The sequence below is a fragment of the Lagopus leucura genome, unplaced genomic scaffold (genome assembly GCF_019238085.1).
Source record: "Lagopus leucura isolate 7727_CA_CO unplaced genomic scaffold, USGS_WTPT01 Super-Scaffold_100001, whole genome shotgun sequence".
Classification (NCBI taxonomy): domain Eukaryota; kingdom Metazoa; phylum Chordata; class Aves; order Galliformes; family Phasianidae; genus Lagopus; species Lagopus leucura.
In genome coordinates, this window is record NW_024962262.1 from 14,568,636 (window position 1) to 14,640,724 (window position 72,089).

The following is a 72,089-nucleotide window of genomic DNA, read 5'->3' on the forward strand; positions in this document are numbered from 1 at the left end:
CTGAAGGAAACACTTCAGAAAAAAAAAAAAAAAAATCAACCATTTTCCTGCGGTAAATTTTGATTTCTACAAGAACCACATTTTCCATTTGGAAGGTAGAATTTCCAAGCAACTCTTAACTATGGCTAACAAACAAATCCGTAATCACCAGGAACTGCTGGCTAGCAAATGGAAAGAAATCTCAGGTTCAAAACAAACACTGTGGGTTTGCAACTTTTTGCAGTTTCATTATAGGCATCATGATAACTAACCTTATCCCCCAGCACCAAACAGCATGAATTCATTCACTGTCTCAGAGTCTTACAGAGAAAACAAAAATGTGAGCTCAACCACCAGCAAGCAAATAAAACCAACAAAAAATACATTATTTGTACGTCTCTTGGTTTTGACTGGTTGGGGTCCTGACTCATAAGTGTCGAAAGTCTGGGGTTGCCAAAACTGCTTTTGTTTGTCACTAATAATCACTCATTCCAAGGAACATGTGGTTTACTGCTTCATGCCAGGCCTCCAATGCTTAGGGACTGAGGTTCCTTGGTGAGACAACCTCTCAACAGCTCCAAGACATGTTCTTCCGCATTATCGGAATACTTTATTATTTTTTTAAGCATAAAATGTAAAACAAATAGGTCTTTCCCTTGATAGATACTATGATTTATTTTATTTTATTTTTTTTTAAGAATAACTTTGTTAGCCACAGAAGTTTTGCAATATTTCAAGACCACTGATAACTGACCAGGATGGAAAAGAACACACGTACATCCAGTCTGCTGGCTGTTTGTTTTTAATTACTTTCTCTGCTATGGCTAGAAACTCCTGTAATTGTCCTCTTGGTGGAAATAAAGTGAAGCAGTTGGCCTTTTCTATCAAAATACTTAGCTGAGTCATAAGGGTTAGGGAAAAAGTAACACAGGATGAGCTGACAGTTGTACTGAATCGAGCTGCTGACCACAACTCCGAGTGCAACCATCCAGGCAACTCCTTATCCACTGAGTGGTTCATTTATCAAATCCACTTTGGAGACAAGGATGTCATATGGAACAGCATTCAATATGTTAGCCATAATCAGCGTCCATTCTCTCCCAATTTCTTTCAGGAACATGGTCATCTCATAACTGGCTCCAAAATTACTTCTAAAGGAAGGTAATACAGACAGAATATCACTGCAAATCTCTTACAAGAGTGAGCACCAGAGCCAAAGGGACAAATTTCCTTTAAACACGGGGATTCATCCCCACTAACATAAAATTACTATTATGTAAACATCAACATATGATACAGTGATCCAGACTCCTTTACAGTCAAAAGAAAGGAATAACCTTCCCAAATCATTTGACCTATTTTCAAATGCCTACATTACAGTGAGGCAGATTCTTCTTTTTCTTCTTCATGTACTAGTTTATGGAACTTATGGTAGGTAATTCATTCCAACTGCCACATTCCTCCAGTAAGGTGAATCTCTTCTTCCATGCCTATCTTCAGCATTTCATCTGCACTAAGATCTTGGTTTGAAGCTAGGAATTTTCTATCAGAGTAGGGGTTTTACAGTCAGAATATCAGCTATGGCCCAAATCTCTGCTATAGTTCTGTATCAAAGAGGGAAGGGCTCCAAAACCCTACCAAATTCACTGGCGAGGTTGGATCCTGCTTTTCACATACCCACTGCCTGATATGTCTACCAACTACTGGTCCTGTCTCATCTGAATGGGCTTTAAACCTCCAAGATCCTGCAGTCTCAGAGGTGGTCCTTATTGGCACACTGTAAGGTAAAATTAGACTTTCCATTTTTAACAAAGGCTCATCTACTTGTACAATATCCCAAGATTCATGGAGTGAGCACTACAAATAACAAATATGAGCAATTGGACCCTTAACTCCACAAAGTGGAAACTTCCCTAAAGACAGGGACTTGGCCACTCTTCTAGGCATGCTTAAGCAATTTTACACCTCCATTTAAAGTGCTTCGGAAAAAAATATACAAACAGCTGTAATATGTGCTGCCAAAAGGGGGTCTCCAGCCTACTTCTGAAAACGTAACTTAAATGTCAATGCCCCTTCCTTCTAGCAAAAATATTTTGGCCTGACTATTAATCTGGCTGGAGCTTTACTGTTACCAGCTATGTCAATGTGAAATTCTTATGAGAAAAAAAAATAAAAAATCTATCAGCACATCATGAGTTTTAGGCTCTCTTCCCTTCAGAAATTCATTGCAGCAGTTTTTGATGGGAATGCTTGTCTGAAGGGAAACCCTGGCAGATCTTCATCTTGCTCATCAACGTCTCCAGTTGTTTTCATACCTGAGGATAAATGCTAAACTGACAGAGTTAGTCAGCAGAGTGCTTTTGGATAATGGGATAATGCCACTTTTTAACAGTGAACTGCGCATGCCTCTATAATGTCAAATACTGGTTTTTATACACACGCTAAGGACATTGTTCCGGATGTACCTGAAAAGCAATTACGAAGTGCTGTAAAAGTAGCCTCAAGCAGAAGAAAAAGATTCTGTCTACACAAATGTACTGCTTCAAAATTCTGTCAATGAATTTCTCAGCCCCGTAAAATAAATCTAATGGTACCTCTGTATGTTTATTTCCGGCTAAGGACTTCAAAAGAGACAATAATCCAGTAAATAGACATTGCTTTTTTTTCCTCAGGGTTATTACCCACTAATGTAATGAGGTTGCCATTTTCTAAACATGCTTTCATTTTGAGAAACACACAACTATTTCACCTTTCTCCCTTACACGTGTGAAATACTGGAAGATATGTCATATATTTCCAAAATTTCTGTAGAAAATTATCTCACTGTTAATCAGTATTTACACCAAATTTCTTCGTGTCAAACATACATGAGTTGTCTTGTCAGACTCACTGACATTTAAGGAAGTTTGGGATAAAAATATCAAGATATTGAGCTGAATACAAGAATGCTGACTTACGATTCAGAGAATGACAAGCTGCGTCAGTTCCATTCTGTTCTTGGCAACAGTCAGTAATAAAAAGGAGTCATCTTCCCACAGGATTTTAGTACTTCCAAAAATCTTCCTTTATTTATGTAATACTATCAATCTTCAAAGATTTTCCAACAACTAAGAATGCTGTGACAGCTTAAATGACTGCCTAACTAAAAATCAGTACTAAAATGTTCAGTATCCAATTTTGGCTTTAAAATACGTAGACTACAACCGTTTGTGATGTCTACTCAAACACATCTCCTCAAATAACTCTAAAGCTTTGTGCAAGTTTGGAAATTCTGTGTAACTTCTTCTCTCCATCTGAAAAAAAATCTGACAAAATCTGAAAGTGGTGACCCTGCACACATTCCCTAAAGAGCTGAAAACTGTGAGCTCCCAATCTCCCAGCTGCAGAGTTTATATCCTAAAGTTAATGACGCAGAACCGTGTTTACACCATGCACAACTGGGCTTAAGCTTATGTCTTTACACATTCATAGCAATTCTGTACCTAAATAAGCATAAGCCTATGCTTATGACAAATCTGAAGAACAAACAGAACACATAAAAGTAAGGGAGATGATGCCTAGTTTGATGACAATACTATTTGTCATAATACAATTTATACGTTCACCTTCAAAAGTCCATTACTACTATGGCGTTTCACCAGGCCTGTAGGTTTATCTTAAAGTCTTTGTCTTGACTTTTGTTTCTGGTTCTGCAAACGGTAACATTTATTTTGTTATTTGCCCCCTGGCTGGAGGTGTGCGTGTACAAGTTAAAAGATCCATGCTTTTCAATGAAGAGTCATTATCTAACATTGCACCTTACAGCAAAACTACCTGATTACATTTTTGTGTTACAACTGGCCTATTGTTTGCAATCACTTAGATTTCCACAGCTCCAACACCTTTTTGTTGTTCCAGTAATCTCTGCCTTTTTGGTGACCCATCTCCCTGCAATTTGCCAATTGAAAGCCATATCGGGTGCGTCACTGGTGCCTGTGGGTAACCTCATCCCCCTCACAGCAAACTGCTCTTCTCACCCCTTGCAAAACAAACCAAACAGGAAAATCCCCTTTGCAGAAACCCACCTGTGTCATCTTCACAGCTGGGTAAACCTGCGTTTTCTTTTAAGGCTGGCATTGAGATCACCTTAGCCATAGCATTCTCAGTAATTTCCTATAATCTGAAGTTGCTGCTGTTATTGTGGTGAAGAAAAGGAAGGCAGGATTTTAAAGCACGGGAAGGACTGTAAACTTTATAATCAGTTGTGACCCAAGGCTTTACTGTCATTTACAGAGCAGAGTGATTAAGAGAACATGCAGAAGCAGGTAAAGAACTAAAAGTGAGTCAGTATTAAGAAAATATATGGTCCCTGAATATTGCACAAGGGATCTTGCTGAGGTTGAGTCTCTCTGATGCTGCTTTGGCACAGAAATTTTCTTCAAGTTCCAGCAAGTTGTTTATAGCAAGCGGTGGGAGGTAGGCAGAAGACAGAGAAGACCGCTTAAGGCTGCCCAGGTACTGAAAATAAAGATGGTTCTTCCTCGAAGATAAAAGTTTGTTTGGATTTGAGAGGAAAGGCTTGCTTGTTTAGATGTCAAAAAGCATAACGTCTAGAGCTGTATATTCATCCTTAGTGTAAGAGATACATACATTTGAATCTTTCTACCTATTAAGCAACCACAATTCGGAGGAAAAATCTGAGTACAGACAATGTTTCTGTAGCATTTTGGAGTCTTAATTGTGAGCAACTCTTCTCCTGAAATGGTTTTTGTAATGGCCAGCGAATGGTGCAAAGCTCAAAAGCTGAAGCAAAAGAATTGGTATAAAACCATCATACAAGCTACAGAGGTACAGAAAAAGAAAGTAATTAAAAAAATAAAAAGTAGACCGGATGTACTCACTCATCACTAGACACGTTACATGATTAATCACTTGTCCTCGTTGTAACAACGAAGCCAGGAAATCCACAAAACCTCAGTATGTATGTAATAGTGCATTTCTAGCTAACAAATTACAGCTATCAAGCTACAGAAAGAAGCATGCACTGCATTTACTATAATTTAACATGCTGGCCTTCCCTGAAAACCTGGCAAAGTCTGCAAAGATGCAAGCCTGTAGCATCAAGCTGTATATTTCAATGAGGGTAAAAATTCTAGTGTATAGCATTCGCATGAGATTTGGCTAGAACACCAAGATGGCTCTGGGCAATTTGAGCAAAGTAGTTAATTGCAAAGGTGCTTACGATGATCCAGCTAAGCCAATGCATCCATTGCTAACCATAAAAACAGAGGAAATGTTATAAACAGGTTGTGGTGGCGTTACCTGGAGCCAAAGCACAAGCCTGGCTGCATTTCATCTCAAACCACTGACCAGTCCTTGTGTTGTTTGGAAAGTATGGCTGACATCCGACTGCAGGCCGCCCTGTGAGGTTCACCAAACCACCAGCACTAAAGTGGTTACGTTGCTTTCTTCAAGACATTTTTGTGGCTTTCTTGGCAACACAGTGCTTGCCAGGTGAGTAGCTTAGCTGGGATGGTTTTACCTCTTTGCCACCATTTCTTGTGCTTCAGTACCACTTCAGCCCCCCCCCCCCCTTCCTCTCAACCCTGTATCAAATACATGAAGAACCATTCTCTACAGGGGCTGCAAGCATTAAAATAAATTTTCAGCCTAACTAGGAGCATTTTTAGTCTGAACTCCCTTACAACATGCAGGAAATATCACCTCATTATTTATATAAATCTACTTACAGTATTTTTTATTTGAAACATAACTACCATTTCCACCATTTAAGGTGCAATTCTGTGGCAATTCATAGTGAATAATGTCTTAATAGGAGAAGACCACAATCCTGAAATGCCTTTTTCAGCTCTTCACAAGAAGCGGTTAATTAGCTATTGAATTAACTACGTGCACCTCAATTAATCCATGACCGGCTCCTAACATGCCTGTTAACAACCATCATCTGTTGCTAACATGTTCTCTTGGTGCTTCATCAGTCAAATTCAGCTCAGGAAGAGACTACTTCATGTGAGGAAGAGAAGGAGACTATTCCTATCAGCTCCCTGCACAAAGGGCTGTAGGTAATGGTCAATTTCTCAGAGATCAAAAATAAGAAGCGTGAGACAGGAGACTTACTCAAAAGATCTTTCAGGGCCCCATGTCGGAGCTGCGTAGGGAAATCCCTCATTCTGTACAAAGCATAGTCTGACAGACATTGTTCCTCATGGCTTAGTAATCTTTATTGCCCTCGTTTTTATGCCAGTGTTATGCCCTTGGAAGAACTACTCAAAGAAGGATAATGTATGGAACCTCACATCCTCTCATTTCTTGTGTTGTCTTTGGAAATTCCTAGACTTCCTGGCCATGTAGTCAGCGTTTGTGCTACCTTGGGGGTAATTCATCACCTAGGACAGTGAGAGACATGTCCCATCCTTATCAACCACCACAGAAACATTTCAAAAAATGAGTCAGGTACTTGTCCTGACAATGATATCAGCTTCAAAATTTGGAGGGTTTTTCCATACATTACCTGTTTGGGGTTGCCTTTGACTGATTTATGTGTTTGCCAAAAAAGGCAAACAATCTTCAAGTTTTATTAAAAAAGAGAATATACTGAAATTGTAAAATACTCATTGGTTTGGGGGGACCCTTTAGGAGCAGCATTCAAGCCAAGTTGGAGAAGGGAGGAATTGCAGAAGACGAGTCCCAGGGTACTTTGTGTGATCACAGCAATGCACAGTCTCCAATGAAAGATTTACTTTGGGAAGGAATGGAGAAGGGCCCACCCTTGTACTACGTGCAATGAAATCACAAACAAGAAATAAGGGAAACTTTGAAACCTTTACTCTTTTCAACATCCCAAGATGTTGTTGAAATTGCCATTATAAAAACTGACGTTGCATTTAAGACATGACTGTGTTTGAACACTAAACTTGCAAAGAGAAGCCAGTTGGTATGAAATTAATTGATGTTCAGATCAACTGAGATGCCAGAGAATGATCACAGGTCATATCTCTTTGTAAATAACAAAGATACAAATTGTACCCTTGTTAATTAGATACAATTAAACGAGCTTTAGCTACAGTACACTTCCAATCTAGTCAACTAAAAAAAGCTGATGTTTTAAGAAAGAAAATTAAAAATGAATGGTGGTAACAAACAACTTTTTCATTGCTGACATGTATTCGGATTAAGGGTTATATCTCTAATTAATCTTGAATACTCACCCTGGGTAATCTAAATGACTGCAGGAATGAGGACTTCTCTTCATACCTAAATTTCCTTTTTAACAGTAATGGAAGCTAAAACACAAAGAAAAACAAAATAAGACAAATTTTAAATGCAAGATGGGTATACACCATAAACAGCTGCATTCCAATACTGCAGGAAGAAAAAAAATCTCACAGAATAATTTAAAACAGAAATTACCATTAATCCTTCTCTAAAACCATGTCTCTAAGAGCCTCTCAGAAGCACTTTGATCATACTGATGAAGGCCATCCAGACTCCTTGGGGAATTTCCAACACCCACCTCTTTCATTTTCTCAGGCAGTCACAGGAAAAGAGGTTTTGGGCGAAGATGCCAGCATGTACGAGGCGAGTCAGGATGTCTCAGGCATTACCCTTTGATGACTCTGACCACTCTGCTGATGATCTTCACATGGTACTTCACAGGATTAAGTTGCCTTGTGTTTCAAAGCTCCTAAACTAACAGCATCAAAAAATGAGTATTTTCTGTTGCTACAGTAATATTATCCAAGCAGTCCCACAACTAGTAAGTAGGGACTTCTGTCATGATCAGGCCTTTCAACTCCAATACACTCAGTAAGCTCTCAATCTTTTCTGATATATATATATATATCACTTCACATACTACATAGAGTTCTGTTTAACAGGACACTTGAGTACTGGAAATTCTCTAACCAATTTGTGATGGTCTTCTTCCACAGTTTGTTTTCCCATAGACTTACGTTCACGTTTCCAAAAGAAACACCATTCATCTCTTCTAAATTTCTGACATCCAGGGTACGGAGGTTCTTTGTTCCATTTCTGTTCGCATCACGTTAGCACTGTTGCAGCAATATGAGTAGTATGACTGATTTCGTATGGTTAATTAGCCCAGTTTACAACATCTGCACATAGTACAAAATTAGAAGGCAGTAATTGTAAAGGTACATTCTTCCCACAACCAGACACATCAAGAATCACGTCCACTGTTTGTAATTAAATACTATCACTTAAATTTGAGGCCTGATGTAGGTGGGCGAGACAACTGTCAGCTTTCCAGAAGAATGCATTTTGCCATGTGCCTGGAAGTTGTTGTTATGCAGCAAAGCAAATATGCATCCATACCCATAATGTAGTACACCAGACTTATATTATGCTCGAGTATCAGCTTAAAAGTTACTTTCAGATCAGCATAAAATCCAAGGGTTTTGTAAGCAACAAGTTGGGTTCCAAACCAAAGCAACCACAGATTACTTTCCTACAGGAGTGAAAAACTCAGCCAAAAGCAAGTTTAGTTCTTCTTCACTGCTTGATGATTTCTGGTAGGCAGCTTTATTCCATAACCTCTCAACTACGACTTCCCTTGCTTGTTTTTAACCACTTCCGCCAGCCAAGAATAAGAAGGCCAGAAGTCACATCAGGACAGCTGAGTAGGGTCAGGAAAAAATCTGAACAGCCCTACTACTGGCTGGAGAAGGGTCGGAAAACAGTAGAAACCAGCTACAGCCACAAGGAAAGTGTGGGAGGAGACTTAGAGCAATAAGAGGAGAAAACTGCAAAAAATAAGACTGGCAATAAGTGGGCTACTTGGGCAGATGGAAGAAAAAATACATTACCTTGCTTTTGCATTCTGGATATTTGTCTTATTCCTGTCCAAAGCATTAAACTTGTGTTTCTCTTTTGACCATTCTCAAATAAAAACAAAAAACCATAGTCTCTCACATCCACGCATAGCTCCTTACAGGCCTAGAAGCAGCTGCAGTCACTTTTGGAGGACTGGAGGAGACAGGATAGGCTACATGTTTTGTCTATGCAAAGGCCTCCATTTCAGTCACTGTAGTTCTTGGGGAAAGATGCTGCATGGCCATGAAGCAAAGAGCCAGCACCTTGATTATAGACATGGCCTTGTGCTTGTCACTGTTGGTTCCCCTACCCCAAGCAGAAACATATCTGTTGGTTGGCCTTAACACCAACTAAAGAGACATTTGATTAACCTGGAGTTCAGTAAGTAGCCAGTAAGGTCAGTGATGAGTGCACATTTCTTTGGCTTTGGCATCACTGGCTTTCCATAGACACCTTCCAGTCAGAGGCTTGGGGCAGTAACCAGCAAGGAATTAATTCAGGAATTCAGTCACATTAAAAGCTCAAGTCATGGAGTTAGAAGAAAGTAGAAGCAAAGGAGTGGGAGATGGGAGCAGCACACGTTAGGCAAAAACTACAGAATAGCTGGAGATGCAATGCTCTATTTAATACACCAAGGTTAAGCAAAGTGCACGGATACTGTTCTGTGGTTGAATAAAGCCAGCCAGAGCAAGACTGCTGAAAGCAAGCAAAATAAAGGCTAGGCAGGAAGAAAAAGAGCAAGCTAATCTTCAAGATGATTCTTTCTCTTCACAAAAATCTGTTTTTATTTCCAAATTTGCCACCCACCTTTTTATTTTTTTAATCCTTTTGTCTGCATAGTATTTTACAAACAAGTTAAACATTTACTTGATCAGTTAATATGCATTTTCTAGAAGGTAACTGACTCGTTAGCCAAACTCAAACATCTTTCACACAGATATAGTAATGAAATAAGAGATTTTTTTTTTTTTTTTTTTTGGAAGAAATCGTATAGACACTGAAGAAATCAACTCTAAAAAAAACATTGCAAAAATACAGAATCATGTAAAGCTGGGCATGCTTACTTTAAAGGTAACTTCAGCAAAAAAAAAAAAAAAACGTATTCTTGAAATGAAATGCTACTAAAATTGTTAGATTTGTAAGATATAAATACAAAACAAACTCCTGTCATCTATTTGCAATAACAGCATCTCTAGAACTTGGAAACCATATCAGTGCACAAGTTTGGCCAGCATTTTAATTTTAGGGTACTTAAAAATTTATTATTTGGTGAGTTTCACAACATATCAAAATGTTTGAATGCTTTCAATAAGCCCACGAAAACTCGTGTTCCACACATTTTCATCAGCAGCACATTCTTGCATTAAGAAGACTTCAAAGCTGGCTGTTACTCTGGTTCCCCAGAAACTGTGCGTGTGCCAAGACCATCCTCAACCCACATGGAATTATCAGGCCATGCTTCCTGACCTAGCTTTCAGGCTAGATGACACAGACTGGTTATTCATTCAGCTTACTTTGAGATATTACAGTTCATTTCTTGCTTAATATCTCCTAACAGAATTCATGCAATGATATACTTTATGTGACTGGAACTTCAGGCTTAGCTCTCAACCCAAAAGACAGCAAAATGGTTCTCTTGAATTCTTTGCAGAGAGCAATTCAATCCTGTAAGAATGATGCCATCTCCTGCTGCATTAGCACTGTTTACCATGCCATTCAAGTGCCCTCACACAACACGGAGTAGGACCAATCTTAGCTTTGTAAACTGAAAAGTAACGTTGAATGAACTCACAAGAAATGACAGCTCTCTCAAAGCCGGTGAAACGTGTTTTATTTTAAGCCACTGCTAAAACAAGGACAAATTTAGTGCAACCTGGAGTTTATAATCTGAAAACTGAATATAGTTAAATTATTAAAATGGCAAAACTCATCACCGTTATACGAGACCTTCATATTCATTGAGTACAGTTACATAAACATTTATAGTTATTCAAACTGCTTTTGGTGTACAATTGCATCACTAACTGGGCTGCAAACTATCTTAACACTGCACAAATAAGCAGCAGTTCCAGCAAATTATAATAAATTTTAGTATTAAATACTATTCAGACATTACAACAGAACAAAGACCCTCTAAAACTACGACTCCAGCTATACAACAGGAATGTACAAAGATGGTATAAAATAAAGTGACAACAGTGGCTGGGCTCTGTACTTGTCTCTTCAGAGCTAAAGTACTTGACAGTCAAATGCTTGACAGTAGTGGCTCTTGTTGAAAAGCCACTAATTCTTACACTAAAATCAGTCCCAAATCTTGTCTTTTTCTTTGCAGGTCACCTCTGTAAAGCTATTTTTTTCTGCTGGTGACAGTGTTTATGTTTACCATGTTCCCATCTCCAACAGGATGCAACTCCTAATAGAAAAGGTCCTAGATAAAGTAACATTAGAAAACATAATGTTTAAAATCTGGTACCGTTTTGGGGAGACCTGATCAGTCTCGGAATGTGGGTTGTTAGGTTCACGTTTTTGTTGTTTTCTTTTTTTAATATTATTTTTTTCTTCAAGTTTACACAGTCATTTTAAACTCAAGAAGAAAAATACTATGCAAATCGCATTCAAATTCGTGGCGTTGACTCATTTTTCACATCCTCAATTTGAAACAGTAGGTCTTCTTTAATTTTAGCATATGGGTTTGGTTTTTATATGTGCTTATGTATTATTTATGTACCCCGCTCCAAATGCTTACATTTGTTTTAAATATGGACACTTTTAATTGTTAATTTATAGAGGGATTATTTTCACTTTTTTTTTCCTCCCTATGGTATCTCACAAAACATGAAAGCACTTCCATTTTTCAGAACACCACATGTATTTATGTAGCATTTAAGAGAGGGTGCTTTCTGGAATGGTGACATCATTGTGTGTGTATATATATATATATATACATACTAATATGTGTACATACACATACAAATATGTGTATTTATATATATATATATATAAATATAAATATATACACACACACACACAATATATATGAAGAATATATATATATTCTTCAATTTAAAATTACATTACTGAGTTTCCCATGCAGAAAAATCTGCAAGATGAAACAAACTACATTTCATTGCACATTTGTCTGCTTTAAATGGGCCAAAATGTAGTCCTCTGTATTGTTACAGTTTTCACTTACACTTCTGTATTCGTGGTCAGGAGTTTTAAATAAACTCAGTAAAAGCATTATATAAGACTCACTGCAGAAAACAACACCTATGTATACATCACAAGTAATATAACAGACAGCACCAGTTAGATATAATCAAAGGAAGAATTCTGCAATAGCTATTAAAATGGTTAAATAATAATTTTGCAAGGCTGGTTTGATTTCAATTTCAGTAAAAAGAAAAAAAAAAAAAAAAAAGAAGAGCATCCAGAACACAAATTCAAAATAACTTGTGTAGAAAACTGTGGTTTTACTTTTTTTAAAATTAAAAATGAAGTGTTTTGTAACTTTTCTCCTTGTGTTAATTTGGAAATTGTTCCTTTCCTTACAGACTAATAAATCAATGCCATCCTTAACATCAGTCAATGGAGCAATGCACTGCATCCAATCCGAAACAAAGACTTAATTTATAGCACAACTACTGTTCACTTGACTTCTTGAATAGCTGGAAGCTTTGGGAGCTGCATAAACTCTTAATCTTGCATTAAAATTCTTTTAAAATCATCAATTTTATAAAAGCCAACATACCAAACTGATGAGTTTCCTGTTTTCCTGGATTTTTTTTTCCCCTGTTCTGTGTGTTGAAGTCTACCAACAGGTCTGCACACGTACAACATCTTCAATATCATTTTCAGCTTGGTTTTTGATGTGCTGAAACACTGTACTAGCATTACTGTATCCTCACGTCCTGAAAATTCACTTCTATGGGAATACCAAAAGCCAGAGCAAATTTAGTTCTCAGGCATTGGTTTTTGTGTTTTATTTTCTTGACATTTTAATTTTGCAAGTTCATTATTACTTTGTTGAAAGGAGGATGTTACGGCCACAGAATGGTTCAAAACTTTTGTCTGGAATGAACCTGAAAGTCAATGTTCTCAAAGTCTGAAAAAAAGGAAGGAAAATGAGGAGAGAGGGAGAACACAAAAATAGAAAGAAAAATTCATATAGCCCTTCACATGTATTCATTACTAGGCCATCTCCCACATAAAGAAATTATAATAGTTTTTTTCTCCCCTCTTTCCATTCTAGAGAAAGCTGACTCCTGTAACTTAGCATTGTATTACCTATAAAGGAGCAAAAGAGCCTGTAGTGTTGTTTTTTTTGGTCTTTGTCATACGGCACATACAGATCTCTCAGTCAGCAAAATGATGCGGCACATGAGGTAATAAACTCTGAGAATAACACAACTTTAAGTTAGCAATAAAAATTTATGTTGTAAATTCATATAGGTGAGATCTAATACATAATATAGATACATCAACATATCTAGTTGTGTGTGCATGCACACGTGTGAACACACACATGCATATATAAACCTAACCCAGTTTGAAAGGTAAACTTTGAGATCCAAGACAGGGTCCCTTTTGAAAACCAGATGACAGATGAAAACTAAACTAAACCAGGTCTCTGTAAAAAGATCTATACTGACTAGTGGAATGCCTTCCTGACACACAAAGACACTGCAAGAAAAGTGGTCTTACCAGTGTGACACTTTATAGCAATTTAGGACACGAGGAATCAGAATTGTACATATTGCACTATAACTCATGAACAGGTTTAAAGACATCCATTTCTTTTCATTTGGGATCACACCCTGAAATGCATGACATACCAACAGTGTATTTTTCCTTGAGAAAGCCATTAAGATTCTTTTGTTCACCCAAGCTAAGTGAAACACCACGATCTGCTTTCAAGTGATATGAATGTTGAGGTGGCAGCCTTGTAATTACTACCAAGTGCCTTTTTCTAAAAAAGAATGCATAAAAACAAAAAAGCAAACCCCAAAAGCATTCTCATACGACAGGATATGTAAAGATCCAGACTTTCCTTCAGACAAAAAGGCAAGTCAGCAGTACTGGTAAGAAACATGATTAGATTGCTAAAAAGACTTGATTAAAAGTGCCTTTAAAAAAATATTCAGCAAAGGTAGTTAAGAAAAATGAAAAATCAATTTGCAATAAATTTCTCCTTTCTATTTTAATGAGTTTTCCATGCTAACACTTAAGTGCTCAGCAAGTAACAAAATTCTCTTTATTACTGCAAAGAAAACTCATGTATGGAAGGTAAGAAGTAAAGAATTAGACTGGTCAAAAAGATGGCCACAATTCTCAGAGAAAAAAAAAAAGATTCCATTTGCTACTCTGTATGTGAGACTCTCCCAGCTTTGGCTTGAATTAATTTTCTTCACAGAGGTTTGTATGGTGCTATGTTTTGGACTTGTGATGAAAATAATATTGACAGCACATTGATATTTTAGTTGCTGCAGAGCAGTGCTAACAGAGCTGTGGCCATTTCAGCTTCTGAAGATGACCTGCCAGCGAGGAGCTAAGGGGCACAAGATGCTGATCAGGGACATAGCCAGGACAGCTAATACATTAACCAAAGAGATATTCCACACCATGTGGTGTTATGCTCAGCAATGGAAGATGGAATGGCAGGGAGGGTGGCATTTGGTGTTGTCTTCCCAAGCACCCATCACGTATGAGAGAGCCCTGACTTTGCTTTGCTTGCAAGGGCAGCTTTTGCTGCAGCTGTCTTTATCTCAAGCCATGACTTCTTAACACTTTCACCTTTCCAAGTTTCTTTGCTGTCACACTGTGAGGGGCAGTGAGCAAGCAGCTGTGTGGAGCTGAGCTGCTATTAGGATTAAACCATAACAAAGACTAACATACAAATTCTTCAGACATGAAATCAATGTTATACAAGTATTTTGGTACAAGAAACTTCAGTAAGAAATTTAGCAATTTAAACCTGACTGCAAACTTCAAGAAACTTTGCTTCGTTTTTAAGAAGTTATGCTCAGCTGCTCAGACTGTCCTTCTACCTGAACTTACCAGCTCTATAATCAACAAAAGGAAACAAGTATTTGCACTTCAATTTCAGAGCAGACTCTCACATCTTTGAAAATTCAAATTGAGAAAGGCAGCTATGAAGGCAGACTTCAGTAAGGGTCTGCCTGGGCAAGTCCATTTTCCTCCTGATATTTCTGCCCTTGTGCACCTAACACTTGACCAAGAATGACAATTCTTCTGGAAAATCCTGCTGCACACTATGAGAAGAGGTTTTTCCAGAACACAAGTGTTCATAGTCCCACCGTGAATACAGAACAGACACAAATGGTAAAGAGCAATCCTGGTGCAGTGGGAAACTTCAATGTCATGCCTGAGACTGTCTCCTCTGAGCTACTATCATAGACAAGGTACTTTTTCATAACTATCTCAACGGTCTGAACACAGCAGTAAACACAAGTTATGCATGGGTGGACAGTGCTGATTATGGACTGAATAAACATATCATGTGCACAGTATCACAAAGCACAGCACAGATACTTTGACTTTCACCTCAGTCTTTTAAATGCTGACAATTATTTGAACATTCATTAATTGAATTTTACATTATTTATCTACGTTCTTCCTATCTCCTTTTGAAAGAGGAATGAAGAGAGGAGTGGTGCATCTTTGGACTTTTTCAGACATTATCCAGGAGCCACCCAACCAAAGACTTATTAAAGGCTTGTTCTCCATCGGATGCCTTCTCTAGCATTTCACAGTACTTCAACACTGCTTGCAAGAGATCTCCCACTTTCCAATCTCTTTCACGCAGTCTTCTGGAAAGCTAAAGGGGATATGGGAGAAACACAAAACAAAATATTTTGACCAGCACATCCTGATTAACAGTTACAGAAGTTATTCTTGAAACATTAGCTCATAAGAGATCAGTTGTAACAAGTTCATCATTATTCCCACATCTACAAAAACAAAAACTTCCTCAAGGATCAAGCGCTTTTCACAACAGTTTCTTCTGGAGGGAGTGACATTTTCAAATGATCTGGTGCCATAGGTATGAAGGCTGTGGTTCATCAAGACTGCAGAAAACAGGAAATTCCGAACACAAGGTTAAGACGTTTGCCACCCCTCCCATGCCAATAACGCACATAAAAAAAGACAAAACTCAGTCTTAATAAAAGGATGTGGATTTTCCTTTCACAACATATAGTGTGGTTTGGGTGGCACAGATGCTACCCTCAACGGAAACAGCGCCTTCAGAGTTAGGAAATTATAGCATCTTGGAGAAGAGGAAAAGGTGAAGGAGATCAGTGTAGCTGAAAACATTTTTTTTCATCCAGGAGCCCAAGCAAGAAATTTCCTTTGCCTACATGTTAAGATTAGCTAAATATGGAAGAATGCCTACCCCTAAGATGCAGTGAATTTGTCAGCTTGCCCAGAACTAAGAAATCTTTACTTTAAAAAAAATATATATTCTTGGTGGCTTTCAGCATAACCGCCAATGCTGCGTTTAACAACAACAATTTAGACATACACTTTACGTATCTCCTGGAGCCACAGAATTTTACTGCTCTCTATTAAGTTTTAAAAAGTCATTCAGCAAAATATCTTCACGGTTACCAAACTAAAAATTTATAGAGGGTTTTGTTGTTTTTTTTTTTCCTGTGACCTGTCAAACTCAAGTATGAAAATTCTAGGAAAAAAAAAAAGAAGAGTGAGACAACTTTTCCCTATTTCTTCACCTAAGCGTGATGTTCAGACTGCAAAGAGACAGGTGATAGAACTGTCAGGCAGAGTGTGAATGCTGAACATTTCAGTCTGCATTTTCAGCTGTAACCAGCCCAGCACTAAAAACCTGTACAAAACAGTTAACTTCTGAGTACAGGTTATCTTGAATGAGCAGAACATACACTGAATGCAGAAATTTCTTTAGTTAAAAAATAAATAAACGAACACATTCTACATAAGAGGGAGACAGAACTCTGAAGTTATTTCCATGAATTATTTGTAAATTTTAAAATACAGCACAGCAAACAAGAGTTTTATGGGCTACAAGAGGCAATTTTGTAAATGGTTTATAAAAGAAGGATAATTTTTCCTTACGCCAGAGAGAAGTTTGGCTGAAGTCCAAAGATGTACTTAGGCAAATACAGTTTAAAGTTTCTGTCTAAGGAAAAATACATCATCACACTAAATATGAGAGCTGTCACCTAGCTTTGCTTATCTTTGTGTTTTAATTGAGTTCAAAGTTCAATCCCATATTTTCTTTATGACTGCTGCTTCCTACTGTCACACATGAGAATCAACTGAGTTGATTCAATACAGACACCAGAAATCCTAGAACAGTTAGATATGCTCTGATTAAAAATTATATGCTTTTTCTTTTTTTTTTTCTTTTTTTTAAATCAAGGCACTTGCACATCCATGCTGCCAGATCTTCTTGAATTTTTTTCCCCCAAGATTTGTTTAATTCACTAGCCTTTCATTATAGCAGCTAACTAACATATTTTGTTTCATACACAGGTAATCAACTTTTCTGCCTTGCTGAGTATAGTGTGAACTCTCAAGAGTTCATATCCAGTTTCAGCTAGTAACTACCAGCATATAGCAGGCATGGTATATTTTTATCTTTTATACAGCCACAAAACATCAGTGGCTTATTATCCTGCTCTGATCAGCTAACATTTGCCTCTCCTCCCTTCCTGAAACTTCCAACTGCTTAAAGTGAAAATTACTGTTTTCAGTGTGATTTTAAAAGCCCAGGTTTATTCCTTATGTAACTGTGGTACCTTACCAAAGTAGCTCTGAGATTATCAAAACCACAGAGCTGACATCGAGATTATACATAGAGGTCAATTTAGTTGGGGAAGACATCTGAAAGCAGAAGTCAGTTTAGTTTTCTGCTGGGCTACAGTGCCCTCTGGAGGTGCATCTAGTTCTACCAGTGACAGAACAGAGAATGCCTATTTCCAATTTAAGAACCTCAGTTTGGGCCAGATCGTCAACATCAGCCTGAGACTAAGTACAAGACTTCTTGTACTGTACTGCTAAATATCTCGTTTCTATCCAATATAATCCTGAAAGAACACAGGGGCTTTTCAGAAGAACATTCTTATTACATTTACAAGCATCCTAGAAAGGTTTAGTTCTCTGAACTTATAAATTGACAATTAAAAGCAAATTAATTTCAAAAACTACGTGTCCTAATCTTTCCTATACTGGATAATTCAAAAAGAGACAATGCTCAGAGTTCTGTATTTTCGTTCCAAACCAAAGAAACAGAGAAGGATGCTGAGTCTGGCTGACATAACAGGTGACATTCTGGATTTGGCAACTAGACATAAACTGGACACAAGTCTGTAGATAGACAGCGTTACTGAGAAAAGAAACAGAATAAAAACAGGTAACCCTTCCCTGAGCACGAAAGGAAAAACAGTGTTTCAGTTGATCTTAACATAACTACATTTGGAGAACTAATGATGAATATGTAAAACCTAGTGCTTTTAAATAATCAATGATTATTTGCTTTTAAATCATTCATTATTTAAAAGCAAACAAATGTTTTCAGCATTGCATGATGATCATTTATCTGAAGATGTAATTTTATCTTTTGGTGTCAGCTAAGTATCACTTGTCAAGAAGCAAAATTTTTACTACAAAAAGACACATTAGACAGTTATTTTCCACAGTACTTTTCTCATCATATTCTCTTAATAGCTATAATATATCTCTTATGCATCTTCAGGCATTAGTTTAAAGATAGCACTGCAACTTTAGCCTCTAGCCAAGTAAAAAGCCTGCAAAAGAAGTAAGAGGAAGAGACACAGAATCATAGAATGCCCATGGATTGAAAAGGACCACAATGATCACCTAGATTCAACCCTCCTGCTATGTGCAGGGTTGCCAAACACTGGACCAGGCTGCTCAGAGCCACATCTGCCATCTTTTCTTTTTGTTGCTGTTCCACATGGTATGTTACCATGTAAGGTGCAGGACAAAGACATGGAAAATAAGATAACCACCAACACTCGTGGATCCCACCACTACTCTGCCTGTGTTTGCAATGTCATAGCTCACGTTGGTCAAGGATGGATAGATCTTCAGCAAAAGCTATGCAGTAAGTCAGAACAATAGCCACTAAAGCAAAGCTCATTCACATCAAGGAACTAACTAAATCAACTGGATATAGCTAAAAACAGTTTCTTGGTAGAAAATTAACAAAAATAGGTCATGTAATAAATGCTGGATTATCGAATGCAGTTTAGTGTGTAATCACATGAAGTAAAAAAAAAAAAAAAAAAGATTTTATCAAAATAAAAAGTTTCTGCTGCATTTGTGATGTAAATATCCTCAAGTCATTAGATACACCAAACATTTGTCCCTCCCCTATGAGACGTGCTTTACTGAAGCCTCTTGTATTAAATTCAGCTTTCTCTGTAGTCACATCAATCTCTAAAACCAAAACAGCCTCATTCAATGCCTTTTCTTAACAGTTTTGATTGCAGTTGCTTCCACAAAAAAAAAAAAAAAAAAAAAAAAAAAAAAAAGAATCTAAACTTCATAACTTAATTCTGATAAGAAAACGTGCATTTGCTGGCATAAAAACTTGAGGATGAACATCACACTATAACCTTAGAAAACTACTTGCACAAGCAAGTTCTCAAAAATGAGATTTAGTTTGCATACAATTAAACACTACATTTAAAAATGTACATTTAAAAAGTACATTTTTCACTGAACAGAAACTGTACCTTTCTTTGGAATAAGCCAAGTAAAACGACTCGTGAGACAAGGTAACGCAGCTTTGATTAATGCACTGTTATTCACTGTACATGCACAGACTAAACAGCCTGTACCACTTTGAGCAATCAGGATTTAAATAATGATTTTTCTTGCCAGCAAATATCTCTTTATTAGTGGGTGGAAAAGTAGAAAAGGCTGCTATAGCAAATAAAAATAAGCAAACCCCACAAATCTCATCACATTCTTCCCTCTCCCGAAGTCCACCAAGCTCAACAACTTACTAAGACAAACTCCCTTGTAGCAATGTCGTGAAAGTGCAGATCAGCCACCTCTGTTTCAGAAGCTGCTAGCCACTGGAGTGCTGCTCTGAGCTGGGGGTCCACTAGATTTGGTTCCAGGTCAATATTTAATATGGCTAAAGTCTTTTTTACTTGCTCCAAACCTAATGTTAAAAAAAAAATATATAGACATTAAATGAATTTATTTTTTTTCTTCAAGTTGAGTACAGAAAAAGAACAATGGTAACTTGCATTTTCTCAACCTCATAGTGAAAGACCAAAACACAGAAGGTAGCAAGTTAATAACCTTTTGTACCTCGCTCAGACTGAACCAAGTTCAGAGTTCTCTAAGAAGCAGAAAGTTTTAACAAGATTCCATACAGATCTTAATTTATATACCTCACTAATTCACACATTCAAGGAGCTGCTCACACTTCACTGTCTTTCATTGTTAATTATGAGTGTTTTCTAAAAATAAGAGACTAGCATTTCTCAGATGCACTCACTCAAAATATTAATCTAGGAACACATTCTGACACTTAAATGACACTAATGTCATCATAATGATCTACAGGGATAACAGGGTTATTGAGCAGATTGCAAAAGCAAAGAATTAACACAAAAATAAGTACAGCAATAATTTCTGGAATCGAGATTACCTTCTACACCATCCTTGGAATCCTCATCTTTGTCTTCTGTTCCATCACTGTATTTTAAAAGTGTAACAAAAATATTAAAACAATATACACAGAAGAAATATAGTCAATCCTAAGATTGCATTGAAGATCAAACAGCAAAGACAGGAAGATCATAGAAGATTTAAGAAAAGACAATGAAAAGCTTTGCTTCTCACACCATTTCATGTCGGAAATGTATCTGTCATCAAGTTCATGAGATTTACTCTTAGGAGAAGAGAGAAAAGACAAGAAACTTGTAAAGAGATCTTTTAAAATAGGATGAAAACTTGTTAATATTCAAGAGGACAGGTTTGCTTCATATGCAAAAAAAAGTTGAGGTATCTTATATCACATGTATGAACAGCTATAGATTATGCAGAGCTGCATGTTAAATTTTCTACAAATATCATTTACCAAGAAATTTTGAAAGTTTCCACAAGCTAAATGAGAAACAGAAATCCTGTAGGAAGCAAGCTCTAGTACAAAAGTAAATCTAAAGACTTGTGAACCGCAAGCAAGAACATGCATAAGTGGGACCTTTCATTTTGCAAGCAGAGCACATTCACCAGTTTAGCACAGCAAAGTTTAACCATTCAGTGTGGATTAATTAATGAAAGAAATCATACTGTGATTAGGCGTGAAAAGAGCAAATAACATAAAAGCATTAAAAAAGTGCCATATTCTTACTTTCCAAAATGATGATTACATGCATTAATTATAAGGATCCCATCTGGTTTATATTCTCAACTCAACCAACCTGTCTGATGTTGGAAAGGATAAATTCTCCTCATACATATCCCCTTCTAAACCAAGACTGCTCCAGCTACTGCTGTTACCATTACTGCCAGGAGAAGAAGAGAACACAGCTGAACTAGAGAAGAACAATAGCTCAATCTTGAACCTTGGTTTTCCTCAGAGCTGTTTTGTCAAGGCATTTAACACAAGAACACTGAAACTTCCTAAATATGCTTACTGGAATAGAGTACAGACATGACTGTCAGAAACATTCAGAGCAACGATTTGTGTTATAATGCAAAACTGGCAAACTTCTGTATACAGGTGAAAGTATTAATTTGTACTCATTAATTTTCCAGATCAATGCTAATAGTAATTCTGTCTTTAGGCCAAACCAGATTATTTGTCACTTACACAAGCTCAAAAATTTCAGTGATTACACGCTGGAATCTGGATTACAAATACAATGTTTGCTTAAAAGCTAACTAAAAGTTCATAAAATTATACATTGTGGAGACAACTGCACAAATTAATTCCTCTCCTCTCATTCCAAAAGCTCATCCAGCTGTTGGAGTTCACTGCTGAAACAGAATTCTCAGGGGAAAAAAAAAATAAAAATGAGAAAAGCTTTTTTTTTTTTTAAAATAAATTCTGAATACTGATCTCCAGCTTGCTTTTTATAAGAGGAAATAAGACAAAAAAATTAACTCACAGTTCACAAACAGTGCATTTATTCCATGACTACGTTCAGCGTGAAGAACTGAAACAACTGATATGTCCTTACACTGATATGTTTTAGGCACTACTGTTAGCAACTCGTTAGCTTTGTGCTTGCATGTAAGATTGAGTTTTCCAATTTCACACCTCTCCTAGAACATGTCTGGAAGCTTTCTAAGAATAGAATTTCAAGACAATCAGTACCCTGAGAAGCCTGAATTACTTACTACAGATGGCAGGACAAGCCATGAAGCATTTTAGAGAACTACTACTGCAAGAAGATGCACACAATCACAGAATGGCCAGGGTTGGAAGGGACCTCAAGGATCATGAACCTCCAACCCTGCCTACTGCAGCTCTTCAGCTAAGTTTTGTGGGACTGCTAAAGCTCTTTTCCACGTATTCTGCTGACAGCAAATAGTAAAATTTAAAACAATAAATGGTGAAAGGGAACATTTCAAGAGGCAGATATTGATCTCTTTCAAGAAGCTGTCAGTAACAGCATCACCTATCAATGTCCTTTGCTTCTCAGTGTGGGTGCATTTAAGCACTTTTAAGTATTTAATTTCCACACTATAATGGCAGGTTAGCAAGCTTGCAGTATGAACACATACTAACTGAGGGGAAAAAAATAAAATTAGAGAGCAGAAGCTTTCAAATAAATCAAAGCAGCCCTAGAGTTGCAAATAAACCTATTAAAATGCACAAATCAAAAAAAAAAAAAAAAAAAAAAGCAGCACCAAAGGCAGTTACCAAGATGTTTCAATTACCTGTTAGATTTGCATAGGAGATGCAAATCTGGTCAAGAACATTTTTCAAGCTACTGTTTGAGGCTATCACTGAACAGATTAAGTATTAGTATTAACCTCGGTTCTGAATTACATAGATAGAAATGAGATTTTAAACACAGTCTACTGGTATCAACACTCTGTGCTCAGTCTCTTTGAGAATTGTAGCTGGTTAATATAAATGGAAGTAAAAGGTGCCCCAGTTCTCAGACTAAAGGGAAAACTATTCACAACCTAATTGAATGGCCTCATGCATAGCATTGTTCTGGTAAGATACGTTTATATATTTTACAGGTCAATCTGGGTCTGAAGATACAGTATGTTCAATGTAGTTAACCATGTGATTATAACATAATAGCAACATAAAAGATGGTTTGGTTTGTTTGGTTTTTGTTTTGGTAATGTGACCTTTAGTTCAGGATCTTAAAACATAGTCAGTCTCAAAAATAAAGATCTGCAATGACAGAACAAGCAATAAACAGAAAAAGGCATTATAAATGCTTCCATAAGGCTTCATGCTGCCCCTCAACACAAATCACCGTAAGAATTACCAGAAAGAAAAGCTGTTTATACATATGTCATATCATGTATATAGGAACTGTATCATCCTGCTTCAAGATTTTGTATTACACACACAATACAGTCAAAGGCAGGAGGCTTCTGTTCTGAAGTATAACCTCATCTGAAAGCTCTGATCCACATTCTGGAAAACTCTATGCCTATACCTGTAAATGATCTAGAGAAAAAGCCTAATACTACTGTATTTCTAAACTTAAGCTGCCAGCATTAAAAAATGCAAAGCAAACAGTATGAACACTCCCCTGAGTAACTCACTTTACCAAGGCCACAAAAGAACTTTAATTGGCATTTCCATTCAAATAAAACTACACAGACTGTGCTTTGATAATTCTTTCCAACTTGTCTTGCTCCCCTGCTAACAGCTAGCTTAATCCTCTGTAAGTACTGAAACACAGTTTTTATATTGACCTGAGATCATGCAGGAAGAGAGAATGTACCTTGTCAAAAGAGCTTCTATGAAAAAAATGTCAGTTTTTTCCCACCCTGAAACATGTTACAAGTTGCCTCCTGCTGTTTTCTAAGGAGTCTGATCCTGTGTTCTGCAACTTTAAGCCACCATTAATGGAATTTCCAGGCTTACTATCAATATAATTTCCAAATTGTTGGCTAAAGGAGTCTCAAATATCAGTTTCCATCCAATACTGCCAACAACCTGGAAAGGGCTTCTGCTCCCTGCAAGAAAAACTTGCTTACTACTCCCAGTTACCCAAATAACTACTCCCTGTATTACCCAATTGTAAGTACTGACACAACAAAAAGGCCCAATAATACCTTCTACTTCAAGAAAGGCACAAAGAAGACAGAAGGGAGCTTCTCACATACAAGAAAGCCATGCATATTAAGAAATGCTCCCTTTGTCAAGGGAGCAAAGCTACTTGAAGTGTATTATAGAATCATAGAATCCTTAGAGTCTGAAGGGACCTCTGATGGCCATCTAGTCCAACTCCCCTGCGGTGAACAAGGACATACATTGCTAGATCACAGGTTACCCAGGGCCTCTGGGTATTTATTCACGTGCTTCAAATTGGCACTGACATGGCTTACACATAATTAGTGCAATATTTTTAAAATAGATAGACCTAACCACACACAAAAAAACCCCCAAAACATTAGAGAAAACCCTACACTTTAAGCTACTGTAATTGCATGATGATGCTCTATAATTGAATGACATTCTTTTGTTATATTAAACAGTTTATGTTGAATATATATATATGTAAAAGCAATAAATCCTCTGTGCCACATAACTCCTTATTTCCTAGGACTGAGACACCACTGTTTAATACCACTATTACTGAAGCTTGTTCTGTGATAGAACCCCCCCCCCCCAACATCTTTTTGCTCACAGCCACAACCCCCAAACCTTTCACATCCACCTGCTAGAACTCAACAGCACGAACGCATACAGGTGCCTTTAACAATCCACAGCTGGTTCTGTAAAGCTAGGTGGGCAATTTGTGCATGTCTGTTTCTTCTGTCAACACCTTGCCATCTAAATTATGTCTCCTCTCCCCTGAGTCACATGCTGATTTAGGTCATTCCTCCTCTAATGAACAAAGTGTCTCTAAAATTGCACAAAGTACTTTCTTTCCATTTAAAGCTGTCTTGGGAATGACAGTAAAAACACCATGGGCATAACAGGTTCAGACTTTACATCTTTTTTTTTCTCCAGCATCAATTAACTCCTATTTTATTCACTGTTTGTAACCGCCAATATGCTGATTCTTCTTTTCTTATATTCCGAATTCCACCATGTAAGTCAAATTTATTTCCACTCATTCAACAGATGATGCATTATTAAAATATCTTTCAGGCAATATTTACTTTCATAGATTTCGTTGTACGAGTAAGAAATTGTAGCATTGGTTTGATTAAAATATTTGCTTAAGCCAGACATGAAAAAAAAAAGCCCTACAGTTTGATCAGTTTCAGTTTGGTACCAAACAATCTATGTGCACATTACATGAGTGTAAAAAAAAAACAAAAACAACACCCATTTCTGCTGTTTTTCCATCTGAAGCGTTGAACATTCTACTTAAGTGAATGCAAAACTAAGCTAACTCACTCCTCATATCTTGCCTATAAAGAAGCTGGGACAACAACTCACTATAATTTTCTCCGGCAACAGAAACGTTGCAGATGTTTAAAATTCCTGTTTTAATTTAGCTGGCTGTCAATCAGCCACTGGAATTTCAGCACAAAGCTCTGTGAAAAAAGTTACTATCCTGAACAGGCAAGTTCCAGTACTGCACACCTGTAAGTTCCTGGTTAGTAACACATGAATACACAAGCAGCATCAGTAAGAATAGCTGATAAATTCAACCCCTAAAAACAGCTGTTTAAAGCTCCTCGTGCAAATGAAGCACATTTGTTCTTCTCAAGAATAAATGAATTTGCATAAAACATATTAATTTTTAATTGCAGAGCTAAATGAACACTACTTTCAAACTGTATTTTACACATGCTATTTTTAAATATCTGCATCTTTTACAAATATTTAAATTATACATATAAACAGTGTTACTTGATGCAACTGTAACGCAAGTGACAAAGTAAACAACCTATTTTACACTTAAGGTATTATAAATATTTGTGAAGAAAATATTTTGTAGGAAAACATCAATTCAAAATACAACATTAGAGCCACTTCCATATGAACCACATTGCTTATTGAAGACAAAATAAGCTTCTTTCCCCCATCTCCCCACAGAAAACATGCACTTGATACCACGTTTCTTCATGCCAAGGTAACAGTAATAACTGTGCTAACATATTTATAGTTACCTGTCACTGAGATGAAGAAAACTGCTGCTCTCATCAGGATGTTCATCTTCAAAACTTAAATTTGACCAGCTGCCAGTGCTATCATCACCAATACTAAGGCTCATCTGCTGGCTAACAACAGATTCAACAGAGTGAAATCCTTCTCTTCCAACAGTGCTAAAGAAAAAATTAAGACAAAAACATCACTGCGTTTCACGTCAAATCTGTTTAAATTCATTTACAACAATTTAACACTTATTTCAAGGATATTAATTTCCAATTTCTCAAAACAAATGGAGCAACCAAATGAATCTGACAGAGGGAACGGCACAGATAATTCTCTCATTCAAAAGACTGTTTGCTATAAAGCATAGAACAGTTTTACTGTCTATGCATTTTAGTCTATAGACTACAGATCAAGGTATAGTTTTCAAGCAGAAGAATTGACATTTTTGAAATTGTTCAACACAGGACACTTTGGCCGTTTCTCCTCCCTTGCTTTCATTACTGGCAATGCTTCACTCCAGAAAGCACAAGTACTTTTAGGCAAAAATATAGCTTAGAATTGGAATCATAATCCACCCCAATAATAATAAAAGATGAACTTCCCCCCTAGATCTATTCACCAGTGCTAGCAGCCATTCCTTTCACCACACAACGAAGATCTCAAGAGACATACATTAGATGATGCTGTAAGAAGCATTTGAACATTTTTTGTCATGTTAAAATTTTAATATCTCCATGCTGTCATAGACAAAAAATAGTAAAATCCTTAATTTTGCATTTCTAACCAGAAATTTCAATGAACTTTCTTAGAAGCAATTAAAAAAGTCTCAGCTCTGATGCTGCAGGCATCACACAGAATGGCCCGGGTTGGAAGGGACCTCAAGGATCATCAATCTCCAACCTCCCTGATCACAGGCAGGGCCATCGACCTCCACATTTAATACTAGACCAGTAAAAACATGAGAAGAATATAACCATGTTACTTTTTTGTTTGTCACATACAGATTAAGGATCCAACCCCATCGGTACAGAGTCACGATACACAATTTCTACACTGCTGGAGTTCTTAGTTACATGGCTTCATTGAAAGGCCGTACAAATTAAAACAGAGCTTATGGTTTTCTGCAAATGTCCTCCCCAGCTATCACCTCCAAAACCAAAGATCTTCCCCTGATGCTTATGGGGCAGAAGCTAATCTGCATGTGACACCAAACCCTGAAGAAAGGAATTCAGACCTACAGCAGCCGTAAGCCACACTAAGTTCTCTTTAATTACTTGTGATGCCCTTCTAGAAACCAGGAAAATAAATGATTTGGCATTGCAAACAGCTGCTCCTTGCCCTAAAGTTATGGTGGCACTATTCCCTATCCACAGGCTTACTTAAAGAAACAGTAAAATAGCCTTTGCTAAGTATACAAAAATCTGAACCTCTGTTCTTTGCCTACTGTATCACTATTTTACAGAATAAACTGTTATCTTGTAAGAGGTTCTTTTCTTCCAATAATAAGGATGCTATCACAACATTCATAAGTAAAATAAACTCTTCATTCTATCAAGTACTGGCTGGTCTGGATGCTACCAGATGTGCCTGCTGACAATCAAAAATAAGTTACTTATATTTTTCAATACAGAAAGGAAATACAAGAAGGGAACAAATTAGAATTATTTCACGGCTCAAGCATGAATAAACCCTGAAGGATCTCCTGTAGGTAAAAATAATAGTATTTCAAGTTGAAATAGTAAGCTCCAAATATAAAGCCACCTACTGGAACACATGCACGCTGAAACATGCAGAAATCTGTTTCAAGCTCCCACAGGTGGAAAAATGTTTGGTTTTTTTGTTAAGAATCATTTGTATACCAGTATACGAATAAAACAAAGTACTCAGAACATAAAATTTGTATTTCTAAAAGAAAACAACAACGATAAAAAACTTCTAAACACATTAACGTTTGTATTAACAGTCCTCATTCTTCTGGCACAGACTGCAACAAAAGAGAATTATTACCTTATGTTAACTGCCTGACTGATATTAGTCATAGCTGATGTCATTATTTCAGTAGTAAGGCTTTCAGCAAAACTGACTCCATCTTGTCCAATACCACTGTCAGCTGCCACACTTGCATAACTCAGCTCTCCCTCTGCTTTTTCGACAGACGCAGCAACCACCTTATCAGAGAACGTTGTCTTCTGTTCTACATCAACATGAATTTTAGGAATATCAAGCTGAAAGACTCTTGGTTTTTGGCAGACACTGTCCAACCTACAATGAAGAAAATGCCTCACTGGAATAGAAGAATCTTGCAGAGGTAAGTGATGAGACACACTTTCTGTACAGTAATGATGTTCCTTCATACTGCAGCATCTACAGACAGTTCCAGAAAAAGGAGACAGTTTCTCAGTATATGAAAGCCTATCCCCATTTTTTCTGTTTTCAGCAACCTGGAGACCAGCAGATTCTAAACCCATTTCTAGAGTATCATCTGCTACTTTTCTAGCGTACTGTTCTATAGCTTGAATTATGCTTTCACTGTAACTATTTTCATTCAAACTGCCCGTGCTATGATACAGTTTATGATTTGGGGAGAAAGGTAGAAGTGTCCTAGGAAATCTTGTTCTAATAAGATCCCCTGCAATTTCCTCAAATTCAGTCTTTTTATATAGACAGGAATCTGTCAGAGATTTTGGCAAACACGCTCCCGATAGTTTCAATTTCTTTCTGACATCATGCGTTATGCTGCAAGCAAGAGACTCTGAAAAGTGCAACAATTCCATGCATTCTGTTCTCTGCATGCTGATACCTCTTTCATGAGTTTGGTCTACACAGTGATGAATGCCACTTTTCACTTGCTGTACTGCATCTTTATTCACTGTTTTGGTAAGTTCTAGTTTACCATTCATCGGTGCGCTTTGCCCAGGAAATATCTTTCTGTTGCATCTCAATTTAGTTTTCCTAGCAGCTTGCCGTAGGCCTGATTTGATAGACCTGTAAGCAAGCCTGCTGGCATACTGATCCATTAACAGTTCGGCGTTACCACCTTCTCTTTTCAAAACATGAATTATATGATCTGCATATTCATCAGTCACACTTTCACAGCTAGGGTACTTAGATGTCAAACCTATCATGCCTGGACCTTGCGGTAAAGAAAGTACAGATGAATCTCTCTCACCAGGACACTGGTCCTGCACTTGGCCACATTCCTCCTTTGAACTATGATCCTTATCACCTTTTCTCAGATAAAGGCAATCCACTTGGCAGTTAACACGTTTCAACTTTAACAGTTTACAGTGCCTTGATTTCACCATTTTCTTGGCTTCACTGATGACTTTTCCTGCCATATCACCTGCGTAATTCCATAAAGAACTGCATGTCTCTTCTGGGGTACTTACAGATGCAGTATATCCACAGTTTTTGTTTTGCATACTCAAATGAACCTGTCTATTAGCTTCTCTTTCATTTGTTTTAGCATCTAAATGGGAAGCTGCCATCTCAGTTGCTATTGAAATTATATGACTAGCTAAGTAATCTGCATACTGAACAGTTTTTTCTGAACGTTCTTCCTTCTCAATGATCATTTCAGAATGATCTTCATCTTCACTACTTTCAACTTCTTCAGAAAGTGATCGCATGAGTTTCAGCATAAATTCCTCATTTTCCAAAGAGTCACGTTCAATTTCAGATGAACCTGTAACAGATGGACTGTAAGGTGTAGATGGTGGTGTTGCAGGTGCAAATTCCTTTGCTAATTCTCCCTTGAGTTTCTTAGACAGTTTTCGTAGGTTTCTTTCAGAATTAGCTTGACACGGTACTAAAGGAGTTGGTGGGGGGGTGTCAGGTGTTAAACTGTTATTTCCATCTTTGATACTTGACTTATCAACCATCTGCAAAGCATCTTCACTGCCAGACATCACTGAAGAAAAGCTATTTGTGTGCAGAAAACAATCAGCTTGCCTGTAAGTCAAGGGTCCTGATGATGGTTTTTGACTCTCATGTTTTTTTGAGGGCTTGTTTAAGTACGTCATCGAGCAGCTTCCTGCCTCAGTCACGTCCTCTAGAACACGCCTAGCTAAAGTCACAGTGGAGCAAGGTGGTGGTGATTTTAAAGAACATCTGTATCCTTTTTGTTCCTGCCAACAATCTCTAGATTCTGAAAAACACTGAACAGAATTAGTTGGAGTAAGCAATTTACATGGATTATTCAAAGGCATCTGTTGTTCAACAATTACGGAAACATTACTTTGTTTCTCAGCCTCTTGCTTCTTTATTACACATTGCTCTCTTCCACTGATATCTGCATGAGTCTGTGAGCCCACATTACATGATAAATTTTCACTAGCGTTGCGTAACACAGCTTTACTTTCATCCACAGACTGCTTCATGATGTACTTGGCCAGGTGATCCGCAAACACATTCTTGGGGAAATCTTCACCACTATGTTGCACATAAGGTTTCTTATCTACTACTTTTCTTGTTAAAAGATCTGTATACTCTTCCACTGCTTTTGTTACTCTAGATGAGGATATGGTCTCATAAGCTTCATTTACTATCATATCTACCATAGTTCCAGAGAAACTATTAATGTTTTTTGACCCGTTTGTTAATTCTGAGTTACTCCTCATTCCGGATCTGTTATTTGTTTGTTTAGTATCATTCTGGTTATGTAAGAGTGACGGATTATTTTCAAAACTTTGATTGTGATCCGAAGTCAGGTATATATTCCTGAAGGAAGAGATTTCCTCCTCTCTTTTTCTGCCTGTGAAAAATGGATGACTGCAGCCTTCGTATACTTTCATACTGTCATCAGAAATTGGAGCAGTGCATACTTTTGCTTTACAAGTATCAGAGGAAGCTTGATAATGACAAAGAGCTCTTCCAGCTAAGGGAACAGGTATTGAACTTACAACACCAGAGGTACAAAATAGAGCTTGATGTACTGTATATTCCTTCTTGCAATCTTGGGTTGGATTCTGTCCTACCCTATCATTAAAATTAGGAAGAACTGTGGAGGTCTGTGTTGATTCCAGCATACTTTCTGCACTCACATATTTAACATTGTCCATGGAAACACTAATGGCTGCTTGCGTTGTGAAGGTGACATCAACCTGAGATAGTTCAATAAAAGCCTCCTGAATGACAGACTCAGACAGATCTCTGGCATAGGATCTTACCACTTTATCTTCATAAGAAAATGAAGAAAGCTGTGCAGATGTAGGAGTCGATGGATAGGAAAACTGGCATACTTCCATGATTCCTTCAAACACAAGTTCTTCAGCAAGGTCTGCTGCAAATCTAGCAACAGTATTGGTAAACATCTGTTTTCTTACATGTCGCAGTTCTTTCAAAGCACCAGTTATAGCTTCACTCACCAAAAAGCTTGCTAGCCCATTAATAGCACGCTCCTTCAGGGAGATTGCTCTACGTCTTCCAATTTCATAGAAAGCCATTTGAAAGACTGAAGATGTCAACCTAGCAGCCAAATGACAAAGTGCATTGGTACATGAAGAAACACCTTTCTGCAGGTCCTTAAAAGCACTGCCCAAACTTTTTTCAACCAAGTCAGTTGCAAATTTTTGAATGCTATCTCTGATCATTGATGACTTATGTTGAGATTTTGCTTGTTTATCTGGCTCCTTGCCAGTTTTCTTTCTGAGATCTGCAGCTTGATCATCATCTTCTTTCAAAGCAATCCTGTTGCATCTGGAATCATTTCCTCCAAGTTCTGACGAACAGTCAGATTGAAAAACAGAACCCAATATTTCAAATGAAACAGTATCAGCGTATTCTGAATAAGTATTATAAAGTGCATCATGGTGGTTTTGACTCGTCTCATCTCCACCAAGACTGATACGACATAAACATTCAGAAGAACCACAGCCTCCTAGTGGGCTGAATGCTGACGACCTAATAGGGCTGAACAAGCCTCCACTCTCTTCCCCTGATGTTTTAACTGGTCGAGGGGAATCTGGGACATCAAAGACACTGCTATATGGTGATTCTGGTTTACGAGGAGTTGGTTTCTTTACATTGGCCGGAAGAGTAGGACGATCAAACTTGAATTTCTGAGGATTCATTGTAATGTTAGCAGAACACAAATGTTCATGGGCAGTCCTCCTTTTCTGAGAGAGATTCCCTAAGATGGGATCCCTAATAACTTTAACAGATTTTTCTAGGGCTTGTTCTAGTTCATCAAACTGATCAAAACTATCAAAAAATTCACTAATTTCTGAGTCTGAATCCTCAATACCGTCTTTCACTACTGGAATTTTTGGCAGCTGGAGTTTTGCCTTCAAGCTTTTTTGATAACCTTCTTCATCTAAGAAGATAATGGGGCTTGGGCTGGAACAATTTGACTCAGAAGATTCAGCTGGAGAGGAGGAAAACAGCGTTTTACATAAAAAATTTACACCTTGATCAGAAGGGTTATATGGCTTATAGAAACTCTTTTGTATCCAAGGATCAGAAATTGAAGTTGTAACTGAATTTTTTACTGAGGACAGTTCCTTAAGTCTCAAAACATCAAACAAAGCAGAAGATCTAGCAGATGATGACTTTTGACATCCAGAACCCAAACGGATCTTCGAGTCCACAGCTTCTGAACACCGACCAGGGATGGTCTGTGAAGCAGCATCTCGATGGCTTCGAGAAGTAGAGTTGCATGGCCCTAAGGAAGAAAAAATAGTTACTACTTCAAAAACAAGAATTTACACAGAAATTACACTAGCAACAGATTTGAACAGCAATGTCTGGACTTGCTTTGTTGCAGTATAGTAGCTTGCTTTCTTAATTAAAGCAACATTACACTTTTTCCCAAAGCCCCACTATACAACTCCCTGAAATTTATGAATTTGTGTATTTTTTTTAAGCACATAAAGTAGAAGATTCTGTTTTATTAGCATCTGACGTGAAGATTAGAATCTCCGGTTTATGACTTAATAAGCTGTTGTGAAAAGAACAGCAACAAATTGCATTTAAAGTAGTATAATATCACTACACAAAAAAACAACACTACTCATTACTTACACTTCTTTTCTTATGAAATCCTGACAGCTTAAACATCAATTAACAATTTCTACAACTCTGCAAGCACTTACCAACACTTTGCATCTTTGAAGGCTCATCTTCATCTAACTGCTCAAAAGCAGTGACAAAATCATCTTCAATTGAAGAAACTGACTGATTAGTGTCATCATCTTCTGCCCGGGATGTCTCTGTTTGATGTTTTTGCAGTGAGTTTATTTCAACTGTGTGTCTTACACCCATGGTATACTTGCTCAGCAAGGTAAATACATAATCCGCTTTGATCTTTGGGAATGAAGGAGCCAGTCGCATCACACAAAGCACTTCAGGAAGTTGGTTCTTGAAAAAGAGAAAAAAGAAAACAAAAAAAGTCTTGGAATAATCTCAACTGTCGGGAATGACAAAGGATTCCTTCAACATATTGTTGTGGTTTAATCTGGCAGGTGGCTAAGCACCACACAGTTGTTTGCTCACTCCCACTATTTCCCAGTGGGACAGGGGAGAGAATCAGGAGGAAAAAAAAAGTAGAACTCATGGATTGAGATAAAGCTATTTACTAAGATAAAGAAAAGGAAACAGATTATACTTTTTATATATAAATATAAAAGTATATGTATGCATACTTATAAATATACATATATGAACGCATATAACAAGTGATAAGCAAGCAATTCTCAGCACCCCTTGTGCAGCAGAAGCACACGAGATGAACTCCCGCTCCCTTCATAACTCCTTCTACATGATTTTATATGGTATGGAATACCCTTTTGGCCAGTTTTAGTTAGCTGCCCTAATTCTGTTCCCTCACAGCAGCTTGGGCCCTTCGCTGAGAATGGCCTTAGCTCTGTACAACACTGCTTATCAGCAACGATAAACATCACTGTGTTATCAACACTGCTTTTCTCCTAGAACCAAAACATAGCATCACACACCAGATACTCTGAAGAAAATAACTGTGTCCCAGATGAAACTGACATATATTTTAATCAACAATAAGCAATTCAGAATTTTTTTTAAAGAAAATAAATGTGTAAAGCAATAGTTAAAATTACTTATCCATTTTAACGACTTCTCCATTTGAATACATTTTTACAATAAAACAAAAAAGGCTGTAAAATACAATTCTGACATGTTCTCATGAAACTATTTGAAAAACACAATTTTAAAGCCTGTTTATATTGAACAGTATTTCAACTAATAGGGTATTTATTTCCTCAAGATTTTGTAATGCAATTTGATTTAACATGCAAGTCAATATAACTGAAAGTTTTTTGCTTTGACAACAAACTTGTAACTGGAGAAGAACCCACTGACTTTTATGAGGACCCGATATTCTCATAATTTCTTGGCATCTCTGTTTAAATGAAGAGAGTCTGCAGAGGATAGAAGCCATATTTGAGCAGAGCTGAGATAGGCAATTTGACAAGTTTCATCTTCTTTCCAAATTGGCAGTGAAAGAGACAGCAATTGAGCAGAAGGATGCGATCAGCACCGTAGTATTTGCACTAATACTATCTAACACTCATTTTAAACAAAAAATGTAGAAATACAGAACACTAATACTACCATGATCCCAAAATAAAACAAGCTGCAGTATTACCAAACTCTTTAAGAGGCCAAATATAAAGCTTCTGTGCATCAGACATGCAAGACAACAAAAGAATTACCTGGTTTTTCATGACACAGGGTTTTGTCAAGGTTTTCTTTACATCTTTTAGAAAAATAACCTCATTTTCTTTTAGTTTGCACAACTGAAGCGATTTCAGAACATCTGGAAGTTCTACAGAAACAGCTGACAGCTCCTGGTTTTAACATAGGAACAAATTGAGAATACAAAGCAAGAAAAATAAAAATGAATGAAAATGAACAGTTATTGTTTGTTGCTTCATTTTAAATCTCATACCCCCTCCAACAGCTGCTAATTTTGATAAAGTTTCTCTTTTATCCCTTATTTACTAACCCATCCACCACTTACTCTCTCAAGCTCTAGTATAAAGCTCAATTCCACTAGTAATTTAATAATACAATAATTCAATCCATACATCTAACCCGCTCTTCCAAAGAATTTCCAGTGTTTCTCATGAAACAGAAGAGGGTTAAAGGTCACAGAGGAGAATCTTGGAAGCACTGAAAAGCAACTGGACATCGTACAAGGTATGCAACTACAGACAAAAGACTTAGCCAACAATGGTCCTTAGTGGACCTCCACATGCTCTTAGAGGACTAAGTAAACACATTTCAAACATCACAATTCCTCTGTCCAAAAATCTACGTAGTACTTACAAGAAATAACCAGTGCTGAAAAACATTATATTTTCCAATCTAGACAGATATACTATACCTGCAAATGAGCAGTACCCATCTCTTCAGCAAAACCTATGAATGTAATCTGTAGAATAAAAACATGAACATACTGAAATTCAGAAAATAACTCTGTAGTTTTCTGTAAAACTGTTAGCTCATAACATTTCTACCATAAATCTTCATTCTGCCACAGCAAAACTCACACATTAGGGTAGCACTTCTTGCCTAAAAAATACTGCACATGCACATAGTAACGCTATGGTATTTGACTTTTGAAAGACCAGATCAGACTGAGGTGCACATACAACTTGTAAAACCCACTAAGTTCACTTCTTTCTAGGGTCTATTTGCTTGCTGAAATTTAGCAACACATATACATCCCATTAAGTCTGTTAAAATAAGGATGATTTTGCAAAGATCAGTGCTTCAAGCTGGACACGTATAAACCAGTTCTCATCTGAAATCTGTCCATGCTAACAAACTATGACACGTTTGGATATTCTGAAGAGATCACAACGCAAACACAGACAATTTACCAAGTAAATTGATTAGCCTTAGGCCAAAACACAGCAGATGACTTAAGCTGTGTGTCTGCATGCCATACCCCAGTAGACAGACCCTCTAAAGTAAAAGGATTAGAGCATTCAAGCACTAAGAAGCTCTTGTAAGGCTCAAGAACCTGCTATATGTCTGAAACGTCAACTATATTATGGGTTTGGGGACTTGTGGACAGGGGTATTTTATTGCTTTCTGCTATTCTGCTTACAGGCATCTCATTTCATTCAAGGCTAAAAGATCAAAGGCATTAAGCATTTTGTCTTATCTTCATTCTTTGGCATCAGCTTATGATCTACTTTACATTCAACTATGAAAATTTTGTTTCAGATGTCAGATCTTCTCATTTTCATTTAATATTTCCCTAATGAAAAATCAGTTGGATAACTGCGTGCTACTAAAAATACACAGCTTTTATTTTCAAAACAAGGTTGTAAGAACTGGAGCACAAATATTAACACATCCATTGATGTGAGAAGAGTATTAGGAAGCTGATAGGCTAAGAAGGGATGGGGTCAGGAAAGCCACAGCCCAGCATGAACTAAACTTGGCAGGAAGTGCCAAGAAGAAGAAAGGATTCTACAGATACCTCAACCAGAAAAGGAAGGTCCAGGAGGACTTATTCCCCCTAGTGAGTGACACAGGCAAGGTGGGTAACAACAGACAAGGAGAAGGCTGAGGTACTTTTTGTCATGGTCTTCTCTGATAACTGCCCATCACACAGCCCTAAAATGTTTGGTATGGAAGGAGGAAACAGGGGAAGTAACGTCCCTCCCACTGTAAGCAAAGATCATGTTTGTGACAACCTGAGGAACCTGAACATCCACAAGTCTACGGGTTCCAATGAGATGCATCCCAGAGTCCTGAGGAAATTAGCTGATGTAGTCACCAAGCCACTCACAACGATATTTGAATAATCGTGGCAATAAGGTGAAGACACTGGTGAGTGGAAAAAGGCAGCATCGCACCCATTTTTAAGAAGGGTAAAAAGGATGACCCTGGAAACTACCAACCTGTCAGTCTCACCTTTGTCCCGAGAAAGATCACAGAGCAAATCCTTCTAGAAGCTACGCTAAAGCACATGGAAGACAGGGGGGTGATACGGGAAAACCAGCATGGCTTCACCAAGTGTAAATCCTGCTTGACCAAACTAACAGCCTTTTATGATAGTGCTATTGCATGAACAGACAAGGGAAGAGCTGCCAATGTCACCTGCTTGGACTTCAGTAAGGCCTTTGACATGGTATCCCACAACATCCCCCTCTCCAAATTGGAAAAATATGGATTTAATGGGTGTACTGTTCAAGGGATGAAGAACTGGCTGCAGGATCAAGTCCAGAGAGTGGTGGCCAATAACTCAATGTCTGGATGGAGATCAGTGATGAGTACTGTCCCACAGGAGTCAGTGCCTGGACTGATACTCTTCAATCTTGATCAGTGACACTAACAATGAAGTTGAGTGCAGCCTCGGCAAAGTTTGCTGATGACACCAAGCTGTGGGGTGCAGTCAACACACCAGAGGGTTAGGATGCCATTCAGAGGGACTAGACAGGCTCAAGCAGTGGGCCCAGGTGAGCCTCATGCAGTTCAGCAAATCCAAATGCAATACCTTGCACCTGGGTCAAGGCAACCCTTCCTACCAATACAAACTGGGGGAGGGTGAAAGGACTCAGTAAAGTCCTGCCAAAAAAGACCGTGGTGAAAGGAAAGCTGAACACGAGTAAACAGTGTGCCCTTATAGCCCACAAGGCCAAACATATCCTGGGCTGCATCAAAAGAAGTGTGGCCAGCAGGGCAAGGAAGGTGATCCTGCCCCTCTACTCTGTGCTGGTGAGGCCTCACGTGGAGTACTGCATTCAGATGTAGAGTCCTCAGTACAGAAGAGACATGGACATGCTGGAGCATATCAGGAGGAGGGCCACAAAAATGATCCCAGGGATGGACCACCTCTCTCATGAGGACAGGCTGAAAGAACTAGGGCTGTTCAGCCTCAGAAAAGGCTCTGAAGCGGACTGGTAGCAGCCATTCAATGTCTAAAGGGGAGGTACAGGAAAGAAGGGGACAGACTCTTTAGCAGAGTCTGTGATGATGGAACAAAGAAAAACTGTTTCAAACATAAAGAGGGTAGATCTAGGTTCTATATAAGTAAAACCTTCTACAGGGAAGGTGGTGAGGCACAGGAACAGGTTGCCCAGAGATGTGGTTGATATCCCATCCCTGGAGACACTCAAGGTCAGCCTGGATGGGGTCTGAACTCCTGATTTAGCTGTAGGTGTCCCTGTTCATTGCAAGGGAGTTGGACTAGATGACCTCTAGAGGTCCCTTCCAACTCTACAGATTCTATGACTCCATGTTTGGAGTTGAAGTTGATGCGGCTGGGATTCAATTATTTCAGAGCACTGTGCAATTGAATAAGTGATTTTTAAGTATTTGGGTCACAGTTCACATTAAGACTGTGCTAGTGAGATGCTTCTCATGCCTAAAACCAGCAAAGAACAACTCTATGTTTATAATCACTAATTAACTGAATCAGCAACTTACCTGTGCATACAGAGAAACTATGAAAGAGCTATAAAAATAAATGGCTGAAAAACAACTGCTTTGTACTGCGGCTGAGTTTTGAATGAGCACACATGGGAATAAAAAACCTTTCAAACTGAAATCATGTTAAAATATTAAGAATTCTTACTTATTTCAGGTAGTATCATGCAACTACGTTGGCCTCCCACAAAAATCTTCCTGTTTGCATCCACTTTATCTCAATTACAACAAAATCTTAAATGAACTCTTTTGCAGTAGCATTCTAAATGGCTCTTAGCAAATCACAGTTCTCTAGCTTCATGTTCTCTGTGCTATTAAATGATCCTTTTTCAGTGATATACCCTTAAGCTCCTACATCTTTTAAGCATACAGTATCTGAAGACACCTTTCAATTCCAACACCTCATCTGCACAACACCTACTGTATGAACAGAAGAAGAGGCCTAGCAATTTAAAGACTTGGAGGGAAAACATTTCTCTGAAGAACATTTTGGGAGGCTTTACGGTTTGCTGAAGTTAGGATGTTTTTTTAGTGGGCGTATGCTCTTTTGTCTTCCTACAGGTCCTTTCCTCTTCCTCAAAAATAATGATTATGAACCTTTTCCTCTCCCAAAGAATACTTTGCCATCAAAGAAACAGCTGAGTCTACTAATTTCTGTCTCAATTACAACCTCTAGATTTATTATGCTCAATCTCCAGTTTTCACAAAAAAATTAACACCTTTAAGACCTGAAACTAGTACAGATGTTTAAAATGTTGGTGGTTAGGCTGGAAATCCTTCCAGAAGGACTGACAATCAGTAACAGAAGCCTTTCCTTTAGTGTATGTAACACTGTATTTGAAGCTTACCAGAATCCACAGAGATAAGCTCAATTGAAATGGCATAGGAAACCTAAATAAAATTTTTTTAATTTTAAGCAATTGTGTTCACAGACCTAGGAACTTGTTTTTTTTAACATTATTCTGTAAATAGATGTCTTACCCTGTACACTTGAATGAAGAAAAAAAAACCAAACACCTGTTTTGTGTTTCTTCCATCAACTCTTACATTTCAACCAGAAAGCTTTCACTTGCTTGAGCTAATAAGGTAATTACATATCATAGTAAGCTATCTTTCTCCCTAGGGACCATCACTGACCATCATTCTAATTGTTGCCAGGTATTTGCTTAAAAAAAAAAAAAAAAAAAAAAAGGAAAGTCCAAAAACCCTTGGGGTTGTCCAGATGATCCTAGCTCATTTTCTGCTGACTCTACAGTCTGCTTCTTTCCCTCCACCTACTCCTTATCCAATTACTATCCTTCCTTAATAGTTTCCTAAGTCTTTTATTGCTTCATTTTCCCATCTTTCAGCTTTTCTTCCTAATCAGTTCAGGTCTTGCTCCCCTCCTATAAGGCTCCTTGTCAGGCCTGTCAACTGCTCAGTAGTCTTCTACAGCTCTTAAGAGATACACATTACATAGTGCTTCTTACCTTTTTGGTTTCTATTTGGAGAAATTGGTCTTAAATTTTGTAACTCAAACAGATCTAGTTGTCTTCACAGCACAAGGTTTAATTTACTGAGATACTTCTGAATTCTCTCTGAGTCTACTCTTCTTTTCCCCCCCCCCCCCCATCACCAGACTTGGTTCAGCTTTTGGCCCATATGTATTCATGTCACAGAAGTCCTGATCTGCAATGCTGGAGCTTTACCTTTTAACACTGAGCACAAGGCAGTCCACTAGCTTTCATCTTCAGACTTGGACCAAAATGCTACTTCATTAGGGTACTATCTGTACAACTTGAACACAGGAATGCTCACAAATGCTGAGCATCCAGTCACACCATTCCTACAAAACTTACCTACATGTCTTGTTATTTAGTTTCACAACTCCTACAAAGCAGAGAAACATCATCTTGAAACGTTACACTTATTTTCAGGACTTCAAGGACTGAATGCAAGAATAGCAACATGGGGCAAGGAATTAATTGTCAGTAAGTTGCAACACTGTTCACATTTACTATCCTGCATGCTACAAGATAGATCATCTTACATCATAACCAAAAAACATACATAAAAGATTAGGTTATGCCAAACCTCAATGAAGTTATCTTGTTCTTCCCAACTTAAACATTCTTCTGCTGATACACTGCATAACTCTTTTCTGCTGTGCAGCAGTGACTCCATAGAGTGCAGTACACCTTCACCAAAGCTCTGAAAAACAATGGAGGAAAAAAAGACAAGAAGTTATTTTCAGTTTTGAAGAGGCTTTTCTAGGCCCCTCCTTAATTTCTTTATTCTAAGCACTGTTTCAAACTTTGGGCAACCTGTTCCAGTGCACCACCACCATCTGCGTGAAACACTTCCTCCTAAAAGATCCTAAACTTTCTCCTAAAAGATCCTAAGATCAAAGAAAGTGCAGATTTGGGAAAAAAAAGAAAGATGAATCCAAGAAGAAATTTGAAGGCCCACCCACTCTGTGCATCAGAGCTTGTATACAGAACTTTTCCATCAGGTTTTCCTTAAAAAGCATGAAAAGCTAATTTAGCCATGAAATATTAGAGAGATGGCTTCAGCAGTCACAAGGAAAGAAAACAAGCCAAAGGGAAAAAAAGAAACCCTCTACATATCTTCTTTCCCCATTCTATCAAAATTAAATAACTTAATTCCTTGTAATTATTTCTTGTAATATTTTCTCCTTTTGGCTTTTAAAATTGCTGTCCCCTAGCAAGCGAAAAGGTTAAGAAGTAAAAATGAGATTATGATTTGGTTATGCATTGTTGACCCAGTTATTTATTCTGCCCTGTTACAAATTAAGTGAGAAATGCATCAAATTTAAGCTATTTCAAATCTGCACAGCTTCTTAAACAACAGCAGAAGTATCAGAGAACCAAATTTAGTCAGGGAAAGCTTTGCATTTCTCATAATCCCACAGCAAAAATAATCCCTTTATGGTAAAAGCTGATGTTACTTACCATAATTAAGGCTCTGGAAAGAGCTGTTTTTCTTAAAAACAATGGTGTTAAGTACTAATACACTGGAAGCCCAACTGATACCATCAGTATCACCACACTTGTGCTCATAACAATATAAAATTAGGAAAGCATTTTTAAACTACTAAGACAGAAACAAAATTCAGGACCCCTGAAATAACCAAAACATTTCAAAATGTTAGCAAGCAAGGCTGGGATTACTAGACTTACAGCAAAGGCCAAGTAATATTGAAGCAGTCAAATCAGCCACATCTATGGAAAAGTAAGAACCAGTAACTGAAACATTTTGACATGCATTTAGGGCACCTTGGAGGTCATTCAAATAATCCCTACTTGCATCTCTAACTTTGTACCCACGTATTTAATTGCAGTTACTGTAATACATATGAATCTTTATACTTTCCAAGGTATGCAAACAATGTTTCTGATCCTCCAGATCATCCAGATTTACAGGTGGCTGCAATGCTGATACTGCTGACAGGCTCTCCCCTAGCAGATTTAGAAGCAGACTCTCACCCATCCATCTGACAGAAAAAGTCACTTGAGCAGTCAAATCAGCTTGATGAAATAGCTCATTTTCAGCTTATACAACAATTTAATCAGTCTCAACACTCAAAACTATGTAATAAAAAAGTCAGACAATATGACCTGGAAATTCCCTGCAACCCAACAATGACCCAGTCTGATAAAAACTGAAAATTATCCTCTGCTTCTTAGAGTAGGTAATTATTACACACTTCATATATACATATTTTTTTCCTTAGTTTAATATCCTAAAGAAAACGCAGGATAGACAACGAGAAAAAAAAAGGTATGGTGTCAAGAGTTACTGTAGTTTAAGTTAGAAAATTCAGGATTTTGGAGAATACTGGGTGTAAGAGAGCAAGGAAGAAATGTGCAATAATAAGAAAAAGATCTCCCTCAGGTCTGGTAGAACTGTCATAAGAGGCTATATGAAGGCCTGGCAGTATAGGTTTTTGTTTTTTCAGAAGGTAATAGATATGGGCTAGCAACACAATAACCAGTGTCCTCATAACTTATCTTGAAACTGAGGTCAAGTATCATCAATATTAATTATTATTATTAAAAAAAAAGAGTAAAGGTACAGATGAAATCTGATAATACGAAGTAAGCAGGTATCATTGATTGAAACAAGAGCAGCACATACAGGAAGCTCAAGGTGAGAGCAGTATAAAATGCAAACATATGAAGTGCAAGGTTACAGCCTTTAAAACTAATAGCAAGCTTTTAAATAGAACTGGGAAACAAAATATGTGGCTCCACCTCTTCGTCACGACAGTGAAGCAAACAATCAGTATGATGCAGCACTGAAAATAGCAAACGTGACCCCAGTAAGCATCCTTTAGCAGGATAACTGACATAGTTTGAGTGGCTGAGTGCGTCCTCTGTAATTGCACGTACCATATCATCCTCATGTAAAAAGAAGATTAACTCACAACAAGCACAGATGAAGGATAATCACTGAACACAGAGGCTTTCATACAAAAGCAGACTAAACCTTTAGCTTGCAGTTTCCAAAAAAAAAAAAAAAATCAAGACTAACAGAGAACATATCTACAACTGTAAATACATCATGAAGGTGAACATCAGCCAAAGGGAAAAGAACAAGCTGAAGAATAATGATACCTGTGAACAAACAGGTATAAGTTTGGTGTGAGTAGTGGAATTCCTAACATTTGGAATCATCAAAGCAGTATGCTTCAAAAAGACTTGAAATCTGCAGTAGGGCTTTTTGTTGTGTTTTGTTTTGTGGGGTTTTGTTTTCATTTCCCCTCATTAACTGTAAGACTACATTTGATAGCCTTATTTCTATTATCAAAATCATGCTTTCGACAGAGATTTCACTTCAGAGAAAACTTCCAACCCAACAGGCAATGAAAGCAAGCTTTCTCAACCACACCAAATTAAATTGAAAACTGAAAAGCAGCAAGTCCTCAAGATCAGCAGATCAATGTACGTAAGGACAAGAGGTCATCTTCAACAGAAGGATATGGTTTGCTTTTGTAAACAGTGCAACCACTAACAATATACTTCTACATACTGACAAGAGAAACAAAAGAAAACTACTTGATAGGTTCATATACTCCTTCCTCAGATGCCTGACAGGAAAGTCTGCTTTAAGAGTGTGCTTGGAATCTGCACTAAGTCAAAGTAGCAGAAAAGAAAAATACCCTAAAAAGCATGCAGAGCAAAACTGACCTGAACAATGAAAATCCTCACCACTCTTCCAGCTCAAAAGAATCATTTGAAGTTTTGCATTGCTCCCTTTGTAGCCAGGAAACCAAGGAGTCATTAGTTACAGATCCTGCACTGTAGAAAAAACTGCACACTACTTAGTCTAATGAACTAAATAACTGCTTTCTAACATTTCATACAACCTACAAACCTGCAAGACGTTTGCAATACTGGAGAAAACTGCTTTTGCAAAGCTAGCAGAAGGAGATTTCCATGATCAATGACAGTACCTGAAAAACTCTCACTTCTTCCACTGCCTACTGAAAAATCAAGTCCAAAGCTGGCAGATCACGTTTACTCTGCACTTAGGTATCAGGAGACTTCTTCCTGATCTCACATAAAGTCAGGAAAAATAAATAAAATAAACTGAATATTCTCAAGTCATTCTGTGAAAGTGGAAACTTCTGCTTTAAATGCAAATGCCACAACCATGCAGTGCAACATTTTCATATGAAGTATTACGAAGACAGGAATCAGACTGCAAGCTGAGAACCAGCAGAAGACAGTCTAGTGGTTGGTGACCTTGCACACAGCAGGGGATTGAAACTAGGTGATCATTATGATCCTTTTCAACTCAGGCCATTCTGTGATTCTATGAAATATACTGTCATCCTGATCAGACCACTGCCTGGGTCTGTGAAAAAGAATTGAAGAGCCAAACTAAAACTTGTTATGCCCCAGGGAAAAATCAAGAGGAAGCAGCTAGAGATAAAAACATCAGAGTTCAGCTGCATGGGAATGTAGAATTCTGCAAGACACCTAAGAACTCGTGTTGCTAGAATCACACAGTCCAGAATGCTTAATGGCAATTAACAGAGCAATTCACAAAACTAGTACTTCAGACGACCATTCCAATCAGAGAGGAAGCACTGCCCAGAAATTCATGTAAACCTAAGAATAGGCCAGATTAAAAAAAAAACAAAACTAAAAATATTACAGTAAAGCCTAACACAGACTTCATTGGGCAGTTGTCACTGACTGCTATATATTTCATACACGTAAATTTGAATGTGTGCTTAAAATAAAAAAGTTATTCTCCACAAACAAGACAAAATTTAACATTCAAGTACATCACTTTCATTGTATCCACCTCAAAACTGAAAAGGAAGAGAGGAAAAAAAGCATGCACAACCCTTCTCTACAGTATTTTGTCTCCCAGGCTGTACTCTGCTGGGATAAATAAGCCAATGCATAAAGCAAGGGCAGTTTTATGCCTCCTTGAAACATCAGCCTGCCAAAATTAAAACTTACAAAAAAAAGGGGGGGAGAAAACTCACCATGTAAACCTAAAAGTTTACTTAGTTCATTATCAGACTGCTGCACTAAGGATTGAAAAATCTATGAAATTATTATTATTATTAAATATAATTACCTTTTTCACTGATATTCTTGGTTTCATTCGACTGCCCTGAGCCCTTGTGTAGATATCCATGATTTTATCAATCTTAGTATTCGATGGCACAAGTCAGCTCAAAGACACCTACAAAAACATTCATAGATTAATTTTCTTTCCTCAATTTGTTAGCATACGTTCTGAAAACACAAGTAGAAAAAGCAAGAACTGATAGAAAATAAAACAGTTTCAAACTAAGACTAAGCAGCACACTGTCCAGACTGCTGTCCCTGCAAAAGAAAAAAAAAATAGAGCTGCCTTAACATAAAACAATGCACAAAATGTAAAATTAAAAAATGAGAACAGCCCACACATTACAGTTAGTTCCAACATGGTTATTTTAACTAGATTTCAATGCTGCACTGGTGGAAAAAAAACGTTGTATTAAGTATTGTTCCACTGTTGTTGATACTGGGGTGAGGTGTACCAGCAGATTCCTGGACCATGCAATGTATTTCATCTTTTTTTCCATGGTCAAACAACAAAGGCTATCCAAAACATAAGCTATCCAAAATATACTAAAGAGCAAATGCATGTAAAATCGACTGCAAAATAAAAATAATAATTAAGAAAGCAAAAAAAAAAAAAAGAAGTCCACAACCACAGCAAGCACAGGTTTTCTTTGCAGAGCTGACCAGCTTGGTTTTCTTGATCTCATCTCAAGCACATCTTTAGTCTTTTTACAGAAACAAGCACAGGTTTGTTCTTGAGGACATGTAATGTAAGCAAGAAGAGCAGTACTGACATGTGATCATTATGGTTTTCATCTTCTCTCCACTGTCAACAACTGTAAAAGCCTCCTCAAACATATAACAATGAAGAGCACCCGTATATATTTACACTCCACCTTAATTTCTGCTTTCTTTCGTAAAGATGAACTTGCCAGAACCTTCCACAAAAAAGAAGTTACACTCAAACTGCAACACAATAACAAGAAAGAAGAAAAAAAAAACCCTCACTTGTTCCTGCTGCTCTATCTTAACTGGCTAACCCGTTTGGTTAATCTCATCATGCCAGGGAAATACTCTTATACACATCCTTGTCCTCACAACAGCCATCTGTGGGAAAGCTGGTCTCACACTGGGCCGAAGACCAGCAAGCCATACGAGCTCTGACGCTCTGCCACATGAGGACTGATGCTTACAACAGTTTTAACAAAGTCCAACAGAAAAATCACAAGGATGACTCTATAACCATGCAAGTTTCAGCACTATCTACTCATATAGAGCAGCCTACAGGTACACTATCTTTGGGCAACAGGTTAAGTATTTTCCTGTGGCATCAGCTAGCAAATGCTGAGATCTAAGCACCTGAACTAAGCCACTTGCAGTGTCATCCACCTCATGGAAGCAACGGCTTTGTAAATCACAGCACTAAGATGTGGAAAGACGCTGAAGACCAACCGTAGTGCTTTACCCCTGACTCAACACCACAGCCGTTCTATCTTGTCTGCACCCTGTCCTTCACTATCAGTACCATACAGGTTCTCCTCATCACCTGGGGTATGTCACAGCTCCGTGTCACTCATTTCCACTTGTCCAAGAATACAACATAAAGCTGAAAATATAAAGCTGAAAATGTATAAAATTATTTTGTTGAAGCCTTCTCTTCTCCAGGCTGAACAGCCCCAGCTCTATCAGCCTGTCCTCATAGGAAGGGTGTTCCAGCCCTTGGATCAGTGGGGCCTTCACTACCACTTGGCTAAAGTACCCAAACTTAAGAACTAACCAGAAAGGAAGTGAAAACACTGACAAACAAAACAGCCTGGAAATAGTTGGTATCTTGAGAAAACAAGATGCTTCTTTCTCTTTTCTAATGATTTGTCACTTTCACTAACTGGGTTGGCAGTCTTGAAAAAGTCTATAAAAATGACAAGCTGTCTCAACCATAGCTACATTCACACTAAGCAGAGGGGGGTAAATGCATCTGTCAGGTCTCAAAATTAGGAAAAAGATCAGCTCAGAAAGAGTGGTGAAGCAGTGGCACAGGCTGCAGTCACTGTCCCTGGAAGAGTTCCAAGAAGCATGCAGATGTGGCACTGAGGGACATGGTTAGTGGGCATGGTGGGGATGGGTGGATGGCTGGACTAGATGACATTAGGGGCCTTTTGCAATCTTAATTATTTTATGATTCTATGTTACTCCCCAAGCACCAATATTTTCTCAAAGAAGCATTCCTTCTTTTAAAGAGCTTGACCAGAGAATACCTAGCTCAAGAGGTATTGTTTTCAGATTATAAACATGCCAAATGAGGGAATAATCAGATTAAATTATTATTCCGGACTGAGTAACACATTCCATCACTACACTTTTTCAACTAAAGAATCCATGGACAACAAAATTTTATGGGGGATGAACCAAGGTGGCAAAATTCAAAATTCAGGCCTCAAAAAAATCACCCTGCTTGCAAATCAAGAAATTCACCCACACTGAACCAATTCTCAATATACTTAATTTTTCGATAATCACTCAGATACCGGTAATGTTTATTGCTAGATTAAAAACTGAAAACTACTGCTTTAACATGGGAGTTGGACTAGGTGATCTCCAGAGGTCCCCTCCAGCCCCAACAACTCTGATTTTGTGAAAGGCTGCCTGCACAAATCTGAAATCATTCATAAATAGGAAGTGATGTAAGGTAATTAGCATTACATGACAGATAGCATGACAGATGAACACATTACATTAACTGTGATTTTGCTACCACTGATTGTTTCCAGATACAGCAGAATTTGTATGCAGACTTGAGAAGAAGGATTTGGGGGTGTCAGTTGGTGAGAAGCTCTATACGAGCCAGCAACGCACACAGAAGGCCAACTGTATCCGGAGTCGCAGCAGGAGAGCGAGGGAGGTGATTCTGCCTCTCTATGTTCTCATGAGACCCCACCTGGAGTAATGTGTTCAGTTCTGGATCTCCTGACACAAGAAGGATGTGGAGCTGTCGGATCAGGTCCAGAGGAGGGCCACAAAGGGCTGGAGCACCTCACCAATGAGGACGGGCTGAGAGAGCTGGGGCTGTTCAGCCTGGAGAAGAGAAGGCCCTGGAAGGACCCTATAATGGTCTTCCAGTACCTGAAGGGGGCCTACAGAAAAGATGGGGAGGGGCTTTTAATAACGGTGGGTAGCAAAAGGAAACAGTTTTAAACTGGCAGAGGGTAGATTTAGATTAGATATTAGAAAAAATTCTTGACTGTGAGGGTGGTGAGACTCTGGAACACGTTTGCCTGGTGAGGTTGTGGATGCCCCCTCCCTGGAAGGATTCAAGGCCAGTCTGGATGGGGCTGTGAGCAAACTGGTCCAGAGGGAGGCGTCCCTGCCTACAGCAGGGGGTTGGAAGCAGATAATCTTAAAGGTCCTTTCCAACCCAAACCTTTGTATGATTTCTCTCCCTAACTGACTCTGATAACATCTCAGAGCCTCATTAAGAATCATAACACCAAAGCAACCGTTCACAACTACGTGATTCCATTTGATACCAAGGAAAACCAGAGAGACTTACAAGAAAAAAAAAAAAAAGAAAAAGCAGCAGCTACTTTGTTTTTTTTTTGTTTGTTTGTTTTTAATATATATAAAGCCCCTCAAAAGAGTCAAGGAAGTAAACAAGCCGCATTCCTCCTAAATCTCAGGGCTGGGAAGAAGAGATCGAGGGGCCGCTTTTCGTAAGCCCCCCGTATTACAGCCAGGCGCTTCCAGCAGACACAGCGCAATCCCCGCAGAGCTGCCCGCGAGCCCCGCGCCACCCCCTTTGCAGGCCTCCCCGCCGCCCCCCGCTCCGTTACCGGGCTCTCCCCAGCCGCCGCGCCGCCCCAGGCCACGCAAAGAGCCGCCAGCTCTCCCCCTCCCTCAGGGCAGGGCCGGAGCATCCTCCGGGAGGGAAGGAAGGAGCCACCTGTGGCGGCCACCGGGCCGGGAGGCGGCGCCCCGGCCTCAGTGCAGCCCGCCGGAAGCGGCAGGCCCTGTCCCTCTGCAGAACAGCGGGCGGCCCGTACCTGAGCGCTGTCCTCAGCGTCCGCCGCCCGCCGCCATTTCTCCTCCTGGAGCAGCGGAGCAGCCGCCGCCTATCCAGTCGCCGCCAACCCAGCGCACCGCAGCGCAGCGCCCTGCCGCCGCCACGCCACGCCCCCGGCGCGCGCCGTTCTCGCGACGCTTCCCTCTCCGCCTCCGGAGGCGGGCGGGAGTCCCGTGACTCCTTCCGCCGCGCTCCCCCCCCCCCGGCCTTTCCCGCGGTTTGTCCCGGCGCGTTCCTCGCCTGTTGTGTGGGATTGGGTCACCCCCAACCCCGGGTGTGAGGGAGTAGGCCTGTGTGGTGAGTCGTTCCTGCTCTCTGTCTGGACTGACGTCTGCTTTGCCTTCCAGTGCGCTGGCTGGCTCAGCAGGTTAGAGGACTCAGACAGAAATTTCAGACCCTTTTGTGTTTTCAGACAAAACACCTGTGCCCTTCCTCGTCCCTGTTAAACATAGTAATGCTGCCAAAAGCCACAGTACCTCAAGCGTGTCATTTACCCCATCGCATAAGCTTTTTCAAGTCCTCATTAGCTGTAATGTGCATCTGACCTGAGGCTTAGAATCCATCCTGTTTTCTTACTAATTTAATGAGCCTTTCCACGTGATTCCATTTCAGCTTCTTCAGACACTAACCTGCCACACAGATGAGGAAGTTCATTGAATAACATACACCAAATAGGCCAAGTGGCTCACTGTCCTTTCCTCCCCCTCCCCCCCCCCCCCAAATAAACAGGCTTTCAGATTCCAGATAGGTCTTAGAATCACAGAACCAAGATCATCTAGCCCATCCCACCATGGTCACTGGCCATGTCCCTCAGTGCCACATCCACGTGTGTATGGTTCTTGAACACCTGCAGGGATGGTGACTCCACCACCTCCCTGGACAGCCTTTGCCAGTGCCTAACCACTCATTCTGAGAAGAAATGTTGCCTAATATCCAACCTGAAGTCTTCCTGAGATGTGGCATACCAGAGTGAAATTAGCTAACTGGGGCAAAAAAAGATTCCTCCTCTTCCCAGGGACTACAGGTCCCTACAGGGTGAGAAAAACTAAGTGAGTAATTGAATCAAATTTAACTGGTTTGACATCATTTCTGTGCCCAGTGAGACCATCCTGTTATGGAAACACATTCATCTGAGCAGAAAACACTTCAGTTTTCATTTTAAAAAAACCCTAAAAAGTCTGTAAGAGGCTTTTGTTGTTACATGCAGACTTTTGCCAAAACAAAGTAGATCTGGAAGCAATGTAAACATGACAAAGCATGCTTTAAAAACAAATCTGAGCCTTTTATTCCCTTTGTTCTATAATTCCCAGTAGACCATTCAGAATAATGAGTTCCTATGGCTTCCTGCCAAAGCCTTGGAAAAAAAATCAGATTTTATCCTTGTCAGGAACCTATGTAACATAGCCCACAGCACATCATTGTTTGTCAAAAAATATGTTTATTGTGCAATGATAAAAATGGAGATGGCTTTGAGATTCCGAATTGTTTTACATAACTTTTTTCACAACTTTTAAGTACTGTGTATGCACAAGAAACTTGGATGGTCAGCCAACATTGCTTAAAATGTGTATTAATGATGGAGAAAGAGTGTATCAGTTTTGGAGCTCTAGTATTTTATGCCTTTTACGCTGTGCAGTTCCGTTTTCCAGGGCTGTGTCTCTGTCTGTGACCTGTGCCATTGCCCCAACTGAGAAGAGAAGGATTGTGGCCTTCCAATACTTGAAGGGAACATATAAACAGCAGGGGGAACGGCTGTTTATGAGGATGGATAGTGATAGGACAAGGGGAAATTGTTTTAAACTGAGACAGGGGAGGCTTATGTTAGATATCAGGAAGAAGTTTTTCACTCAGAGGGTAGTGAAGCACTGGAACAGGTTGCCCAATGAGGTTGTGGATGCCCCATCCCTGGAGGCTGGATGTGCACTGGGCAGCTTGGTCTAGTGGCAGGGGTGTCAGTCTGTATAAGGGGTCAGAGTGAGCAGAGCCAGGGTCAGCCACAGCCCCAGGAAAGCATAAGGCCAGGCAGGACTTCAGCCCTCAGGTTAGGATCACACGCCATGAAATCATCAGATGGAGCTGGCTGGAGATGGCTGTGCACTTGCAATGTCTTTTCTGCTCTTTCTGTATCAAAAATGTGTATCTGTAAAATGTTTTTGTGAGAAGCATTACCTGGCTTTGATATTACACTGAGTCACAATCTGCACCTGTCTTGTAAGCTTGACATTTTCAGGGTCGCTGGCTTGGAGCAACATTTTGAAAGATTATCTTGGACTGACTAAGTCATTTTGCTAAGGTATTCCATGCCACTGTTGTAACAGGAAATAAAAAACTAGTTGGAGATTTTATGGCAGCTTTCCATCCATTTTCTTTCTACTCTCTTAATAAGACTTTTTTCCTCTGTACATGAAACCTACAGAGTTGCATAATTCTGTGTGTTTGTTTGTATTTATGATACTACCTCTGAAAAATGTCCCTCTATAATTAAGGCTTTTTTACGGCCAGAAAAAACTTGAAATTACATCCCATAAAGTACACTGATGGAATCTGTAATAATACAGATCCCTTCCTCAAAGGCAGATAATTTATAGTCTTGCTATTCTATTCCTACCTTTAACTGGAGACAGCAGGCACTTCTTGTCTGAAAACCTGGGTAAGCCTTGTCATTGATACCTTTACAGTAATCTGAAAGGATCTGCCATACTTGATATTATTTTTTCTCAAACAAACAAACAAACAAAAAACACCAAAAACTTTTGGTGGCTCATCCATTTATAACATCAGCTTCTGCCTCTCAGCTCTGCTACCTGCATTTACATCTGCACTGTTTCTGAACCGTGCCAGCATGAACATTTGTGAAATCAAGCAGTAAATGAGATTGAACTGGGAAGACCAGAAAACAACCTGCTTTCCTTCCAACTTGCTGATTCAGTTCACCAACGTAATCTGTGTGTCAGCATGACACTGGGGATAGCATAGACACAACTGAGAACAGAAACAGCTTCAATTGGCTTGCTCTGCAACCAAGCGCGTGTAACAACTCATGTGTTGACTTATGTTGCCATTTAAGCCCTGCTCACTGTCTCCTTGAAAACACTCTTGTCTCACCTACCCACAACAAAACTGGAACTTTTCATTTGAGTGCTTTATTTCATTAGTCATCCTGTCAGGAATCTTACACATATGCTAAACCGTGACATTTGTCTCTGACAAGTGCCTCGTTTATGGCATTATGGCATAGTGTTTTCTTTAGACTCTTTCTCTAATCTGCTGTTTCCAGTGATATGTTTGAGCATCAATTTTTATTTGCGTGCTTGTGGATTTTTTATGTTTTTTCTTCTTTTAAGTGAAACTGATTATCTTTGTATATACATAAAACTGTGTTGCTTTCTTATTATTTTTTCTTTCCTGAGAGTTTTGTCTATAACCTATATAAATCATCTTCCAAAACAATATACTTAAAAGTAGTAATCCACAGACTATATTCAGAATTGAATGCTCAGCTCTTCAGTTATGTCCTACTGACAAATGTGTTCCCACAGGCAACTTCTTAGGCCTTTTGATACAAAATGGGAAGTGTCACAATATAAGTTTATAAAAAGGAGCACTGTGCTGCACAGAGACTGTTTCAGATGCTCCGAGATTCTTATCCAACACGGTGGAACATGTTGTGGAGTCACATCCTTTCTGTACATTGTGTTTTCTTTAGAGGATGCGATAACACCGTCATTATGTTACACAAGAGTGTACAATAATGACTAGAGCTAGTTAGGAAGTAAAATTTTTATTCTACAGGAAATTCCAGCTTGTCAATATTTTGTTTCATCAAGCACAGGAACAAAATGCATTGGCTTTGCAGCCTTTCTGGCAAAAATGGAACAATCTATTTCTTTGCCAGCTGTCATGCCTGGGGAGCCAAGAAACCAACTGAGCTGTCGGCACATTGCCAGGGAGAGGGAGGGCAGAGAGGGGGGATCAGCTCCGCCAGTCAGCTGAGCTAAAGTAAACAGCCAGCTTGGTTGGGTTGCTGGCCAGCTGCCACAGCCATATCACAGCTTCAGCTTCTGTCAAAAGTTTTGATGGAACCACTACTAGCTAACATTTCCACTGCCAATCTGCTCAATTGGAAAATGTTCAAACAGCCTCCAGATAACTGACTACTGTCAGAAAAGGAGTGCAACTATCCTTCACTTTGGATTGCTTATGGATTTCTTCACCTTTGTCTTGTGATTTATGCACCTCCCCCATCCCACAAGAATGTGAGCTTATGAATGAATGTGACTTGATGAATGATGAAGTGACTTGAAATGAATGATTTTTTTCCTTAGGGAAGTGATGGTGCTCAAGCCCTTGAGGGATTATTCAGGGTGTTCTTTGTTGCTATATTAGTAGTTAAAATTATTTGAATAATATTGCATGCTAAGAGTACCTACTAATGACTGTTTTTGTATACCTGCTAACCAGAAGATACTGCTACTATGGACAGCCCACTATGAGATTGAGACAAACTCTTGTGACTGTAGTCAAATACATGCTGACTCATTGTCTTCTGTCTGTATTTATGGATGGAACTAAGTTAGGATGAATTTGCTAAAATGCAATAATGGGGAAAATATATCTTCTGAACTAGGTAAAAGATCATAATCTTTATGCTGTACTGGATGACTGGTAATGTCAAGGTCAGCACTAATATAGGAGGTGTTGATGCTCCCTTCATCTTCAGAACTAGCAGTACTTCAGTGTTACGTTTGCTGAAGATAATCATAGAATCAAAGAATGGTTTGGGTTGGAAAGGACCTTTAAGATCATCTAGTTCCAACCCCCTGCTATAGGCAGGGACACCTCTCTTTAGATCAGTTTGCTCACAGCCCCATCCAGCCTGGCCTTGAATCCTTCCAGGGAGGGGGCATCCACAGCCTCTCTGGGTAATCTGTTTCAGTGTCTCACCACCCTCACAGTCAATAATTTCTTCCTAATATCTAGTCTAAATTTACCCTCTGCCAGTTTAAAACCATTTCCTCTCATTCTGTCAGTACAAGCTTGTACTACAATGCATGCTTCCAGCTTTCCTGTAGGCCCCATCAGGTGCTGGATGGTCCCCCCCCCCAGAGCCTTCTCTTCTTCAGGCTGAAGAGCCCCTGCACTCTCAGCCTGTCCTCATTGGCTCCAGCCCTCTGATTGTCTTCATGGCCTGATCATCTCTGTGGTGGCCCCAAGCTGCCTATTTGAGACACGTATGTAATTTCTGTTTCAGGATAAATCTTTTTAAGTTTCTGCAAGAAATCTCTCAGTTGTTTCCAACCACTTGTTGCACATACTTGCTGCTTAAAGTCCAGAGATGTAACAGACTCTTGTATCCTCTCATTCATTCATCTGCAGTGTTGATGCTACAGCAATCTTGGTGAATCTCACTCTGTTACCATCTGGAGTCCAAATTATTTTTATTGTGGTTGCTTTGCCTTACACTGACCTTACTCTTTTGTATGTGTGCTCACTTTATTGCTGCTTTTATAGCATATTTTTGAACTGGAAATAATATGCACTGAGAATCTTTTCCCACATTAAAAATAGTCTTAAGTGCAATTTGTGGGGTACTACTTTCTTCACTCCTGGTGGAGTTATACAGTTTACTGTGCACTGCTGCAGTATGTCTGAAAATGTGCTCTTTCTCTCAGATGACACAGTAAGTTCAGCGCATGTTTAAGGTTTAGGTCACTCTCAGTATGTCCATTTGGATTTCCCACTCACAACACACATTTTATGTCCCGTACACAAATATCTGCTCTTTTGTGTCAAGTCTTTCTGATTGATTATTAAATTCCTCAATTTTGTCACATACTTTGAAATATTTTCTATTTCATCCCTGATTCGGTATATATTAAAAAAGAAACACTATTTAAAAATCAGTGCATTTTAATGCATTTTTCTGTCAAAATGTTGAAGGAAAACTACCAAATTCTATACTGCTTGGTGGCATCTTTGCAGCAATAATATAATTAGAATCATGGAATCATAGAATGGCCTGGGTTTGAAAAGATCCACAGTGATCATGTAGTTTCAACCCCTGCTATGTGCAGGGTTGCCAACCTGCAGACTAGGCTGCCCAGAGCCACATCCAGCCTGGCCTTGAATGCCTCCAGGGATGGGGCATCCACAACCTCCTTGGGCAACCTGTTCCAGTGCATCACCACCCTCTGTGTGAAAACCTCTCTTCCTAATATCTAACCTAAACCTCCCCTGTCTCAGTTTAAAACCATTCCCCCTTGTCCTATCACAGCCCACTCTCATAAACAGCCATTTCCCCTTCTTTCAAATATTGGTAGACCACAATATGGTCTCCCTGGAGCCTTCTCTTCTCCAAAATTATCATTAGCTTCTCAAATAAGTATACTCTCTCTCTCTCTCTCTATCTATCTATCTATCTCTCTATCTCTCTCTCTATATATATATCCCTAGAAATCTTTTGTCTCAGAAAGAAAACTATTATCCCAGCTGCTGCTATTGTGCAGAATAGCCACTCTCTACAGCTGTGTTCCAAGAACCTCTTTACAAATCGCTGTTTGGAGACTGAACATCTTGTCTAGAATGAGTCAAAGAACAGAAATGCCTGTAAGATATTCTGTGAGTTCTGCCCTACCACAGTAAGATTTCTCAGTAACTGTTTCTGGGCGACCTTTACTGAAGGCTATCTGTCATTTTCCCAATGATGATTTCTCAGGAAAATTCCTGAGCTCAGAAATGCTACATTTACACAGCCTATTTAGAACCAATTTAATTTTTCAGCTGTCACAGAAGCAAGAAATGACAAATGTAAATAAGCAGTCTGAAACATATCTTCAGAATACATCTAGTTTATCTACAGATTTGCAGTGATAGTTATTCCACACGCTCCTGATTTCTAAATACACCTTTATTATATGCACTAACTGTGTGCTGAAATGTGTATGGAATACAAGGTCTGGGTCTGTTGGGCCAGTGGACAGGTTAAACATAAACCATACGCAACTCTAAATAAGAATGATTTAAAAAACCTCTGCAAGAAATATGCTTAATGATCACAGTAATGTCTGTAATGTCCTCTAGACAAATCAAGGTGCAACTTGAAGAAAACCAAATGCAGCAATTTCTAGAAAAAGCAACTCCATCATTTACTTCAACAAGTAAAACTGCAGGGGAATGGAGCAGACTGTGGCTTCTAATAACAAGCTTCTCCATATTTCTGCATTGCTAAAATATGATATGCAGTAAATGCAGTCTGGAAAGCTAGTGTAGTAACTTACTTTTAAAATAGCAGGTTGAAATAATCAAAACACATTTGAAAGTCCCAGATCACCCGTGTTTACTGATGCAACTATGGAGGTAGACTGGAATGGCTGACAGTGATGATGTGTGCTTTAATTGCGCTCTGAGAAACTAAGAACTGCAGAACAGTTAATTCCATGAACATACAAGGCCATGGGAACTTATTCTTAAAGCTCAGATGACTGTGACAGCAAATTGTGTTTCTCAAGATTGAAAAATAGCATAAAACGATCGTGATAGGATAAGGGGGACAACGATAGTGATAGGACAAGGGGGACTGGTCTTAAACTGAGACAGGGGAGGTTTAGGTTAGATATTAAGAGGAAGTTTTTCACACAGTGGAAGTAATGGAGAGTGTCTTGTTTTCATTAAAATGAGGAGTTCCAAGGAGGCTTTTAACTTTTAGTGTGGGTGTATTCTATTTCTATTCAGGATAGATAGTGCTGCGCAATGCAGGTATGGGAGATGTGTCAGAGCTAGGACTGCTGCTGAAGAGAGACAATATCAACAGATCATTATGGTCCCTCAGGCTTCAGGAGCATTGAAAAATCAGAAAGTAAATGTAAAGCTACTGCAAATGGCACCCTCCCCCTTCTGTACTACAAAGTACTTCTTAGGTGCTTCCCAAACAATGTTCCTTACACCAATCCTGAAGCAATGCTCTACGGCTTTTTGTGAACTATATCTTGATTTATTAGAAAGAAAAACCTAAGTGAAAACATTCATGTGCTCCTTGTACATAAAGGATCGCTATCTTTTAGACTATATTCGTTACACAAAATCTGACATTCAGCTGAAGTGTAACCGTGCACACCTCTCTTTATTCAACCACCTGTCACTATGGATGATTCAAAACTACATCAAAAGTACAGTTCTTCAAACAAGACAAAGAACTGAGGAGCACTGTTACAGAGGTTATATCCATCCATGCACAAACACTTTTAGTAGGGACAAGATATTCTGTCAGTATCTTCTATCAATACCTTGACAAAAGACATCATCTCCTTTGAAGTAGCTGACAAGCAGCTGCACAACATACACATACAGTAGTATATAGTACAATCGTTTACTCTATAAACATCAGAATTTTTCCATAGTTTTTTAAATTTATGACCTAAAACAGCTCAGATTTGCTCTCCTATTAAATTCCTTATCGCAGCAGGAATACCATCATTTCCAGCTGGTCTAACAGTCCAGCCTGTATTCCATCTTTAGCAGTACTAAACAAAAGATGCGTTAATGAGGGGGCAAAAAAAGCCCATTATCTGATTCAGACCAAGTATAGAAAAGGTTTATTTCTAACTTCTGATGCTTAATAATTTTCTGAAGTTTTATAGTCTGAGACATAGGATTTCTGTAGGTGTTGCTGTTAGGGATCTGATCCCCTAAACAACATTATGATTTATTTGGTTTGGTTTTCAGTAAAACCTCTGCAGTTCTTAGAAAGCCAGCTATGACAGACTGCTGATCTTTGACACAATGGAAGCAAAGCTGTACCTGAAAGGCTGAACCTGTGCAAAAAGAAAAATAAAAAAAAAGAAAAAGAAAGAAGAGAGAAAATGTTGTCAAATGTGCTGGCAGCCATGCAGTGCTGACAGTCAAATGCAAAGTCAGCCAGGCTGAGTTTGGCTGTGCTATACCATGTGCAGGGCTGAACTGTTCCGTATTTACAGTCACTACATAGGCACAAAACAAACAGACAAACAGACAACACCTCACCTCTCAACTGGGATGACAGAGAGAATTTGGCTAAGGTGGAGAATATCTATCCAGTGCAAAGTGCAGACAGGACTGACCATCGCCCAGAATTTAGGCACGCTCTGAAAAGTGCCGTAGACCTTGAATGGCTACAGGTGGTTGTTTTTTCTGCTTTTGTCCCACTGGGAGGAGGAAGAAGAGCTCCTTTAGAAAGCTGGCAGAAAGTCTCTCCTGGGACACTGGTTACATCAATAGCTATCATCAGGAACTAATCAGGCAGCTACAAAATTAGCCAGCACCATTTCAAGCAAGGCTGTTTGACTTTCTTTGGTGATGTCAAGTTCCAGTATGGAAACAGCTTAGCTCATGTTTTTTTAATAGCACTTGTTAAAGGAGTGGGGTTTTTTCTCTCTTGTAATAGCTGCATGGTGGCATTCTGGAGAAGGAGAAGTTGCCGGTGTTTCTAACTTAAGCTGATTTAATTCAGTTAACCCAGAGGATCCCTATCACACTGCTGTGGTCACTGCCTGTTCTTGACCATGTTAGGGAGTTACAGTAGTTGGCAAAGAGGTCTGACAGAAAACAGTGCCGGAGCTGAGTGAGCAGCAGAGAGCAAGGCAAGGAACTGGCAAGATCAGCTGATGTGAAGTCACAGTCTGAAATTTCTGTTTTTTAGCTTTCATTATAACATAACTCATATTATGGATTGAATAGTAGCAAGCAGCTTCGTGCTTTAAGGGGAGTGCAGATGAGGGAACAAGCTGCTGTGGGTTTTTCCCTGTGATGCAGCTCTGTAAGCGCTAGGTGGCCTACTTTGAAAGGAAATTGGAAATCCCGTCTGGTTCAGTATGTAACAAAGGATTAAAAGTGTAATTTGCTCAAGTTGTGTAAGTGTTTTATACATAATGTTATTCTATGAGGAATTCGGGGAGTATCAATTGTCATTTATTACAGTGCAGTGGAATCACAGGGCATTGTACTCACCTCATAAATATTAGAGGTGATTTATCAGGTTGTTTAGACATCAGATCAAGTTAATAAATGAAAATATCTGCATGCAGGCTCTTGCTGTCCCTTAGTTTAAACTTCTTCCATACTCACTGTGACAGATGCAGAGTTACAATTGCTCAGCTGATGTGGTATCCTATGTGGTGATCATAAACTAGAGACATTTGGGGCAGTATTTTCAACTTAACAGAAGGCACAGCAGTTAAAGACGTATTCTGTACACTACAACGCAATCATCTGAGTTTCCAGAAGTTAATTTCCTCATCCCTGGGCTCCATCCCATAAAAAATCTTGGACTCCTCTAAAAACACAGTCATGGACTCGCAGGTAGTGTGGTGTTGGATGCCCTCAAAGCTACTGAGAGGAAAGGGAGAGTGGAAGGCGGTGTTACCAACAGCCTTTTTGTTTCAGTGTTATTTTTTACAATCAAAAGGGGAAGATGGGAGAAAATGTGAAGATGGGATTCAGAATTCTGGCAGCTTAACATCCTCATTTTTGTCTGTTGAATATGGGAGATAGGAATCTAAAAAAAGGAACAAGAGAGTCTGGCAACTGCAGCGGGTATGTTAACAATAAGTAAAATGTCATGTAACACCTTTCCAGTGATGGTTCCTGTGGTTTGTTCCAGGCAGATCTCTTCCATCAACCCAGAAACAATTAAAGGATCAGGCTCCCACAAGTCACAAAGCAACTATGTCTACTGAGGATCTTAAATTAATGAATGTCTTCTCTCTTTCCACTTCGCCAGGGGTTGATTTGAATATCAAAAGCTAGTTACTAGGTTAACCTTTATAAAAGAAACGTTAAGCTTGATGTTCCAGACTTTTCTCCATGTAATCCATCAAGAGAAAATATCTTGAATAAAATCTCAGATCGACCGGACATCTCAGAACCCACAGGACATTGAATCTTACTTTACATACATATATTTCAAAATGGAATTTACTTCTGGTAAATAAGACATGACCCACTGTTTATTTTACTGGCAAATAATATGGGTTAATAATTTAATCTCTATTTAAGAAATACCACTTCATCAAACCTTAATTGAGCTTAGTCAGCCATTAATTATGGTTCTTATTGACAGAGAAATAAATGGTGGTGGATCTTCCTGACATAATTAATATTTACTGTATTTTTGAGGAATTTAGGCTCATTTGCCCAGGCTGCCCTATCTACAGTGTTTGGAAAATTTAATTAATATTCCTATCAATATTTTAAATAGGCTTAAGAACCTGGAATCACAGAGTAATCATTTTCATGGCTGAGTGGCCACAGGGAGATGCAATTATATTGAAAATTTCATACTGAGGACATTTGATTTGTAAAGCACTATTTATCTTCCTAATACAACCTGGGGAGGGCTTTACACTGAAACTGTAGAATTTACACTGTTCATTTCTAGATGCTGTGGTGAAGCAGGACTGGCACAAGTACTGTCTACTCCATCTCCCCTTGCTTAACTGATTCTTCAATAAACTCTTCAAGAAACATATTTGATTTTAATTCACATCTAACTCATTCAGTTATTTTCTGTAATAAATAAGATCAAAAATGACATGTTTGACCTTAACTGCCACCAGGAAAAACAATTTCAGGTCTGAACTGGATTTTATGAGGCAGTCAATGCTGTTTGGTGTTATCCCCTCTCTTACGTCAAGTATTCCGTGTGTGTAAACATTTCCTTGGGTTTATGGCACTCTCTTCTAGACCTGAAATCTGGATCAAATGAGGATTAGATCCCAGAACCCCCCTGCCCCTCTCAGTGCTTTTAAAAGCTGGGAAAATCTATAAGGCACTATCTAGCTAGAAAGCATTACCTACCAAGCTCTTTTTGCAGATAAATAAAAGGTGAAATCACTATGCTTAAATTTGCAGCTTCCCCCACTCCATACAAGCTGCGTTTCAGGAGTAGCTCCATGGAATCTTCAGCCACTCCTGAATTTTCTATCAGTTCACTCACCTGAAAATATTCACCTAATGATTCTCATTGACTGAACCCATGGGTTTAGGTGAACAGCTGGGAAGTAAGTCATCAAGCGTAAGTTAAAAGCACATATTATGGTGTCAGAGAAGCAGCTGTTTACAGACTTCAGTACAAAAACTTGCTGACTTGACCTTCAGAGACCTGAATGCTTCCATAGAGGGACAGTTTTGGCAGCATGTGAGAAAACACGCTGCTTGTTAAGCAGTTACAACATTAGCAGGCTTTTACCAGGGACAGTGTGTGAGGGATTCAGGGGTGTTAAATGTGTGATTTTTAATTAATGAACAGAATTACTCAGAGGACAGCATGACTGCCAGGAGGATGTATATCTGCTGTTACACTAGATAGTCAGAAGATAGTTTTGTTTTGTTTTGTTTTCAGTGAAATTGAATAAAGGAAATTGCACTTTGCAAACTTTAATTGAGAAATGACAGCAGGCTGAGAACAACTGAAAAAGCTCTGAGACATGGAAGAGGAAAAGGGCAGCTAAAGGGCACAGTGGAGACATGGGCTCAGGCAGTATGGGCAAGCACAGCTCTATGCTGCTGACAGATGAGGGAAATAATATAAAGTAAAGCCCCAGCAGAAATCCTGTTGCTTCAATACGGAAGTGCATCTGCCACATTCTAGGATGTCCCATTTCATCACTGTGAAATCTATCCATCTCTCCCCCTATAAAAAGAAATATGCATTTCCTTGTAGATCCCCTTAGTTCCTGTTCAGAAGAAGAGGACACTGATCAGCTGCTGCTCTCACTCATGTGTTGTGCATTCCGCTGGGAAAGAAAATATTGCACCTCCTTTGTGCTGTAATGCTTGACATGCAAATTTGATCTGTGAAGCCTTCCTGCCATTAGGTGACTGGGGTGAACAAGGTCCTAGTTACCATGGGTAATTTTATTTCCTAAAAGTATGCCAACAAATATGATCAGAACTGCAATTACGTAGTTCAAAAACCACCAGTAATTACTCCAGAAGAAACAGTACAAACAAGTAGTTAATTACTCAACCAGTTTGGGTTAACAGCACACTCCGTCATCTGTTTCCAGGACATGGGAACACAAACACAATAAACACAAATTTCCAGTGGCTTGATTGGCATCATCTTGAATTAGTTTTGTTTCCTTCTTTTTACCACATACATGTATGTGAAAAGCCAACAAGATTAACACGAAGTGAGGGAGTTGCTCATAATGCCACCAGTTTCAATTTTCCTCCTGTATTTTGTCTCTCTATGCCTACTTAACCTCTTTAAATAGAATCACTGAGGTTGGAAAAGACCTTAAGATCATGAAGTCCAACCATCAACTGTTACTAACAAGAACACCACAAAACCACATCACCAACTTCCATTTCAACATATCTTAGGGACAGTAATTTTGCCACTTCCCTGGGCAGACTGTTTCAATGTCTAACCACTCCTTCTGTGAAAAAAATCTTCCAAATGTCCAATCTAATCCTCTCGTGACACAACTTGAGGCTGCTGCCCTGCATCCTGTCACTTGTCATCTGGCAGTGGAGACCAACATTCTCTTTGCTGCAGCCTCCTGTCAGGTAGCTGTAGAGAGAGATGAGATCTCCCTCATTATCTCCAGGCCAAACCACCCTAGGTCCCTCAGCCACTCCTCAGAGATCTTGTTTCTTAGCTCTTTCATCAGTTTTGTTGCTCTTTGCACTTACTCAAGCAAATTACTGTCCTTGTAGTGAATGGTCCCAAAATGAACACAGTGCTCAAGGTGCGGCCTCACCAAGTGCCATGTACAAGGGTACAGTCGCTTCCATGGTGCTGTTGGCCATACTCTTTCTGATGCAGACCCGGAGGTCATTGGCCTTCTTGGCCTCCAGTGTACACTGTTGGCTCATGTTCCGTTGGCTATTGACCAGTAGTACCTCCAGCTCCTATTCTGCTGGGCAATCTTCCAGCCACTCTTCCCCAAGCCTGTAAAACTGCATGGGATTGCTGTGGTCCAAGCTGTCCGTTACATGCTATGTGATGGCAGTCATGATGATCTGCTTCATGACCTTTCCTGGCACTGAGGGGATCTCTCTTTGGTTTCTTCTTCCTACACAACCCTTTTTGATAAACTGAACAGGCAAGAATTCCTGTACACTTTCTTCTAGGGGTTTCATGCATTCAGGAGATCGAATATGAACTCTTTCATGACTCCCATCTCTTGTTTTCAGATTTTAATGAGTTCTGTCATGGGAGTTAAAAGTTAACAATTTCAAAGTCTTTATCATCAAGAATTCACTGTCACTGGCATTAATGAATCAATTACATGGCACAACAACTAAAATATACGCTGCAGTATGAAGCTCACCATTTAACTAGGATTTTTTTTTAACTATCTGACACAAGGACACAAGCCAGCAGTGTGTGTTTGCAGCCAAAAAGGCCAGTCATGGCCTTTTGATGGGCTCCATCAAAAGAGGGGTTGTCAGCAGAGTTAGGGAGGGGATTATCTCCCTCTGTTCTGCCCTTGTGGGGCTCCATCTGGAGTCCTGCATCCAGGCCTGGGGCCCCAGCACAAGATGGATGCAGAGCTGCTGGAGTGGGTCCAGAGGAGGTCACATGGATAATCGGAGGGCTGGAGCATCTCTCCTATGAAGAAAGGTTTTTCAGCTTGGAGAAAAGAAGGCTCTGGGGAGACCTTATTGCTGCCTTCTGGTACTTAAAGGGAGCTCAAAAACAGGTGGAAGACCAACTTTTTGCATGGTCTACATTAAAGAAATGGAATACACACAAGACGCGCTCAGAATTAAAGTACAGGCTTCAGTGCTACAAGATTTGTAAGCACCTGGAATTCACTGTGCATTAAAACTTCCAGCTCTGACCTTTAAACAATCCAGATTATCCATAAACATGCCTTTCACACATGCATTCACATCAGGACAACAGGATCTCAGCTCCAGGACTTGCCCCAAACAACCAGCTTAAGCTCATGTACGCTGGACTTCATCTTCTGCCATCCACCATCACAGTTACTCTCACATCAAGCCTTGAGCTAAGTGCTAACCTAATAGCTTACTGACCCACAACATGGTAGTTGATCATTGCCTGCAGAATCACCTTCTGTCTTCAGGTCTTAGCATGGAATAAGCTCCAGTGACTGTTTACCTGGATTGGTGTTACAGAGGTTCAGCATATACCGCTGGGGAAAATGTGTTTGCTTTACTGCTGCTGACCTTGGAGAAATGGGCACTACTGTATATTATGTTTTAATGGCTGTTGTTACTATGGATGCAAATGTAAGTCTATTTTTACATTTAATATGGTGTATGCCAGCAAGACCTAGCGGAAGATCCGTGCAAATGTAAACACCTACATGCAGAGTGACCTACTTACAAGTTACATGTGGCCTTGCACGTAGCCATATAAAGTGTTTTCAAAGGCTGCATTCAAAGCCTGCAATTTAAAACAATTTCAGTGCAGCGTGTGGCAGACTGAACAGAAATGATGTTTGGTAGTCATTCATCCACATTTTATTTAGTTTTAACATACACAGTTTTTTCTTTTAAATTACAAAGGCTTACATTGTGCCAAGAAATTACTTTTGTATTGATTTCAGTGGAGAATTTTGTTTTAGATTTGATGACGTCGTTGCTGGCCCACATTTTGAGCGGATAACATTTAAAATTCAGTGTAATGATCAAGGATCTCCATCAATTTCCAGACACAGAAAGAATTCAAAGACTTACATACATTGAATGCATTCTGTTTATTTGAGAAGGAAGATCTCGTATGAGTGCCCAATATGGAAGGCATCTTTTGTCATGTACAATAAAATCAACCATTGCTTCCAGCAGAATACAAAAATACACATCTCAGTGACTTCCATACAATAATAAATATGTAATCATGCATCCAACAATAAAAAGGCACGGAAAACTGGTCACTTAGTAGTCATAAAAATTACTAACTATATTAACAAAGCCACCCAAATTATCTGTACAAGGAAATGTAACAATATATTCCAAAGGTGAAAACACATAAAACATCTTTAAAATAGTATATGCAATAAATACCTCAATTGTTTTTATATATTAAAAATAAAACTGTGCCATTGTAAACAGTATGTAAACAAACAAAATTCACTGTTCCTTACCATTATTACAAGTAAATAAAGCCGAAAGTTACACCCCTGCTCTGTTAGATATACTTAATTGGCAAGTTTTGTCAGGCAGTTTAAAGTTTTACTCTTTTCTGCAGCAAACAGAGCCCGCTATGTGTGTAATTGCAGCGCTATAGCAATTGCTAAGCTTCAAAACTGACTACTCAGAATGTAGTAGGTCATCAAATAGTCAGAGCCGAAACCAGAAAAAAAGCAATCTTTGCAGTGTTGTGGACGAAATTATTTATGCTACGTAGAACAGCGTCAGTAAAACTTAGCCACTTGTATACCACTGCTCTTCTATAGGCATCCAGGGCTGTACCACGTGGTGAGCATCCCCCCTCCCACAGACAGAGAAAGAGAGGCACACAGAGGTAACCCACCTGCCCCAGTCCTCAGCACATGAAGCCAAAAGCAGAACCTGTGGCCCCCGACTGCCCACCCTCCTCATTCCCTCTGATATCCTGTACCCATCACGGCCTTTCTGACAAATAACACTGAGCCCTGAAGCCCATTCCTGATTAGAATTACAGAAAGACAAAGAGCATGCAAAAGGAAAGCTGTCAGCTCGCTTGGGCACCCACCTGCTCCCGCTAATGCCCATGTCAGATTGACATTAGCACAGCAGTGAGCCCAGGCAGAGCCCTGCACATCCTCCAGGAGCTCACTGCTTGCCACCACTGCTGCTTCTTTTGGAATTTCTATAGCTAACAAACTCCCAGAAAGTTCAACCAGCTTCCTTCCTCATTAGCAACGGGATGAGTGTGAATTGAAATATTATCCTTTCTTAAACAAAGATATAGAAAAAGATGCCTGGGAGTGGTGGGTGTTCTGTACAGAGGTCTTCAGAATGAGTCTTACAGGGTAATATGATAAAATATTGATAATGTTGTTGGTAAATACCTCATTTTACAAATCCTGCTGTGTCCCTGGGGTGACTCCCTATGATGATAGGTAAGAGGAAGTTTCAGAAGGAAATTTTTCACACAGAGGGTGGTACACACCGGAACAGGTTGCCAAAGGAGGCTGTGGATGCCCCATTCCTGGAGGCATTCAAGGCCAGGCTGGATGTGGCTCTGGGCAGCCTGGTCCAGTGGTTGGTGGGTGCCCTGCACACAGCAGGGGGGTTGAAACTAGATGATCATTGTGGTCCTTTTCAACCCAGGCCATTCTATGATTCTGTGATTACCAACTTACCTGTCCTGGACACATATTTTTCAGTGCATGACAGCTCTTGTTTGAAAACAATATTTTTAGCCTTAGACAAAGAAATGAATTTGTGTTTATGCAGCTGTTTCACAGCCTTCTGTCTTTCTACTGGAGGAATAAACTCATAGCATCCACAATTAAAAAATACCCTGTAAAGGGATTTAGGAAGCACTGCATTACAGTAATTTTCCTCCCTGCCACTGCTGAAGAACTGATCCTTCTGTCTCTAAACAAGCCATTTCTCTAATATCAAGCAGTTGTCTGATTTACTCTCCTACTTAATATTTGCATAATTTTATTCACTTGTGAAACATTACAAGAGTCATCCTTCAGACTAGCTCTGAAGTTACCTCCACGTCTCAAGAAGTTTAAAGCTGTACAGAACATAAAGGATGTTTTTAGATAAGGTACTTTTGGATAAGGTACTGAAAGTGACTCACTCCAGGTCTACAGAGCCAGGCGAGCTGTAGGAAATCAGTAAGTGTAGAAAAGAGAAGGGACATCTTTCTATTCACCAATAAATACCACACTACATGCCAACTTTGTAGAGAGGTGTGAAACACGATCTACTTTTAGAAGATTCCGTATTAAATCTTACAAAAGGTCTTTTAGAAGCAATTTTCATAGACATATTCAAGGACCAGAACAATGAAAAAGTCTGTACATTCGATGAGGCATATATTCCCACGTGTTGTATTTCGCAGGTTCTCTAGAAAAATCCAAACAGCAACTGCAAATTTCACATTGGGAACAATAAATACATTTCACTCATTCCAAAACAAATAATAATAATATCACAGTAGGAAAACAGCCAGTAAACAACGGATTCAGAGGGGTTTAATCTTGGCCGCTGTGAGATCGATGGGAGTTTTGCCAAGGATTTGTACAAAGCCAAAATTTCACCCAGAATCTTGTACAATTCTTCAGCTGACAAAAACCATAGACATCCTGCCACACTGCTGTATAAGTTAAATATTAACAAGCGTCTGTAAACATCCTGCCATTCATCTCATATAAAAAATATTATCATAAAAACAATGCAGCATCTCAAGCATTGTACATATTTAAGTTTTTTGGCTCTGCACACAAGCTGGTGTCCTTACATTGGGCAAAACCAGGGTGTATATATATATATATATATATATATATATATATATGTACAAGTGTGCATGCACACACACACACACTACTAACTACATACTGCATATATACAGGCATGCACACACAATACTGGCAAGAGAACAACATTCATAGGTACAGCATTCAGAAATTCATCTCTGATCAATCTGAAGACAACTTTCACATGAGGAACAACTTCTACCTACCCAAATCTTCTGGAGGTTTACATATAAATGCTAAAACGAAGAAGGACTAAAGTGCTGTTTGAAGCCAAGCGCGTGCATTAAGTGCCAACAGATCTGTGGCCTTACTCTGCATATTTGCAAAGACAACAAATCTCCCTGTAGAGTGAACAGGACCAAGTGAAAATGAACAGTAGAAGCTACAGAGTGTGCTGGTAGGACCAGATGACCTCAGCTGGTCCTTTTCAAGCTAAATCACCCAGTGAGCCTGTGATTGTTTTTTATTTATCTAAAACAGAGCAAATCACGTTGAGTATTTTCCTTTCCTCATTGATATTTTTTTAAAATAGGTGGAAAAGTTGCATTTCAGCTTTTTGCTTCAGAACTTAATTCAAACCCAAACATATGAGTTGTGCATGAGATGACAGTGTCGCATTTCTGAATGCAGTGCATTCTGCACCACTTGCCTGTGTGCTTTATGCAGTCACTCATGCAAATAAGTGAATGCTATTACAGTATTGGCTCACCCCTGTATCATGAATACGAGCTGAATACTCACTGAAGAGAAAAGCCTGGCTAAAAAGAGCACCTCTCTAATACACTTAGAAGAAATCAGCTACCTTTTCTACATGCCAAAACACACACTGCAAACAAATTCATGCAGTTCAGTAGCATTCCTCGTTTAAAGATACCATCTCTGTACGTAATAGGGAAACTTTCTACCTTTCCGGAGCAAAGAATAATAATGGATGTATTCTGAAAAAATAACCATCAGTGGAGAGCTATAACTAAGTGCTGACTTAGCTTCTGGATTTTACTGGTGTTTAAGACATTATTTGTTTATTAAGATAGTTGATACATATCTAAGTTACAAATCAGGAGTTTTTTTGGGAGGTATAAAGGGTGTGCCATAGATATTCAGCAACTGCTAGTATAAGATGTCATTAAATTACTTGGGTGTGAGGACAGTGATGAAAAAACACCAAATCTCTGCTGCAAAGATCAGGCTCTCTTCTCCTCCTGCAAGTCCCCAATGGTTTGTACTCTTTATGTACAAACAACATTTGCAGCACATCTAATCTGCTGTGAATCCTGCCCTACGATGAGAAAAAGGCCCTACTGACATACAAACAGCAGCAAACTAAATTACTGGCTATGTGTTTGGCAGCTCTAGGGGAGCCCCTCTTTTAGGATTCAAAGGACAGGATAGAACACAGCGGCTGACGGAGGGAAATATTTCAAGACAAGTTCGGAAACTGCCCTTTTTCCTGCTTGACAGGAAAAAATGGTAATTTTGTCCTACATGGATGATGGTGTTTTCCTAAGTGCACATTTTAAATACACAGAAATCCAAGTGAGGAAGTTGGTCCACAAGTGACAGATGCCTGTAGAAAATCCAGTCAAGTCTGACTAAGCAGTATAGTGGTCCTTTTCAACCCAGGCCATTCTGTGATTCTATGATTCTAAAAACAATCATTTTAATGTTACTGTCAGGTTATTAATTAATAACTAAACAGTTTTCCAATCTAATTAGTTGTTTCAAAGTAGGACTCCCTGGGTTAATTCCCTTTAAATCTTCACAGTAGGCATTTGGGGCACTGTGGAGGTTTGTATTTATTAAAAATAAAAATAAAAAATCAAATGGCTTAGCACTTTGTATCATACTGCTTTTCCTTTCATTATCTTTTCAAACGCGGCTTTTGGTGGAGATTGCAAGTGTGTAACTTGGAGGATTTTAGGCCCCATGGGCTCAAAATCTGATCCAGGTGTTTATATTAAAAATGTGGTGTCAATTGGGAGAGAAGTTTTTTGATTATTTGCAATAGATTTTTATCATTAAAGCACATAAATATACACATTTTCTGCTGATTGCTCTGAAGGTGGAAGCTCTTTAACCACTGCAGCTGAATTGATTGCAATTTGACCAAGAATAGTCTCAGGTCTATAGCTGCCAGAGTTTTGCTGGTTTGCCAATGTCTTAATAGTGCTAATATTTTATTATTATTATTATTACTATTAGTGATAACAAAGGATGATATATCCCTGTTCACTGCAGGAGAGTTGGGCTAACTGATCTTCAAAGGTCCCCTCCATCTCAAATAATTTTATGAGTCCACGATTCTATGATAGAATTTTACGTTTAGTTCCAAAGACTTCAAAAATGCAACTTTCAAAAACATTCCCTTTGCTTATAAACTTGAGGGCAAACACATTAAGCCTAGGAAAGTCACAATAAACATTGGTATTAGCTCTAAATGGTTGTAAGCCTCCTGGAACTCTCCAGATGGCTTCCAAATGGAATACTTTGGACTGCTTTGTGAGAGCAGTCTGGGCTTCTGTGTGGCAGAAATGAGCATCTCAAGTACATAAGCTACCCATTAACAGAGCTTTTTAACCTAATGCAACAGTAGTAAAAAGTAGAATTTTTTTTCTCCTTTTGTAAAAAAGATTGAGTTGCACACTATGTTCTCAATATAAGTAGAGGACTTTATGCAACCAGTGAAGTTTTTCAGCTGATAATTACCACGTGATGCTCTATCAATCCTGCTGACACTACCATTCAACTATGAAGAGGCAGCAGGAAGAGTTTAAGTCTTGTCCAAACTCCTCGGTTTCCTAAGGTGATCAAAAACTCCTTTTGCTTAAGACAAACATACAATCACGTGCAGTTCCTGCAAACGTTAGATCTTAGTAGTGAGCATAAGCAGCATCACAATTGATGATATGAAAATCATACCACAAAACACAGAATCTAAGAAAACAACCAAAAAATGGGAGAGCCCGTGGCACGAATGTGACACTCAGAGCAATGCAGTTGAGAGGTACATTGGGGTGAAAAAATAAAAGAAAAACTTCATGCAGTTTGCTGTGGCTCTCACTTACACAAGTGACAGATGATCTCCTAGCTGTAAGCAGAATATATTCCTCCAGCACTGTTTTCCTCAACAACATGCATTGCTTGTAACATTAACTTTCACAAATAGACTTTACACTGCTAATTATTAGTTACCAGAACTGTCAAACTTGTATGCAATAAATTAATACTCAGGGGCATGGGGAGAGCAAAGGAAAAAGAGCACTAAACATTAGTAATGCAATCCTTAATAGCAAACATTGAGCAAAATGGAATCACTGGGGTCTGGAGGTTTTTTTCTTACATATCCACTGTGGAATTATCTATGCACAATATAGAGTTCTAAATTTATTTTAAAGGCAACATTGCTGTATTTCATCTCCTATTTGTTTTCTACATTACTTTTATATTACGTGTGGAAAGGTTCCAGTCTTCTACAAAAGAAAGCTAGATGCAATAAGAAACATGGATTATTTAACCCCATAGTAAGATGCATTATCAAGGCATTATGACTTTTTCATTAAGTGAATTAGTATCAGTGAGTTCAATTAAAGAGTAAAAACTGGCAGGTTTTGTATTTCCATACAAAGAGCACAGGAAAATACAAAATATGCCATAATAAAAAAGAAAAATCAATTCCTCTTGCCTGAATTACAATTATACAACATTTCAGTCTGAATTTCTTTGGGCAGGGATGGAGAAAGAAGGATGTTTTCTATTTATTATTTAGAGGACCCAAAGGTATTTACTCCAGTCCCAAAGTAAGGAATCCTTAGGAATAGTCGTGGAGGGTTTTTGAACACCTGCTTTCCATTCTGTTCTTCCATAAGTTTAATATATTTTTCTTTGACAGAAGCTGGTGTTTGGGAGAAAAAATGTTGCTTAAGGGCAAATACATAAAAATATATCATGAATAAAATTTTCAATTGCCATCTTATAAAAAAAAAAAATTTGCACAAGCTTTTCTTTAAAGTACTGTAAAACAAAAATAAACACCAAAAACCTAAAAACACACAGTTGGCTGATGTGATCCAGTTTCTAAAAAGAAGGCATTATGTACTACAAGGCAATATTTGTATCACCCAAATAAGAAGCTGCTAAGACACCTGAATGCAATTAGCTGGAAAAATCTATAGGAAAATGATGAAAAACAAAAGCACTCTGAGCAATGCGCTGCCTTTTTACAACCTGCTTCTCCTCTTCTTTTTGAAGTCGAGCACATTCATCTACATGAAACTAAATGATCATTGTGGTCCTTTTCAGCCTAGGTCATTCTATGATTCTATGATTCTATGAATACCATCCACTTCAAAAAAATGCTGATTGCTTGGCATTGCTTTCATAGATTTTAAGGTACACTGACAGACAGTAGAGTTGTGTTAGACTACGGAAAAAAATGAATCCAGTGAGGACTGGATAGTGATTTTTGTCTTGAATCTAGCATGTTGAATTAGCCTCCACAAAAGCTACTG

The 72,089-nt window shown here is 38.9% G+C and overlaps 1 protein-coding gene across 5 annotated transcripts; it reads right to left on the reverse strand.

Moving 5' to 3' along the window:
- Window positions 1–13,222: 13,222 nt before the first annotated feature.
- AKAP11 (A-kinase anchoring protein 11) lies at window positions 13,223–58,398 on the reverse strand. Of its 5 annotated transcripts, none has more exons than XM_042867648.1 (12): window positions 58,169–58,398; window positions 45,122–45,229; window positions 40,598–40,714; window positions 35,466–35,537; window positions 34,792–34,926; window positions 33,199–33,463; window positions 28,115–32,768; window positions 26,122–26,277; window positions 21,276–21,359; window positions 20,501–20,547; window positions 19,845–20,005; window positions 13,223–15,649 (listed from the first exon to the last, which is right to left on the reverse strand). In XM_042867648.1, the coding sequence occupies exons 2-12, from the start codon at window positions 45,179–45,181 to the stop codon at window positions 15,503–15,505; spliced, it is 5,898 nt and encodes a 1,965-aa protein (XP_042723582.1). In that variant the 5' UTR covers window positions 45,182–45,229; window positions 58,169–58,398; the 3' UTR covers window positions 13,223–15,502. The 5 variants fall into 5 exon arrangements, with proteins under 5 accessions (XP_042723582.1, XP_042723584.1, XP_042723581.1 ...); XM_042867650.1 differs by lacking the exon at window positions 58,169–58,398 and adding an exon at window positions 49,131–49,224 and having other exon boundaries at window positions 35,466–35,513; XM_042867647.1 differs by lacking the exon at window positions 58,169–58,398 and adding an exon at window positions 49,131–49,224.
- Window positions 58,399–72,089: the final 13,691 nt, after the last annotated feature.

Coding starts and splice junctions, on each gene's coding strand:
- AKAP11 (XM_042867648.1), bottom strand. CDS start 45,181: ATGGATATCTACACAAGGGCTCAGGGCAGTCGAATGAAACCAAGAATA. Junction 35,538..40,597: donor AACAAGATAACTTCATTGAG/GTTTGGCATAAC, acceptor TCTGAATTTCAG/TATGTTCATGTTTTTATTCT. Junction 32,769..33,198: donor TTCAAAGATGCAAAGTGTTG/GTAAGTGCTTGC, acceptor TTTCTTCCTTAG/GGCCATGCAACTCTACTTCT.